The sequence below is a fragment of the Setaria viridis genome, chromosome 2 (assembly GCF_005286985.2).
Source record: "Setaria viridis chromosome 2, Setaria_viridis_v4.0, whole genome shotgun sequence".
In the NCBI taxonomy this organism is placed as follows: domain Eukaryota; kingdom Viridiplantae; phylum Streptophyta; class Magnoliopsida; order Poales; family Poaceae; genus Setaria; species Setaria viridis.
In genome coordinates, this window is record NC_048264.2 from 33,083,029 (window position 1) to 33,154,235 (window position 71,207).

Below are 71,207 nucleotides of genomic sequence, written 5' to 3' on the forward strand. Positions count from 1 at the left end.
CGCTTCTGGTACGACTGAAAGATTGCAGGTATACCTTCTTGTAGTCTTCTAGGTGTTTTGCCAATTCTTCTCTCTAATCGTCCTTGATATCTGCTTCCATTACCTCGATGACGTTGTCTTCGGAGATCTTAGCAGCTTTCGACATGTTGGATGTTGAAGTGGTCCCACCGGGCGTGCCAAAAGTGTGTTGGCGCTAGAAATCGGCCGATGGCCTTCAGCGTCGGACACACGACCCGGGAGAATCTGCTTAGCTCCTATTCGGGTAATCGCCCTGGTGCGGTTCGCACGGCGTGCCAGTCAATCTGACCTGTTGATTGACAAGGAAAGAAACGTGTCAAATTTCCGGGGTTTCGATCGGCTAAAATTTTGATCTATCTCGAAAAACGTATCAGCGAATCGGCCGATTTGCTATGAAGATGACCGGCTATAGAACAGCCGATAATCATGCAGCGATTGTAAAGAAACTACTAGAGCAGACTAAACAACGCTACGAGGCAACACTTGAAATAGATCTAATCGGCTATACGATAATGATAAATAAAAATAAAGACAATAAAGCCAACACTTCAAATCTCAAGCTGGATAACTGGTGATAAAACTAGAACGATAGATAAAACCTATAATTCTAGTGGATATCGATAACTGGTGAATAAATCTAAATGAAACAACAGCGATGCGCCCGAAGTTAAAGCTTAGATATTACTCGATAAACGGAACTTACAGAATCGGCCGGAGATCGTGTCGATGCAGTCCTGCCAACCCGTACGAACTCGTGAAAGAAAAAGAAGTATTGGCGAAGTCGCCGACTTGAAAGTAAAGTACGAGGAAAAAGTAGATTGTTTGCATTGATTGATGTGTTTTTTACAAATCTCTAAAGATGGCTATTTATAGCCTGTTACAACTGATTTCCTAACCGACTAGGATCTATCTCTAATTTTAAACGAAAACGAATATTTACAAACACAATTTGTATCAGAGTTGGTTATTATACTCCCATGGGCCAAACTTTCTCTATATTCTTTGTCTGATCCACTTTAAGCCCATAGTGGCCCAATTGCTCTAGCCTTCCAGTCGGCCGATCTCCACCAACTCTATCCGCCAAAACACTATAGCACCAATCGACCGATTCCCAACTGTAGCACCAATCGGCCGATTCCCAGTCGTAACCTTTTAATCCGCCGTATCGGCCAATCCTTTCCTCTCTTGACGCCGATCCCATACGTGTCAAAATCTGGTGTCAACAGTTGCATTTGGACAATAACCAACAACTAAAAGGGTTTAAGCAAATGCAATGCCATGATGCTCCATTATGCACTAAAGAGGTTCACTAAGCCTAAGATTAACACCCGAGGTGTTATAGGTTTTCGTCCGAAGTTTCTGCCACCGAAGCAAGGAGGGTGCCTTGACAACATCCCCAACAGGAAGTGCGGTGCCGAAGGCGTCGCCGTTGTCAACCCAACACAATGCCGAGCAAGGTTTTCACCCGACACCTCGCCTGCCCGCTGCCACCACAAGCTCACCGCCCACCTTGGTCACCATCACCACCACAAGCTCACCGCCCGGCAGGCCGGCGCCCTGCAGGTCGCTAGCAACCATGCCACCGCGACTCCTCTGCCGAGGCCATCGCGTAGTAGCATCCAGCTGCACCTCGGCACCATGCTCGTCGTCGACCACTCCTGTCGCCATGCTTGCTCTTGCTGCAAATCTAGGCCCCGCCGCCTGTCCCTCGTACCCGTCGTCGCCGCTGTGTCCACGCGCTGCCGTCGCGCTCACGCACGGCTGCAGATGGGAAGGCGCTCCACTGCACCAACACGAGCAAGCCCGCCGCGCCGCCCATCTCCATGACAAGGTACCCTGCACTGGGTGACCAGGCTGCTACCGCGCGGCCGTCTCGCATCCGCCGCGCCACTGTCGTCGCCGAGCGGCCTCCTCGCCGCACCCAGATGCCGCTCGCCCGGCGCCGGGGCATCGCCGCGCGGCCGTCACGTCGGGCTGCCATGGCCGGCGCTCGCTGCCCACCCTCACCTTCAAAAGCCTGGGGCGGCCACAGGCCAAATCTGGCCGATTCCACCCAGGAACAGCCGATTTGGCCCCACAGCCGATTTGGCCCCACTGCCGCCCTCCTAGCTGCCGCACCGACTTTCGGCGGCCAGCTCCGGCGGTGGCGAGATAGGAGGGAGGAGGGGGAGGTGGTGGCAGAACTAGGGTTGGGTCTGTCCGTGCCGCGCGGGAGAGCGACACGGTCGGCTGGGCTATTCTATCGCTGCATAATTTATGAGTAAAGAGAAACCTAAGACGCGGACGACAATCAATTGAACAATGATTACCCTGCACATGATAATCATTAGTGCAAGGATCGTGATGGCTTCTGCTCCTGTGTATCGGTGTGACAGCCCCGGCCTGAGGCTAGCGTGATTGATAAGCTGTCCTGCCATATCCTCTGAAGAAGTTTCTCCGTCAGAGGGGGAGCATAGCACATTAGTGTGCTGACGTCGACGCTCAACCACTCCACTGGAGCCGATCAGCACGTGCGGATGCAGTTGCCAACTCACGAATTTAAGCAGACTTAGTTGTTGTTTTTTATTTCTTTTAGTTACGAAATAGCGCTGGTGCTCTTTCAAGTATTAGCTCTCTTGGATGAGATGGTCTCTAGCGCATGGCCCAACGCTAGCGAGGCTCACATGTTGCGATCGACACACTCCCTCACCCACGACAGACGACACTGGTGAGGATGGACATCTCTCCTCCATATTCAAGGAAAAAAAACTGATAATTTATGGTAATGTGCCAAGACTTGAATTGTTGGAGAGTTTGTCTATATTGTTAGCATAAGTGGCATATGTATTCCTTTTTTTCATTCTTAAATATTTGACATTGCTGATTTTCTGTCACAATATTTTAGCATTCATCTTATCTAGAAAAATTAGTGCAAATACGAAAAATATAAGGTATGTTTTAAATACCTTTTAACAATAAAACAAGTCACAATAAAAAACACTAAGATAACTTTTTGAGTATGACGAATTGTACAAAAGATAACATTATCAAACGAATAATTAGGAACCGACTGAGTAACATAGGGGATTTGATGTGCATTGTCTATTATACCCTCGTGGGACCCACAGTCAAAAAAAGTTCACGTTTATCATTTGGGTGGACTGGCTTCAAACTGTCCAGACTGTACTGTGCTGAATGCGTCCCCCCTGGCTTCAAACTATCCATTCATTAATCTATCAAGAGATGCGAATTTTGCTAACAATGGAAAAAAATCAACACTAATTGTTCACTTCACTCAGCAATGGCGCTACTGTAATCCAAGTCCAAGCTCAATTTCAATCCCTCAAGGCTCTAACTGCAGAAGAACATCGCAACCTACTACAACAATCCGGAGAAAATTTACCATCACTGCAACCAATCCGAGCAATGCCGCCGCCATCGCCACTCGCCGGTGTTAGCTAGGCGTAGATCAGCAGCGAGAATCCGTCACCGCGCTGCATCTCGACCTCCTCAAGGCTGGCCCAGTCCATCACCATGGAGCTGCTGGCCCACGACGCCGTCGAGGACGCCACGGACGCCGCCGTCGCCGAGCTCTCCTTGGCGAGCCTCCATGCTCGCCCCTTCCTCCACTCACCGTTGCTGCCCGTCTCGCTCCAGTCCCGTTGCCTCCACCGTGCGAGGTAGCCTCCCCATACGCCGGTGCTCCTCCTCATGGCCTTGTCCGGGGAGGGATCCTTCCCCAAATCGGCGTCGCGCTCCTCGCCGCCGCTGGTGAGCTCGAACCGGAAGACGAGCACCATGTGGGCCTGCACCTGTGTCGAGGCGTCCGGGGGGGGGGGAGGATCGCGTGGGGGAAGAGCCAGTTGCGGAGGTCCCAGGAGACCTGGCCGTCGAGGTCGACCCGCTCGCTGCCGCGGAACTTCAGCGCAGCCGCCCCACATAGAGCACGCGCTCGCCGTCGACGAAGACCGACATGCTGACGTCCGCCCGCTCCTTCTCCTTCTTCCGAGCGGCAGCACCCTTGTCCCTGTCGTGGCCGCAGGCCACGAGATCCATGGAGATCCGCCGGCAGCACCCTTGTCCTTACCCAAATGATAAACGTGAACCCCAGCCCCGACGATCGCCGGCACGGCTCCGCGAGGCTAGCGGGCAGCAGAGGCGCTGGCGGTGGGCCAGGGTGGCACGGGCTGTCCGTCGACGGTGGCCCGACCGTGGAGGGCAGGGGCGGCGCGGCCACGGTGGCCCGACCGTGGAGGGCAGGGGCGGCACGGCCACGGTGGGAGGGGGCGACGGGAGGAGGTGAGTGATTCTTTTGTTTCGTGAACCGGTAAGTTGCGTAATACCCACAACTCCACGAGGAGGTCTAAAATGAGTGTTTTTGAGCACCCCTTGAGGTACTCCATGAAAAACGTAGATCTGACCCCTAGCTCCACTTTTTTCTAAAATCGAAATTGGTGGAGCTGGACGTATTTGGTAGGGAATTTTGTGAAGTTAGTAGAGTGGAGCTATTTTCTTTGTAGTGGAGTGCTACCGAACATTCTTGACTGAGTCACTGAACATGCTCCGTGAAAAGCTCGAATGACTGAAAAGTGAAAAACTACAGCGGCGATTGAAAGTGAAAACTGAAAGGAAGCGATATGCTGGTGCTGAGGGGCATTGGCGTGGCGGCGTTACATATCGACGAGTAGACAAGAGAACAATTGTGACCCTTCCAAAAAAATTGGCGCGCCCTCGAAATTTGGCTAAGGTTTGGTTGCCTGTCAATCATCGGCTGCCAACTTCCTACTAGTTGGAACACGGCGAAATCATGGGCGGCCAAATCGCTCGCCAACAATTTGGCAGCCAACGGTAGCTCCAAGAGCTATGTGGCAGCAGCTTATTAGCTGCACAAATACCAAAAACAAGGATTAATAGGCTTTGATCGGTAATATATACTAAATGGTAAATCTAATTCACAATCTGTTTGCATATTAATACTTATTACAATTAAATCTATAAAACAAGATCTTAGTTGACTATATTTAGAGGTAAAAAAATTTATAACATATGGAACCTATGTGTCATCCTCGCATTATATACAATGTTCGGTAAGGTCACTACACCTAGATTTTGGCATTGCCATGATTCGATCATGATCAATTTTTAGCTGGGCAAACCTGGGCACAAACCAAACATGCCCTGTTCCTTTCTCCGCTGCTCCTGTACGTACACTTCTAATCAATTGACCGAGAAATGGCTATCTGCAGCCTGCAGGAGTATCACCGCTAGTGCAAAGAATGTGACTGCTTCGTTCTATCAGCTGAGCTGCTGGATGAACCAAGCGGGAGCTCCTAGCTATTTTTTAAGACCCGGTAAGCCTTTGTGTTCGTTGTGAGATATTTCAGGGAGGCTTCTAGGCTATACTCATCCACTTTGAAGAAGTTGCTCCGTCAGAGAGCAACACAGCGCATTAATTTGCTGACATCGACACCCCCCACCAACTCTCACTCAATGAGTCACCTCGTGCGAATGCTCAGCTAGCCAGCTCACGTCGTTCACGATGTAATTTGTTTATTGCTTGTTTACCCAGTGTGTTTGTTTTTTGGTTAGGAGTAGGGCAGGTGCCACGTAACCGAGTGTAATGCGTCAAGTGGCAAAGTTGTTTACTAGCAGCTTGAGGTGCGTTTTAGGTTTGGAAAGGATCCTACGTACCGCAAAGTTAGTTCAAGACTGAAGAGGTGATGAATGGGCACTCCTAGAACATAAACCCTGACAAACTTGTGTCCTCATGGACCGGCGAGGGCACATCCTGGCTTAGGGGTTATAGACTTAGAAATTAGAATTAAAGACAAACACAAACAAACAAACAAACACACATGCATCACACTCCATGAAGGTATGTCGGCATGAATGCAGCGTAACCTTTTTATTGTTGGGCGTTGACCCCTCCTTTGAAAGGTCAAACAATCTTTCGTTTGAAAGCAGTGGACGGGACAAAGGTTGACATTTTCTTCGTCTCCTCATCTCATCTCATATGAGCGAACCCTGCACTAGAATCTTCTGTTGCACGATCGGAAGGACCTAATTGATCGAGTCAAACGAATCCGACAGCCTAGATCACCCCTCGCGTGTGTCTTAGCCCACCCGCACGAGAAAGCCAAGCAAGAGCTTCCTTCCACTTTCCAAATCCCAACCTCTTCGCCGTTCACACCCTCCCCGTCTCCTCGATCATGGGTGGCCTCAAGCTCCGGCGGCTCGCGTCCAGCTTGCTCTCCCCGGCCCCCGCCTCCCCTGGCTCAGCGGCCGACGCGCACCACGCGGTGGCGCGCGCGACGGCGCACCACCCTTCCACGGCCCCGCCGTCCGCTCACCACATGGACGCGCTCCTCGCCTTCGGCCGGGGCTCCCGCCTCTTGGCCGCGGCGCTCGCGGCGGCCTTCGTCGACCGCCTCCGCGCCGCGGCGTCGGGGCAGGGCGACGCCGCCGTGGCGCTCAAGTGCCTCGTCGCGCTGCGGGTCCTCCTCGCGCGGGGCGCGTTCATCCTCCGCGACCAGCTCCTCGCGGCCCTGGCCCGGCACCCGGCGTCCGGGCGCAACCCGCTCGCGCTCGCGGCGTTCCCGCTCGGCCGCTCCTCCTTCGCCGCCGCGTCGTGGGTCCGCTTCTCCGCGCGCCTCCTCGAACTCATCCTCCTCCTCCCCGACGCCTCCGCCGACGCCGAGTACCTCGTCGCGCTCCCCAACCCGCACCTCGTCGCCGAGCTCGCCGCCTTCGTGGCCGTCGCTGACGCCGTCCGCCACGCCCCGCCGCCCCCGTCGTCCGGACCACAGCCCAACGCGCTCGTCTGGGAGGCCGTCAGGCTCGCCGAGGAGGACCGCGTGGCGGCGGAGCGGAACATCGCCGCGCGGGTGCAGGAGATGGGGGAGCGGCTCGACACGCTGTCCCTGGCCGACGCGGTGGAGTTGGTGTGCGTGCTGCGTCGGGTGGAGGACGGTTCGGCCCCGGCCCCGGAATGGAAGTGGGCGGGGCTGGACGAGGGCGTCGTGTGCGCGGCGCGGCAGCTCCGCGAGCGCGCGGAGGGGGTGGTGCTGCTGCGGACGGTGGAGGAGAGGCGCCTGGTGCGGAGGGACGCAGGTGGCAGCGCGTCCGCGCGCGTCCTCGTGCCGGGCCGCGACGGCCGCGGAAGCGACGACATCCGGTTCGGGTCCACACGGTGGGCTGGCACAGTTCCTGCATGGAGGTAGCCAATGTGTATATGCTTGCTCTTGGTTTACTCATTTTTCCTTTTACTTGGTGTAGTTATCTTTGTAGCTGTAGCACTTCGAATTTCTGAATTTGAAGTTTTGGCGTCTTTTGTTGTGTTTGCGGTGTGGTTTGTTTGATCGGAAATGCAGTGGTGTAAATATCATGCGAAACGTGATTGGATTGAAGTGCTTCTTGCTTGTTAATATGAGATGATTGCGCGGTTAAAAATCATTTCGGTCTTGCTCTCTTATGACTCTGGTGAAAGCTCTGCAAGACGGAACCATTGGAGGCCCAGGCGTGTACTCTTGTTCCACGTAGGAGTGATGGCGTGATGGATGTGCAAGAGTTGCAAATGTAACTGTTACTCGAGGTGTCGATATCTTCCACTAGACGCGCGTTGCAAACCACAATTAGCATTCTGATGTCCGCCTGGCTGCCTTATCTAAGATATAATCATAATTAATTTTAGCATTTGGTGGCATCCGCATCTCTCTGAAACTTTGACTTGGTTGCGCAGCGTAGGTGTAGTTGAGTGTTCACATCAGTTGTTCAGGAGCTTTCGCGCTTCCGTTTTTTATGGGCATGTGTGGAGCATTACTTGCTTGGGTTGGGATTTAGTACTAGTTTACCAACTAGTCTTGGTTGTTATTGTGAAATAATTTAATTAGTGATCAATTAATATTAGAGATAATTGTAGAGGACCTTTTATGAAAAGGTGCGGACCTTTCGTGAAGGGGTCAACTTCCAAGGAACATGATGACCTTTGGACATGTCCTTTCCCCTTTATAAATATGTAACCAGACTATTCATTCAATCAATATTTAGAATCCTCATATTCATTCTTTCAGTCTCTCTTTTCTATTTTCAGCACGTTATCAGACATGTATGCTCTCCACTAAATTCGCATAGACCATTGGAAGCTGGCGGCGACAGAAACATGAAGGCCTCATCACCCTCAACAATGGTAGTTCCCTTGCACTACCTCTGCTCTCCATTGGGCACGAAGGAGATAGAAAGCCTCAACACCACGGGGTAAGATGAATCCCAGAATGACTTCCATTTCATTCCACTGAACGGTCCTGGCGTTGGAGCATTGGACGCCGTCCTGGTTCTTGCTTCCGCAGAAGAGGTGGCCGATCTTTACAACGCCATGGCTGTCGTCCTACAGGACATCGCGGATGGCATGATCACTGCTTCTATGGTGGCCGCGAATGTCACTATTTTCGCCGGAAGGGATTGATGGGGACCTCGCCGTCAGACTCCACATCATGGACGCCGACTCCTCTCTCCACCAATGGGACAAGTCTAGCAGCCTAGCCCAGCGACGTTGGTACCATAGAGAGTGGTGACGACCACCAGTAGCGGAGGAGTCCCTCACCGTCCTCTGTTGCTAAGGACTCGCTGCCCAGGGGCACCACGTCGCTCCTCCAAGGCCGCATCAGCGGCGACACTCCCGCTCGATCGAATCTTCGGGCACGCGGCGGCCATGGCCTAGGCGACGGCGCCCATGACAAACCCCCAGCCATGGTCCAGCCGTCGCCACCCTCGGCAGCTAGGCCCCTCGGCCGCGTTGCAGCTATAGACCAACGCCCGGGTATTCGCCGCGGGCCTGGCCTCTCCTCCAACTTCTAAATGGCCGGCCTAGGCTAACGGCTGGCAAAGGCCGACAATCGGCGGCCGATGCATGGGACTGGCACAACACAATGGATCTCACACATAAAAAGTTACTTTTTCTTAAAAGTGACCATAATGACAAATCCCACGTTTGTCTAAAATGTGGTTGTATATTTCAAGTACATATTATTTCCAAATCAAATATTTGGTTCAACAATACCTCCACTTCTTTGGAGGCAAGCGAATTCATGAGATCAATTTGAAACTCACTTCAAAAATGAGACATCCAAAAGTCTCCATATTATCCCAAGAATTATCATCATTAGTTGAATATTAAACTACTATATATGTGTAGTATATTGTCCATCATTAATATTCTGTATCTCCTACATGGTATTCATTCAGGATCAAACCAAATAGAAAAGGAGTTTTGTTTAGTGGATCAAATTACCACTATCACATTTGCGGGAGATATATAATATCCTTACAGTTATTCAATTATTAATCATAGATACACTCATGTATTTTACAAATACCCCAATATGTTTTCATGACATCCATTCTTATGTTTTATTGAAACCTGTTACTAAGAAAAATGCTAATATGGAAATTAAATATTCATAATAATCCTTTCATATGTACATACATCAATCCTGTTTGACATGTTGCGTATAAAATAAATTTCAATCTTGCTCATATCATGAATTGGTATGATAGCCTTGGTCATTCTGACTCATAGATGATAAGAAAAATTATTATCAATTCTATTGATCATAGCATACATTTCTAAATCCTCGGATTTTATGCACCGCATGTGTCACAAGAGAATTAATTTTAAGGTTCTCTTACCTTAAAATTCTAAATAATGAGGCAGTACATTTCTTGAACACATTCAAGATAAGTTGGCCACATTCAGCCATTTATGGACTATATAGGCACTTTAAAGTGCTCATGAATGCATTTGCAAATAGTCCCACATGTGTCCCTTACCAATCATAAGGCATCAAAATTTTTACCAAATTCATTGCTATCAATTTTCAACTTAAAGCAAATTTTCCTGGACACAGGATCAAATCCATTCATATGGAATTATTTGATTTTGGGAAATAAATCACTAAGTCCCAATGTTGATACCAATTATAGCTTAATTGAATCTCTTATCGAGATAACTCATTTGTATGACCATCAAATAGAATTCAATTTATCAACATCGAGTTGGTAATATGCGGACTTACACACAGCATAATCTAAATTCATCAAACTGCAATCATACAGCTCCCTTCGTTGCACTTGGTACGTGGAAACATGGACACAGCTAAATATCTCCCATCTGCGTGTCGCTTATATTTTCCACATACCGATATCACCACCTTAGCATACATCATGAGCATTTAGGGACCCACACAAGGTATTATCCGTCATTCATATAATACCTTAAGTCTCTTATGGGGATTTACGCACAAGCTCATATGTTGAACACACTCTGAGAAAAATTCCAAGCATTAGGGGGGATTAATACCACACATAGAATGCTAGGAATTCAAAATGAATGTTACACATATTCAATCCTCACATCCACGCACATATCAAAGAATATATGAACCAACAGTTTAGAACATCTTTCATTTGAACACATTACAAATAACCTGCCAATGCATTTGCTTATCAAAAGTGTCATCTTATCCAATCCCTATAATTAATGTGCTAGAAAGAGTATCCCTACAATTAATGTGCCAGAAAGAGTGAAGACATCTAAAAAAATCACTCAACTCTCAAACTAAAATAAGAGGGGGAGAAGTATGGTCACTAGGGATATAGCTTATTACAAGCATCCACGGAAATAGGGGGAGATATCCTCCAAGATAGTAAATACAAATCGACATCATGCATGTTGTTAGACACTTTATGGATATTCAAATCCAAAGCCTAATGAATGTTCAGCATTCAAAAAGCCCAGTACATGTGCACATCATTGGTGTCGGCGTTATACCCGGCAACCTACCGAGGGGTATTCCGAGGTAGTAGATTCGTTGGTAGGGGATCGCCAGACCTGGAACTCGAAGGTAAAAGCGAGGACACAAGATACAGATTTATACAGATTCAGGCCACCAGAGTAGCGTAATACCCTACGTCCTGTTTGGGGTGTTGTATATTGTGCTCTACGCTTGGGTGTTGTTTGGTGTTGAGGATTTGGTTCTCTGTTGTGGTTCTATGAGATCTTGTCCTACCGATCTAGGGATCCCTGTCCTCCTTTATATACTCCAGGGGGTAGGATTACTAGTCGGTTACAAGGTAGGAGTCCTAGTCCTAGTAGGATTACAGGGAATCCTATTAGGAGTCCGTCTTCTTCCTTCCTTGCGGGTACTAGGGATCTATCCCTGACAAGCCCCCGAGCACTTCATAGTCGAATGCAGTAGTCTTTGAGTACTTTTCAAATCCTCATCGAGTAGTATTAGTGCTCCTCGAGTAATTTGTCTTGTTGAATCTTCAAAGTTCTTTCAAAGCTGCCATGAGGCTATGGTGTGCTCAAGCCCTTGATCGTCTTGATTTTGTAATCTCCATATTTGGAATGCAATATGGAGGGCGGTGGCAGTCACACTCCATATGGAGTAGCTCTCGAACCTTAGGTTGAATCAAAGAATCAGGCTGAGGGTCAATAAAATCTTGAATCTTCTTTCTTCGTATTGAAAAAATCAACTGTTGGGTGTAGCTTATCAGCCCCGAGCCTTGAAATGATTAAATAATCAATCCGAGGGTCTTTAGTCTTCACACAAGTCATCATCCGAGTTATATTGCAGCGTCCAGCCCCCGAGCTTATGCGCCAGGTGAGCCGTAGAAGCCATGTTAAGTAGTTGTTTGGCGCTAAGCCCCCGAGCTTGGAAGATAGCTGAGCCATTGGAGATATTCTGAGTTGTAATTGGTGCTTAGCTCCCAAGCCTGGGAGCTAACGGAGCCATTGCAGGTACGCTGAGTGTCCCAAAGTGTCATCGCCGAAGATTGACCTTTAAAAAATGCATACATTATGTAACATATTGTGGAATATTGAAACTACTGAAATTTATTCAGTGCTGAATGTAATATAAATGTTGTGTGCTATGCTCTTATTTTGGCTATATTTTTCCCAAGTAGTCAGCCTGTTACGTTTAGGCTCCCAGTCCTTGTTTAGTCATTGCCACTGCGTGTGAGATCTTTATCTCGTGTACGTGTACTGGCACTGCTGCAACGAAGGTCTTTGTCTTGCATCCTAACATTTAGGCATAACAGAAGATCCGAGGCTTTCATGAATTGAGGCGTGTTCTGCTCGAGTAGATTAACAATTGCTAAGAGAAGACATTTAAAATAAGTAGTCGGCATTGCGATAAAAAAGACTGCTCGATTGCGTGTAAAGTAGTCTTTAAGACTTCTCTACCTTTTGGCGAGGAGAGCGTGTGTTTGCCATGCATAGGATTTATGCCTCACTAGGGTGTAGCTGCTGTGAGCCTCCAGCACTCAGTGCACCAAACTTCGTGGTAGATCCTCCTAATTCGATGTACCAAGCCTGTGGCAGAGCTTCCGGAACTCAGTGCACCCAACCCGTGGCTATAGCCTATATAATTCGGTGTACCAAGTCCATGGCTATCGGTTAACATGCCCCAGGAATAATTGGCAAAGTGTAGCTTTGGAGGGTAATTTCCGTCGAGAGGCGTACACAAATAAGTAGTTAGTGCATTGGCCAAGCATGCTAAAAACAAGCTAAAGAAAAAATAATTATTAGAAAAGTAACTTAGCTTGATTCGTGGATGATTGTCGACGAAGCCGTGGTGGTCATCGATGAAGCCGCGACGATTGTTGATGAAACCGACTACTTGAAGTAGATTCTGACTAGTTATCATCGGTGTGAGGCCCGCCCTGACTAGTTTTCTAGTCGAGATGAGTAGTCGAGATAGTCGTCGGTGGGTCGCCGACCATCCTCATGAAGTTGAAGTAGTCGTTGGTGAGTCGATGCGACCGGACGTTGGTGTAGTAATGCTCACGTACGTCTTCTGCGTACGTTGAAATGAAGATCTTGGAATCTTTCGGTGGTCTTCCGTGTGCATGTAGCACAAAGCAACTTTAATTTTGTGCCATACGAACAGGGGTAGTCACTGGACGCTCTATTCCGTCTCGGTGTATGTGCTGACACTCAATTCCGCTTCCTATATATGGACGTTAGCAGTATGCGGTGCTGTAACTTTTGGAGATGGATAGATTTGTTGCGGAGTGCTACTATTCTGCGATGGACTTTGATTTGGAATCGACGAGTCCTGGATTGCCTTGTTGCTGTGCCTCTGCCTTGATCTGGAACAACACGTGGAGACTTCTTTTCGGATTCAACGAGTCCCGGTGATATTGATGATGCGCGCTGACTTGCTCTCGCACTCGACGACTTCCGGAGGCAACAACGACTTTTGGTTTTGATGATGAGCTCCTTCCAGCTTGCCCGATGATCTCGACGATCACCCCTACCTAGCGCGTCAGATGTTGGCGTTTTATACCCGGCAGCCTACTGAGGGGTATGTCGAGGTAGTAGAATTGTTGGTGGGGGATCGTCATATTTGAAACTCGAAGGTAAAAGCGAGGACACAAGATACAGATTTATACAGTTTCGGGCCGCCAGAGTAGCGTAATACCCTACATCCTATTTGGGGTGTTGTATATTGCGCCTTACACTTGGGTGTTATTTGGTGTTGAGGATTTGGTCCTCTGTTGTGGTTCTATGAGGTCTTAGCATACCAATATAAGGGACCCTGCCCTCCTTTATATACTTCAGGGTGTGGGATTACTAGTCGGTTATAAGGTAGGAGCCCTAGTAGGATTACAATGTATCTAGTAGGATTACAGGGAAATTCTAGTAGGAGTCCGTCCTCTTTCTTCCTTGCGGGTACTAGGGATCTATCCCCGACAACTGGGTCATTGGAACACCCTAACTCTTTCATCGTGGGAATTAAGATATAAAGTGTTAATATTTCACATGCTATATTGGTTCCATTGAATCAATTATACAAAGACTACAAATTATCAATATGTGCTCCTCAAAATTGCTATTCACCTTAAACTGGATCCAGACCAAAAGTTCTAGGCAGAGTGTATCAACACTCAAATTGTGTAAAAGCAAAGGTGGTAATTATGGAGAATTTCTCTCATTCACTGGTGAGAAGTATTTACCATAATAATATCATCTTCTCACAAATGCATTCTTTATGAAAGCAAGGTGGTGAGATAATGAGAGATTGTAGCAATGGTTTCACACAGAGACCAAGCAACATACCCTTATGGTATGTGTGAAAATTATGTTCCTATATTTAATCATTGGCAGATCAATTGACTTTGATAGATTTGGATATAAAAGTCATCAACAGACTTCATATTCTAAATCTAAATAGAAATTGCAACATATATTGTGTATTACTCAAGTCACTCCATGACCTTAAACAGTTAAGTTATTTGTGGTACAACTGACTAAGTGAGTATCTTCCATAGAAGGATTACTCCGGTCACTATGATTGCATGTGTGTTCATAAATAAATCTGACTTGTATTTTCCATCATCTCAACACACAAAACAAACAAGCAATCATTTTGTGACGGTATTTGAGATGAAAATTTGGATAAAACCAAACTATGCTTAAGTTTACAACTTATGCATATATATCAGTTTATAAATATTCAATTGGTATTTTATACCAATATTCAAATAATATTGGGCAAGCATATCAATCAACACTTGTGGTCATTCAATCCCTAAAGATGGATCAATATCCATCTAGACACTGGGATGATAAACTTAGTGCCAACAAAGCGCTTGTGTATCATACAAATTGTTATAGTACAACTCCAACGACACCATACTGGTGGGAGTCGAAAACGGATATCCACAGATATCTAAATGGTACCAAAAGATCTTGATTAATCTCAATACATGATAAAGTGGGATATCAAGATATTGGCTAACTCATCCCCATATTGCCAGATCATAGACTGATACAGATAATAAAGTTTACATGTGAGTCATCAAAATATACTCTAATAGAAACTTTTATTTGTCATTATGAAGTATCACATGTATATGTATGACTTCGGTGAATGATAAAATGTGATTCCATCTAATCACTAAACATTATCCATAAATGATAATGCAACTTGTATTGCTAGGATGAAACCATGTTACATATGAGCATTATTATTAACTTATTGCCCAAAATATTTTATCCTCATTTTTACAAAGTGAGGGATTAAACGTCTTGCAAAATATCACTAATGTACTTATCCACCACTACATATATAGAATGGTGTTCATGGTAAGTGGTGAGTAACAACTTTAAATTTTGCAAGGCTGAGGGGGAGACTCTCCTGAAATTCTAATGTATCCAACCATCATATTGTACTCTTTTACCTATATGAGTTTTTCCTCACAAAAGTTTCTCATAAAAGATTTCAATGAGGCAATATCAATACAACAATATATGTCATATCACCTATTTTTCCCCACCGGGACTTTTAAAGTTGGTATTCAAGACATATTATTCATATCTTCTGTTTTCACTACAAGAGTTTTTAAGTACAATTCCTTCTCATATTTTCCCATTGGATTTTGGGGAAGGTTATTCGAATATGATCCTCAGATCATAATATTATTGATCTCCAAACTTACTTATGAGTTTTCCTTTTCAAGGGTTTTCTCATATGAGTTTGCAATGAGACAATAATCTAAATATGCCATATCATTTTCTCCTTATATTTCTCCACTGGATTTTAAAGGAGTTTTAATGGTATATGGACATACAAGTTGGTTTCTCCTCAATATTTTTCCCATAGGATTTTGGAGGAGTTTTACTCATATGATAATCAAAGATGATTGAATAAGGATTACATGAAGATTACAAGGATCTAATTGATCAAGGGGGAGTGTTGTGAAACAATTTAATTAGTGATCAATTAATATTAAAAATAATTGTAGAGGATCTTTTAAAAAGGACGTGGACCTTTCGTGAAGGGCCAACTTTCAAGGTACATGCCCATTGGGTATGTCCTTTCCCTTTTATAAATATGTGATCAGATTATTCATTCAATCAATGAAGATAATCCTCAGATCATTCTTTCAGTCTCTCTTTTCTACTTTCAACAGTTGTAAACTATAGCCGGTGCATCCTCTACAGATCCATTTTATAGCGATCTCGATGCCTATTTAATTTTAAACATGTGTACAAGTCGCACGCTTTTGCAGATCTCTAGTGCAAATGGTACGTAGTTTAGAGATGTATGTATCCATTGACGCACATCATGCCATGATAGAACTGTACTTTGCTCCTACCACTAACCACTGAAACACAAATTGTTTACATTCTAAACATTTTCCTTTACGGATCACCAGCTTCTAATTGATTTAGTTTTTCGTTGAAACCCACAGTGGTTGGGTGCTATGTACGTACAGGCAACCATTGACTCTGAAAGGGGAGACAGCATCAAGCCTTAAGCAAGCAGCAACCGGCCAACCACAAGCTTCAGGGAAGAAAGAATAATCAGTATTCAGTAGACGGAGCATGAGCTCACGGCTGAGTGCAACCTGCATGTGACCATTGACGAGGACGAGGTGGGACGAGGTGGGTAACAACTTTAAATTTTACAAGGTTGAGGGGAGAGTCTCTTAAAATTCTAATTTATCCAAACATCATATTGCACTCTTTTACCTATATAAGTTTTTCCTCACAAAAGTTTCTTATAAAAGGTTTTAATGAGACAATATTAATACAACAATATATGCCATCACCTATTTTTCCCCACCGGGATTTTTAAAGGTGGTATTCAAGACATATTATATCATATCTTCTATTTTCTCTACAAGAGTTTTTAAGTACAATTCCTTTTGATATTTTCCCATTGGATTTTGGGGAAGGTTATTCGAATATGATCCTCAGATAATAATATTATTGATCTCCAAACTTACTTATGAGTTTTCCTTTTCAAGGTTTTTCTCATATGAGTTTGCAATGAGATAATAATCTAAATCTGTCATATCATTTTCTCCTTATATTTTTCCACTGGGTTTTAAAGAAGTTTTAATGATATATGGACATACAAAATGGTTTCTCCTTAATATTTTTCCCATAGAATTTTTGGAGAAGTTTTTCTCATATGATAATCAAAGATGATTGAATAAGGATTACATGAAGATTGCAAGGAGCTAATTGATCAAGGGGGAGTGTTGTGAAACAATTTAATTAGTGATCAATTAATATTAAAGATTATTGTAGAGGACCTTTTTGCGAAAGGGTGTGGACCTTTCGTGAAAGGCCAACTTCCAAGGGACATACCTTTTGGGCATGCCCTTTCCCCTTTATAAATATGTGATCAGGCTTTTCATTCAATCAATGAAGATAATTCTCAGATTGATTCTTTCAGTCTCTCTTTTCTACTTTCAACGGTTAAACTATAGCCATGCCTCCTCTACAGATCCATTTTATAGCGATCTCGATGCCTATTTACTTTTAAACATGTGTGCAAGTCGCAATACGTAGTTTAGAGATGTATGTATTCATTGACGCACATCATGCCATGATAGAACTGTACTTTGCTCCTACCACTAACCACTGAAACACAAATTGTTTACATTCTAAACATTTTCCTTGACGGATCACCAGCTTCTAATTGATTTAGTTTTTCGTTGAAACCCACAGTGGTTGGGTGCTAGGTACGTACAGGCAACCATTGACTCTGAAAGGGGAGACAGCATCAAGCCTTAAGCAAGCAGCAACCGGCCAACCACAAACTTCAGGGAAGAAAGAATAATCTGTATTCAGTAAACGGAGCATGAGCTCACGGCTGAGTGCAACCTGCATGTGACCATTGACGAGGACGAGACCTTAGGTGCGGACGTGTCAAAAACATCAGCAGGACAAGGCAGGCTGTTATTGGGCCGATCCACCTTCGAGTAGCCGGAAAGCAACCAGGCCCATTAGCTTTTCCCACTTGGCTCGGCTGGTCTGGGCTTTATCCAGGATTTGTCTTCTGATTTTACGATCTCCACGGCAATGAACGTACGAGTTGCTAAAAAAACAGCGTACGAGTAACTGATGACTCGGAGATTTTCAGAGACTGATTCAGCGTTCAATACCGAAATACCGCCAGTTAGACAGCACACAGCAGGGACCAATGCACAATCAAAAGCCAATGTTCTATAACAGCGTGCTGCGTTCTCAACCAGACAACCAGCGTGCGTAAATACAGGCAAGTTACCCGTTTCAGTCATGTCAGACAACATTTCCATCTTTTCTCGGGAAAAGAGATAAGGGCAACCCAATGTATTTGGACTGGTTGGTCCAAATAAATGGTTTTTGACATAGTCCTTAGTTGTTGAATTGTGCACAATAGTAAAGATCAATTAGACCATATAGGTAGGACCCACAAGTAAATAAAACAAACATCAAACCGAACCATCCCAGCAATAGTACAGGTGGGAGTGTGTGAGAGAGATGAAGGAAGAACAGAGAAACTTATATTTTATTCATATCGGCAGCCCATAGCACTATGGGTAACTGAAACTAAGGGTAGCATTATGAACTGGTTGCATAATGTTTACAGTTGGGTTGCATGTATTATTTATTCCCTATGAACTACTTTGTTGCAACATTGTGGTCACCCTTAGAGAGAACATGTTCAGAATCGAACACAATCATTTACCATCAGCAGCTGTACCAGAATTTAGAAGTTGTATAAGAAGCATATATAACATGCTGTACCAGGACTGACAAATGAACTGGTACAGCTGTTGATGATAATCTATTAGGGGCTGGGATTTCTAATTTACAAATGAAGGCAATAATATAATGAACTCTGAAATGATATGAATTGCATTATTTCTTACGGCGTTTCCCTGATATTCATAGAGGATGAGGTTCACTTGGAGCTGCCCCATCTCTGCATCCGGCTACTAGCTTTCAGTGCCTGCAAAATTGAACCTCTTAGGAAAGCGAGGAGCTAGAAAGCAGGGAATCATCTCAAAATTATGATGTCATGTTTTTTGCTAAACGATTTGATCGATTAATGTTACAGAAGAAAACCAAACCTCTTCATTCCAGTCGCATCGTAGGGTGATATATGCAAGAATTAGAGTTTGCACCATCGTGCCACTGATCATTCCAACCCAAATTCCCTGCAGAATTGACGACCTGAATAAGTGTGGAAAACATATAATAGCATGTTATTTATCAATGTAGCATTTTGAAGATTCATACAAGGACCCCACAGTGGAAACCCCAAGCAAGTATAACACCGAAAGGGACACCAATCAAGTAGTAACTCCCAATGTTCACATAGGCAACCAGTGCTTGCCACCCTGAACCAACAGCAACTCCTGCAAATTTAGCAACCAAGAATCATAACTGTTGTCTTTTGGAAATTGACAGAGCTGAAACCTACCGAAGAAATTTTGCTTCATCTTGCTGCAACATCATTTTCATTTATTGGGTTTGGGGGAACATACCAGAAAGCGCTGGTTGGATTCCATTGAGGAGGATGGTGAGGGCCAGCAGAACGGAAAGGCTGTCCACTGCAGTGATCACAGCCTCGCTCGAGGTGAACATTATCGCGAGTTTGTCATGGAAAATCAGTGCAAGTGAACTGATGAATAGGCTGATTATAAACGATGTCGTTGTCGATACGATTGTCGCAAATCTTGCACCTTTGCCATTGGACGCACCGAGCTCATTGCCTACCCTCACCCTTGTAAAGAATATGAAGGTAGTCAGTTAGTCAATTTTGATTTTCTTCCTAAATGCTGTTTAAGAGTGGCTACAGTAAAGTCATTCTATCGTTTACCCTGTGCCTGCTAAGAATCCCAAGTGAATCATCAGCTCCCATCCAGCCAAACTCATGCTGTTCAACGAGGATAAGAAGATAACTTTGTAAGATTTTGTATCATTCCTAGGTTTTTTAATCAATGTGAGAGGTTTCTTGGAAAGAAAATAATTGTGAGAGATGACGGGTCTACCAGATAGACAATGCATCCACAGCTAATTCGGCATTTTTCATGTAGCCTGTGAGGAAAATCAATATCCGGTAGTACCAACTCTCCAAGCTGCAGGACAAGCAAACAATGCCATTGGAAACAGGCAATTTTTTATGTGACTGAACTGTAGCAAAATTAAACTCCATCCACGATAGTACAAGCCTACAAGATATGCATTGAACAGATCAAGCTGAGTTCAAATTGACGCACATACCACAGCATGACACCAGATGCCGCGGACAGCTTGACGAAGTCCTTCAAGTCCACGAACGCCGACGCCGAGAATCCCCTCCACGTCTCCGGGCATCCACCACAAAAGGCATACGCGAGCTGCAGGCCCGCGACGAGAGCCCAGGAGAAGTCGATCGCCAACGCGGCACCCACGACCCCGAGCTGGAAGTATCGCACTAGCAGCCAGGTCGCGGCGAAGTGCATCGGGAACGCAACCGCCGTGGTCACCGCCGTGACCCAGTTCTTGCGCTGGCACTGCAGGAACTTGTTGAGCGGCAGCACGATGGCGGTGGTGAAGTGCAGTGGGAGGAAGTACAAGCTGACCAAGCCCGCGTCATGTGATAACTCGGCGGGCATTCCCAGCGCGACGAGCAGCTGCCCGCTGAAGATGTATGTCGGAGCAAGAAGCACGGAGAAGGCTAGGAGGATGATCCACGAACGCTGCATGTGGACGCCGAGCATGTGCTGCTGCTTTGCACCATAGGCTTGCCCGCACAACGTCTCAAGTGCACTTGCCATGCCATACTGAAAAATCGCAAATACAAGCAACGCATGTATGCATTACTTCCTAATGTGATGAAGCTTTTGAATTGAAGCAGAATGCCAAATTATTGATTTTTTAGATCTTCTACCTTATAAGTATTTATTTGGGTTTTCGCTGATTGGTTCATTGCTTGATGGTATATGTATCATGTATGAAGCTATTATTTATGTTTAAGAAAAGATAATTTCAAGTGACTGAAATTTGTTACCTTCAGCCATTCTTGAATAATTTGGTCAACACAGTCAACTCAGGAATATTGCAGTTTAAGGTATAGTTATAGTTTAAGGTGATTGGGACAATTCATTTTCGTACATTCAAAATTTTTCAATGCTGAACAAGAAATTCATTTGAAAATAGATAATTTCTTATAGTAATTTTTATTTTGTGCAACATATGCACCCTTATCTAAAAATATCCTTTTGACTTATATAGGCCTAAAATGCAGCTTATTTCTTTTCTTTTCCCTAAATAAAAGTTACTTTGCTTGTAATAACTTTTAAATATTTACTTTGCAAATATAAACTTGTTTTGCAAAACATAATACATATGCAGACGCTCACATATACACATGCATACTTATCTCTACAAATACATGTACACAACCCTACCTCTATATATGAGTACCTCCGAAAGACTGAGCCGGCAGATCTCAATATTTTTCATAATCTTATAAACATATTATGATAGAATAGTGCTTGAAATCACACATGAAAACAAATGAAAGGTCAAAGACGTACGTCAAGTTTTTTTTTTACCAAAGGGATCCCATTTTATCTGTTGTGTTTCACAATTTTACTTGCTACTCAGGCCTACAGATAGGTCGCCTAACCGACGGCAGGCTGCTCTCGTGGCAGCCTCCGTTACTGCACCCCGATCACAGAGAAGATGACCATCTGCCATCATAGCAGGAATATAGAAGCAGATCGAAATGCGAGAGAAGGAAATATTCTGTAACTTTAAACTCTAGAAGCAGATTATTTTGTACAGCTGATGGTTAGCACTCCTGGTAATAACTTTAAACTGTAATATGAAGTATCAAATTGATGGGAGTCTAAAAAATCAGGAACTGGATGCTTTCTGTTCCCGAGAAGTCAATGCGATGGTTGCAGTGTAAATTTGTAATACAGAAGGATCGGACGACGACTAAATCCACGCCTATCTTGGTGGCAACTCGCAACTTAAAAGAGACCAAGGTCTGCAAGCGCATGTGCAACTCGCAACTTAATCATGAACAGCTCCCAAACTCGCCAAATTGGAGCTGGAAATGAGCCACGCGAGAGCAGAGAAGCACGAACCACGAAGGAGAGGTGCGCGTACCTGGAAGCCAAAGTTGAGGCCCGAGATTACAGTGTTGGCGATCGAGAAGGCTGCGAGCTCGCGGTTGCCGAGGTGGCCCGCGAAGGCCTGGTTGATCACGTTCATGCTGTAGAGCACCAGGCGCATGAACACGGCCGGGCCGACGATCTCCCACAGCTTCTTGGACTCCTCCCATACCTGCTTGGCGAGTCCTCCCCTCCTCTTCTCCGGCAGCTCCGAGATGAGAGGGACGTCGCTCTGGTGACTCTCCATGCTTTGGCTCAGAAGTCACCGCGGGACCAGGAGCAGGAAACCGGCTGGGTAGCCACGGTGATATATTGGAGGGAAGGGTGCACAGTGAAGCATGGATGACTTCAAGTCCCATTTGTCTGTAGCGCAGTTGCAGCAGGGCTGGAGAAATTGTCAGATCCAATCCATTTGTTTGCAGCGCGGATGCAGCACGATGGGCAATATGTTATGGGGACGCGATGAGCACCCTCTAGTATCTAATTCGTAGGTCGTTTCTTGGTTTGCTCGAAAGGAAATAGACGACTTAGTAATGGACTATTTCCTTTCACCTCTTTCTTGCGCTAAGTCGTCTCGACGGGGCAGGGGTTGCAGGTCAGATCCAAATGCGGAGTGTGTTCGGCGTTCAGCCACCCGCAGCAGCTCCGCAGCAGCACCGGCCGGCAAACTCGCTGCTCGTCCCCTGCGGGGTTTGCCGGCTGGCCTCAAATCCTGCCCTCCGCAAGATTTTAGCTTAAATCTTGGGTGTTTAAAATTTATGCTATGCTAGATGCTGAGATGAGATGGGGGAACCAATCAATAAAGATGGGAGAGTGAGCCAGCAAGTACGGATCTATGAGGATATAAAGGTGGGGGAGCATGTAGGAACAACATTTTAGTTTTGTTATGCTATTTCAGTACTGCATTAAATGTTAAACTAGTTTGTACGAAATATCGAACCGGGTTTGAGAAAATATTGAATCTAGTTTTTTTTTGAAATATTGAATTTAAAGTAAAATACACTGAACTTGTCGTGGGGTGTCATATAGGTTCCTAAACTCTCAAAATGCATTTTCAAATCCATGAACTTGTATTAAGATGTCATCCAGGTCTCTAAATTCTCAACACATTTTGAGGTCCCCCAACTTGTCTCAGGATGTCATCTGAGTTCTTAAACTCTCAAATTACATTTAAGAATTCCCCAATCAAGCACTAGGAGGAAGCGTTGTCATCACCGATAGGTGACAAGTTTTAAGATTTGAAAATATATTTAGAGAGTTTAGGGACCCAAATGAAACCCGAGGATAAGTTTTGGGGGCCTAAATATGCACTTTGAGAGTTTAGGAACACATATAACACCTTGAGACAAGTTTGAAACCTGAAAATGCATTTTGAGAGTTTAGGTACCTGGATGACACCACAAGACAAGAGATCATCTATATATTTTACTCTTGAATTTACTACTCCTGCTCTCAATTGTTTTATTGGGTCGTATGCTAACTAGAAGTTACATAGCTCAACTAACTTCCGTAAGAGCAAGTACATTACTACACGTCAGCGGTCTTATAGGTCGTCTTATGCAGTGCCACATAGGATTTTGATGATGTGGAGGAGAGAGAAAGAGGTCGTTGTTTTGCGAAACAACCGCCTCATGAGCTAAATTTTAGGACTACGAGACAACTCAACAACCCTGGTATGAGTTGTTTTTATCATGCAACTCATAATATTTCTTTTTTTCATATGCACAAATTAAGTAATTATGTAGCTCTACTAGATAACTTATAAGACAATCCATTGTATAGATTGTTTGTTGAGTCGTCTTAAGATTATGTGTCAATGCGTTTATTAGACGATACCAATGTATTTATAGAGCCCCTGCTAGCCTCCTCACTCACGATTCACCGGTAGGACTCGAAGCCCAAAAACTTATCTATCAGTATGCCGCGGCCCATACTAATGGAGCCCGCTACCACACCCATTATAGAAAAAAGAAGTCTATTTGGCCCCAACTATTGTAGTCCGAATTTCCATCTTCAAAAGCGTTACTTTTCGTCCCCTTCAATTTTAAAAGCGTCCGATTTTCCCCTAAACAGCTTTGACAACAATTTTAGCCTATATGACACCATTGTAAAATAAGAGCTTGGCAATGTGTACCACATGTCAACAACTGCACACCCCTCATCCATAAATTTCGATAGGCATATCAGGACCAATTCACATAAGAAATAATTTCTTGAGGCAATTTGTGCTCAACCATGCACTCAGGCTCAAAATGGAGAATTCCAGAATGTATGGTAGAATTTTAATTTGTAACACGACCTTTTCTTGAACAATAAATTAGAATAACTTACAAGCAAAAGAGCATAACAACAATCTCGGCATTGCATGTTTACAACTCTACCTTCTTTTGAAGTGCCCAGAGTTCCTACAAGTCTATATAGCAATATGTGCTCTACTTAATGCTCTTTGCCGATATAAATGGAAGATGAAGGCATGAAACTACTTGTGGCTGCTCCACCTCCTCATTCTGTTACTAGCTTTCAATGCCTGCAAAAATGAATTAATTTAACACATGTGGCAAGGCCTAGAAAACCCAAGTAGATTCGACCTAGTAGAATCTACTAGGTGGCAAAGAGCATAGTGGCATGGAGTCATCTCGAGGTTTTCAATCATAGTTAGCAAGAAAAAGAGGATATTATGGCTCGATGTTAAGAAGAAAACTCAACCTCGTCATTCCAATCACATCGTAGAATGATATATGCTAGAATTAGAGTCTGCACCATTGTGCCAACGATCATTCCAACCCAAATTCCCTACAAAAATGTTAAGCTACAATGTATGTGTAAGTGCAGAATGCATATAAATACAATGTTGTTCAGTAATGCACTAATGAATATTCATACTTGAACACCATGGTGGAAACCCCATCCTAGCAGAAAACCAAAAGGAACACCAATTAAGTAGTAGCTTCCAATGTTTACATAAGCAACCAGTGCTTGCCACCCTGAACCAACAGCGACTCCTCAAGACATAGCAGCCAAGAAATCATTACGTTTGAAGCCGGATCTTTTTCCATCATCTAAAAAGAGAAATTATTTCGTTTTCTTTAGGAAAAAAAAAGACGTGGGGAAGACCTAGCGAAAAAATTGTCCACGGTATTGCATTACAAGCCTACAACATTTGTGGCATTTTGAAAGACGGTAGACACAGGTATACCAGATAGCACAGGCTGGATTCCATTGAGTAGGATGGTGAGAGCTAGCAGAATGGAAATGTTGTCCACTGCACGGATCACAGCTTCACTTGACGAGAAGACCATCGCGAGTTTGTCGTGGAAAATCAGTACCAACGAACTAATGAAGAGGCTGATCAGAAAGGATGTTGTCATCAACACAATTATTGCAAATTTTGCACCTAGTCCATTGGCCGCACCGAGCTCATTAGCCACCCTCACCCTTGCAAACATTTGGAGGGACGAAGTTAAACTTTCCGGATACTGTATTGTTTAAGTGTGTATAGACAGCAAAGTTGTGTCGTTCAGTTGTTTACCCAGTGCCTGCTAAGAATCCCAAATGAATCATCATCTCCCATCCAGCATAACCTATACTGTTTAAGAAGAGAGACAGAAAAGAAAAGGGAATAGCACGTCGTCAGAATTTTTATCCATTAGTTTATCGACCAACGTGAGATGTTTACTAGGGGAAATATTGTAATCCAGAGATGGTGGTTCTACCAGATAGACAGAGCATCCACAGCAATTTCGGCGTTCTTCACGTATCCCGTCAGGAAAACCAATATCCGGTAGTACCAATTCTCCAAGCTGTAGAACAGAAGCAAGACATCGAAAAGTGTCTCTGTGTAAGTAACTGATCTATTTTGTAGTTAGATCATTTGGACAACCCCTATCTTGACGACATGAGTACATGTAAATAAGCTAAGAAAAGCATGCACAACATCCACGAAACGAGGTACACATAGGCACATACCAGATCATGACGACGGACGCCGCGGACAACTTGACGAAGTCATTCAAGTCCACGAATGCCGACGCCGAGAATCCCCTCCACGTCTCCGGGGATCCGCCGCCGAAGGCATAGGAGATCAGCCCCACCGTCGCGAGGCCCCAGGACAAGTTGATCGCCATCGCGGCTCCGAAGACCCCAAGCCGGAAGTAACGTACCAGCAGCCAGGTCGCCGCGACGTGGACGGGGAACGCCGCCGCCGTGGCCACCGCGGCGACCCAGCTCTTGCGCTGGGACTCCAGGAACTTGTTGAGCGGCAGGATGATGGCGTAGACGAAGTGCAGCGGGAGCATGTACATGCTGACCAGGTCCGCCTGGCGCGACAGCTCGGCGGGCTGACCCAGCGCGGTGAGCAGCTGCCCGCTGAAGATGTACGTCGGAGTTAGGAGCACGGCGACGCCGAGGAGGATGAGCCACGATCGTTGCAGGTAGATGCCCATCATGTGGTACTGCTTTGTACCATAGGCTTGGCCGCAGAGCGTCTCCATTGCGCTCGCCATGCCAACCTGCGAAATTGCAGCAAATTTACTCGAGCTGAACTCAAGTAAGCTTTACTGATTTGGCTTACAGCCACAAAATTCAAATTCAACCATGCATTTCGAATTCCTTTTTCTAAAGAAAGAAACAATCCGAATTTATCAACATTTACGAGCCGGCAAGCCCAATTTCGTTTTGTTTCCCATTTTCTTCTATTCCAATTTGACCCCGTTTCTTCTGGGGGAAAATGTTGGGATGATCTCGCGGCCAAAACGGGATAAGCCCGTCGGTGCTAGTCTCACGGGACGACGCGTCCACGACTAACGTCACGCGCTCTGATCGGGGGCGCCAAACCAAACTCTGGTTCGGTCCCCCGTCGCCCCGCGCACAAAATAAAAGGGAGGGTCGGCAAACTCACGAGACCAACGTTCTCGCGGAGACTAGTGCCCTACCCGACATCCCTCAGCGATCCGATCACACGTGTGCGGGAGCCGGCGGGAACGCCAAGCCCCTGCACCGACGGTGTGCACTGCTACTCTACGGTCCGCTCCATCGACGCCTGCATCACGCAGGCACGGCACATCGACATGTCGTCCTCAACCCCAACTGCTATCCCCAATGGTAATGCATCTACTCCCATCATTAGGATTTAGGTATTCTAGTGGCGTGATTAGTGTTTATGCAGTTGTTCATGTTCATGTATATCTCACAGAAAACCCCCAAATTGGACAACAAAGAACAGTACTCACAAAGAAGCCAAAGTTGAGGCCGGAAATGACTGTTGCAGCGATGGAGAAGGCGCCGAGCTCGAGGTCACCGATATGGCCAGCAAAAGCCTGGCTGACCACCTGCATGCCGTAGAACGTCAGCCTCGTGAACGCGGCCGGGCCGGCGACAAGCCGACAACCCACAACTTCTTGGATTCGTCCCATACATCCTTCGCCACTCCGGGGACCCTGCCTCCTCCCCTCTTCTCCGGCAGCTCGGTTATGAGCGGGACATCGCTCTGACTCTCCATGCTTCACAACTGGCACCGCAGTGGAACCAGCCTGCCTGCTGGACCGGGATAAATTGGATAGAAGAATGCACGTACAAGCAATACTAGCCGCTTCAAACTCATTTGTTTAATGTCTGGCTGAATCACGCTGGGAATTATGTTATGGAATGCAACGAAAGCAAGATTGCCTACTATATGAATATGCCTATATTTAGTTATACTAGCACACATACCCGTGCGTTGCAACGGCCACGAAACTGCAGCAGATTCGATTGTGTTTTCAGGCTACGGTTGTGCTTCTCGGTTGTTTCACCATCTACATTTATGAATGAGCACGACCTAAAGATTTTGCTTGATAAAAATGAAGAAATCTCTTCTCATAGCTCTTAGTAGTGACATTGGGACCGTCAGATATCTTTCCATCGTAAAATAACACCTGAAATTTTGCTTATTTTTGGATGTACTACATGGAGAAGGTGCTTACCGTAGCGAAGCATACCTAATTAACCTCTCAAAAAAGCACTTCGCCCTAAGTTGCTACAGAATCACATTACACGTCAATACATCGCTTCCAAAAGGAATTTTTTTGAAATAAAAGGATAGTCAACCGTATGTAGCTTACTTTGCTTTTCACCAGAGCAGGTAATAAAAAAAGCCTACCTAATGCCAGGCAGCTGCAAGGGAGTTACGGTCTCACACTCGTTGAGCTGTGCAGTTCCGCCGATAACCAGCAACTCCAGAAGATTTGACTTTTTGGACTTCTTGAGGAATTGGCCAATACCAAAAGCAAATCTGTCTGTCAGCACACCATACAACCTGAAAGAGCTGAAAATTGTGCAGAGAATGCATTTCGTTCTCTGCAGAAAATACAATTGATTTTGCCTCGCGCTGCAATAATTGGAAGCTCAAAGTTTTTGTGAAGATACGTCAACTCTCGCACATACAGTATCTGGTCAGCTTGGACTTGGATTTATTGCATGCATTACCGCGTGGCACTCGGGGCTCGTTCGAGGTCTTCAACCCTTCCTCCTCCGCCACCAAGTCCACCTGCTCGCTCATCTAGGAAGTAGCTGGCGGCATCAAGTATGTCGGCAAGCCGACTCAACAGGCGGATGAGTGGGAACTCGTGCAGATCAACCAGCGGACTAGCCGGCCGCACGGCGTGTCCGCCCGCTCCTCCGGCAGTGGGCAACAGACGCCCTGCGCGCCTGAATAGGCAAGGCCCTCGGGCTGCAAGCATAAAAAATTCAAGACACGAAGCAAATTGTGAGAGATTGGAGTCGATCATGGGATTTTGTGACGAATTCCTTGGCAGAAGTTGCAGCGAGAGGGGCCTCAACATATCCTTGAAGGACGCCGGTCGCGCCTGGGCGTGACGGCGTGTTAATCTCGGAGATGATGGCGGCGTAGCCGACCTTGAGGCGCATTGCGGTGTCGACCCACACGTCGTTGGCGAACCGCACTTTGGGGCCCTCCATTGTCGCCAGAGCTATCGGAGAGGACGCCTCGCACATACCCAATTCCAAACCGATCTCTCTGATGGCTCCTTGCCGCATGAGCCTCACGTCACGTACGAGCTCACGTATTTGACTGCAGTGCAAACGTGTAGGATCGAGTCGGTCGAGTTCCTTCTCCTACCCGGACGAAAGCCCACTCCAGGTCGGTACGGACCAAAATTTTGCCAGGATGACAACGGACAAAGAACGGACGCGTTGCGACTTGTGTGCGAGAGGGACAGACTGCGGGTTGATTACTGAAAACTTGAGGGAGGTTTTCGCAAAATTACCACGACGGTTGAAGGATTGAAAGAAACATCCTCTCTTTAACTCTCTTTAATATTAGGTATAGATTATCGACTTCGTTCTGTCATTGACAGTTGACACTAATGACCCCCCAAATCGTTGTGCATGATCTTTTTGCGTGGAATAGAATTCCATTAAACCATTGACACTTTTTTTTTAGCATTGTCTTTTTTGAAACGCGTGCATCATTCTTTAGCATCTGAACACCTGCAAAATGCTTCTCCAAGTGTATGACATTCCTGACACTGGTCTCGCCTGAAGCACGCCCCCCTGCGGGTAGTACTTCGCACACAGGATCTGTGAACAGAGGGAGTCAGGGTTGTGGATCAGCCTCCAACCTTGTTTTGCTAGCATCGCCAAATTGAGAGTATGTACTGTCTCTAAATCCTAAACCTCCATTGCATTTTATGGTGTGCTTGATCTTTGGTCTCATAAAACGACCAGGTCCAACTTCCTTAAATCAATTACACCTGAAGTGAACCAATAGACTACATAAAACATTACATATTTGTGATCATAGAAACTAAGATATAAACTACAACGAATTGATGCCACTAGTTCTCTATCTTGATATATATAAAGTCTCCTAGCTCACTTGGCGCTACTCCATTGCCGCACTCTGTTACCAGCTTTCAGTGCCTGCAAAACTGAAAACCTTAGCACATTTGGCAACATAAGGAAAAATGAGTGATGCCATGATCACTCATTTTATACAAAATGATTTGATGGCTCAAATGTTAACGAATAAAACTGAACCTCTTCATTCCAATCACATCGAAGGGTGATCAATGCCAGAATTAAAGTCTGCATCATTGTGCCGCCGATCATTCCAGCCCATATTCCCTACAGAAATGTAAAACTAAATAAGCATAGGACACAAATAATAAATACACCGTGCTGTTAAGTGATGTTTTTCTGCAAAGGCATACAGGAACACCGTAGTTGAAACCCCATCCTAGCAGAACACCAAGAGGAACACCGATCAAGTAGTAACTTCCGATGTTCACATAAGCAACAAGTCCTTGCCAGCCTGAACCAATAGCAACTCCTGGAAATGTAACATTCAAGATGTTAAGACTATCTTCAGAAAGAAAATAGCAAGAGAAAACACACTGAAGAAATTGGTCTCCATCTTGCAACCATGTTGCAACCATGCCACCATGTACTGTATTTTGGGGAACTTACCAGAGAGCACAGGTTGGATACCGTTGAGGAGAATAGTGAGCGCGAGCAGAATGGATATGCCATCGACCGCATCGATCACGGCCTGACTTGATGAGAAGATCATCGCGAGCTTGTCGTGGAAAATCAGCGCGAGCAAACTAGCAAAGAGACTGATCAGAAAGGATGTTGTCGTCGACACGATTGTCGCAAACTTTGCACCTAGTCCATTGGCCGCGCCAAGCTCATTAGCTACCCTCACCCTTGTAAACACAATAAGATTGAACTCGATTAATATCTGTGTTGTGAGTGTTGTTTTCAATATGATTGCAATTATATTTATATGTCATTCAGTTGCTTACCCAGTGCCCGCTAAAAATCCCATATGAATCATCATCTCCCATCCAGTCAAACTCATACTGTTCAAGCGAAGAAAAACAAAAAAAATGGAGAAAAGGAATATTAAAAAGTACTTTGTGAGATTTATTGCACCTTATGTAATCAACCAGTGTGAGATTTTTTTCGAGAAAAAAATTGGCTGAGAGATTGTCAGTCTACCAGATAGATAGTGCATCCACAGATAGCTCGGCGTTCCTCATGAAACCCGTGAGGAAAAGCAATATCCGGTAGTACCAATTCTCCAAGCTGCAGAAGAGAAGAAAAACGAAAAGGAGCGATATAAGCTGCCATAAATTCCTCACATCAAAGATATGAGAACTGAGACACACAATGCACTAGCTAGTACAGTACATAGTACATACCACACCATGACACCCGACGACGCAGACAACGTGACAAACTCCTTCAAGTCCACGAACGCCGACGTCGAGAACCCGCTCCACGTCTCCGGGCACCCGCCGCCGAGAGCGTACGCGACCAGCAGCGCCGCGAAGACCACCCATGACAGGTTGAACGCCATGGCCACGCCGAAGATCCCCAGCCCGAGGCACTTCACCAGCAGCCACGTCGCCGCAACGTGCACGGCGAACACCGCCGCGGCGGCGGCCGCGGTGACCCAGTTCTTGAGCTGGCACTGCAGGAACGTCATGACCGGCAGGAGCACGGCGTACATGAAGTGCGACGGCAGGAAGTAGACGCTGGCGGAGCCGGCCTCGCGCGACAGATCGGCGGGCTGGCCCAGCGCGGCGAGGAGCGGCCCGCTGAAGACGTACATCGGGGAGAGGAGCACGGCGAAGGCCAGGAGGATGAGCCACGAGCGCTGCAGGTAGATGCCCAGCATGTGGTATTGCTTCGCCCCGTACGCCTGTCCGCAGAGCGTCTCCAGTGCACTCGCCATGCCAAGCTGAAGAAGATCACTGCAGTTAGTGGGATCACTTGTACAGTACTACAATACTACAGTTGTCCATGTGGTATTTATGGGCTGTAAAGTGTAAATTGAATAGCCTGTTCAATAGCCAAGATGTTTGATTTCCTAAGAAATTTTTTCTAGCCCCAAATTTTTCCTACATAAAAAAACTACAAATTGCACAACTGCGTGGAGTTTTCAACAAAAAAAAACAACTGCGTGGATACATTCGAATATGCAGTTCGATGACAATACCACTCTGAATCCTAGTATTAACAGTGGGCCAAATGTATTATGTATGTGATGTGCTATCTTGTACTCCACCTTCTGCAAAAAAAAAATGGCATGCTCTCCATCCCCGAGAAGCCCATGCCTTCATTGGATACCGGAGAGGTCAACGTGTTGGATGGGTTTGGATCTACTAAAGAACACCCTACTACGAGAGAGTGCTTGCAGCCAAGAGAAGAGAGTATGTATGCACGTACGTACCAAAATGGCGAAGTTGAAGCCGTCGACCACGGTGTTGGCCATGGAGAAGGCGGCGAGCTCGAGATCGCCGAGGTGGCCGGCGAAGGACTGGCTGACGACGTTCATGGTGGAGAACACCAGGTTCATGAACACGGCCGGGCCGACCACCTCCCCCAGCTTCCTGGACTCCTCCCACACCTCCTTCGCCAGGCCCAGGCGCCGCCCCTGCTGGATCTTGCCTCCGCCGCCCCACTTCTCCGGCAGCGGGAGCTCCGAGAGCAGCGGGGCCGCCGCCGCGTTCTGGCTCTCCATGCTCGGGAAGTCAGTCGCTCGCAATTGAAAGCAGCCAGCTAGAGGAGGCAGATCGACACGTATTGGAGCAACTAATGCCCACCAGTCGCCACGACCTCATTTGCATTAGGCCATCGATCATATATTGTTTGTTGGCAGCATGTGTGCCGCACGCTGAGCAACTATTATTAGGGGAGATATGACGAGGAAGTCCCGATCGAGGATTCACGTGACGTTTGGTTTCGTATCCTTTCTAAAATTCCTTTCACATCGAATGTTTAGACAGAGTATTAAATATAGACTAATTATGAAACTAATGATCCGGATGAAGACTAATTTACGAGACAAATCTATTAAATCTAATTAGTTCATAATTTGATAATATGATGCTACAGTAAACATGTGCTAATGATGGATTAATTAAGCTTAATGATTCGTCTCGCAAATTAGCTTTCGTTTGTATAATTAGTTTTATAATTAACTTATATTTAGTCTTTCTAATTAGACTCCGAATATTTGATGTGATAAGCATCCAAACGGTGCAGCCCGTACGTGCTGAGCAATCAATTCACCCCGCCCCGCTCGATAAGGGTTTCGTGATGGGTGCGTGCTTGGGGCACGTTGCGCCACACCTGTCGCTGGCAATGCTCTCGGCGCGGCGCGGCGCCGCTAGGGAGCGGCTGGGGCCTCCCCGCGTACGAGGACCACGGGTGCCAGCGACCCTCGCATCATCTGGATGCTACGGATGACGGATCGACAGAGCCCAGCCGCGACCGCGACCGCGACGCACCCCACTACCCCAGGCCTTTCGCGATCGCGATGCTCGCGAGGGCGTCCTGCTAGCGCCACCACGTCTTGGTCTTGCCAACGCCTGGTCGGCCACGCCCCTCGCACTCCCGCGCACGCACGTGCAGTACGTTTTCAGCATCTGATGGCGCGCCCTGTGCTTGCGGGACGCCGCCGATCTGGCTCTGCTGGCACGCCGGTCAGCAGAGGTGTGCGGAGCAGCCGAGCGCTCACTAATCAGTGCGTACTGTAGGTAAGGATTTGTCGGTTGGCCACTGTTTTACTTCTGTAGGGCAGTGATCATGAATCGCAGCGTGATGCGTGACGATGACGGCTCATTCCACTCAGACGGCTAAAAACAATTCTGCCAGTCAACGGAGCTTACCTCCATGGCTACGCGACGCCCTCGAAGTCCGCTGCATCGTTGCATCCGCCAAATCCGCCCGCGGCAAACGCTCGTACTCTATCTTGTCAGTTTCAGGGGAAAACGACACTCTTCTTTGCTGCGATTCCGATGATCAAACATGACCGCAGACTTGTTGGGATCTGAACCCAGCGTTCAAGTCTCGTCATGATTTTCTTGTTCATGTGATGGCGGCTGGCGGCGGCTCGGCGAAATGGGACGAGGCTGCAGAGACCAGCAGGGCTAGCTGATAAGAAGCGTGCCTACTTCGCATGTTTGTGAGTTGTGACACACTGGCACCGCCCAGAGCGCGGATTGACAATCAACCTTGCGAGTTGTGACGCAACAGTTTTTCTGAGGCGTGGCAAGATTCCAATTCCATACCAGGGCAGCCCACTGACAACGTTCACGCCAGCCAACGCCCAACGGTCATGGACGTGGAAGCGCGCAAGGACTCCTCGCCAACACGCGGCAAGCTGGTGCGCCGCCTCATGGTGGCGCTCAACTGCGGGATGCTCGCGTTGGGCACCACGGCCGGGCCGCTCCTCACCCGCCTCTACTACGACAAGGGCGGCCAACGGGAGTGGCTCTCGGCGTGGCTCCAGTCCGCCGGCTGGCCGCTGCTGCTGGTCCCCGTGGCGGCTTCCTACGCCGCCCGCCGCGCGTGCGACTGGCGTGCCCCGCTCCTGCTCACCCCGCCGCGCGTGCTGCTCGCCGCCGCGGGGCTCGGCGTCGCCACGGGTGCGGACAACTTCATCTACGCGTTGAGCCTCCGGTATTTGCCCGTCTCCACCTCCGCGATCCTCATCTCGACGCAGCTCGCGTTCACGGTGTTCTTCGCGTTCCTCATCGTGCGCCAGCGGCTCACGGCGACGACCGTGAACGCCGTGGCGCTCCTGACGGCGGGCGCCGCCGTGCTGGGACTGCACGTCTCGTCCGACCGCCCCGCGGGCGCCACCAAGGGGCAGTACTTGATGGGCTTCGCCCTGGCACTCGGCGCCGCGGCGCTGTACGGGCTCATCCTGCCGCTGGTCGAGCTTGCGTACAAGCGCGCCGCGGGTGGCGGCCGCGCCGTCACGTACGCGCTGGTGATGGAGATGCAGCTGGTGATGGGGTTCTTCGCCACCGCTTTCTGCACCGTCGGCATGATAGTCAACAAAGACTTCCAGGTGCGCGGACACGTCTTGCACCCTTGCCGCTTCTAGTCTTCAACTGTAGAAGAACTTCGAGAGCTTTTGTATATAGGGTGAGCACAGCACTGGCGGAAAAATATTTTGATCCGATCGCCCGTTCCTACATTATTCTATGGGATACATGCTTTTCAGTAGCTAGCTAGTTACTAAACCCATATAGTTTAACTATTGTAGCCCACCGACCCGATTCTCTTACACCCAATTCAACAATCTGCAAATGTTATCTCAACATTTCGAATAGACTAATTCAACATCATACATACTTACTTCCCCCTCCTCGCCAAGGTTAGTCCCTTCTTACAATTAATTCAACAACCAGCGAACACTAACTCAATATTTTAGATAGACTAATTCAATACTTCACCGGATAAGATAGTGTGCATTCTTGTTCCCCACCTTACCTAGATTGCCATCCCGCTTGATGCATATTCAACATTTTCTTACACCCGATTCAACAATCTACGGATTCTATCTCAAACATTTATAAGAATCAGATAGTATACATGCTTACTTCTCCCACCTCACCTACGTCGTGCCCTTCCCTTCTTACAACTGATTCGACGACTAGTGAACCATAATTCAAGTTTTGAATAAGCTAATTTAATTTTTTATCTTCATAAAATAGTGTGCATGCTTGTTCCCTTTTCTTACAATTGATTTAACAATCGATGAATCATGACTTGACATTTCGGATAGGCTAATTTAATTACGAGGATCAGGTAGTATATATGGTTGGGTAGCTCGCTCACCTTATCTTAGATACTTAAAAGTTTTTGTAAGAAAAAAAAAACTATCTCACTATGGCTCCGCCCACCTGACCTACTCTCGCATGATTTGGGCCGCAAAGCTCCTGCCATGCTGGTCGTGTTGGGCGAGGGTGTCATTTAGAAACACGAGAATATGCGTCGTCGAGGGTGAGGGTGAGGCTACGGCCTACTGGAGCATATTTGTTTGATCTACTACTTTTGATTTTTTTTAGCTTGCTACTAGCTTTTGTTCTGAAAGTCAACACTATCTTTTAGAAGATGTATTTAGCTTTCTGAGCTAAGAAAGCTATGAAAAGCTTCTAAAATCAAACTTTTCAGCTTTCCGTATAAACTTAATTTTTCTGAACTTCTAGCTTTCTGAAAGTTGCATTAGAAATTCGATGTTCTAGCTTTTCACGCTAACAAAGCTACCAGAAAGTTTGAACAAACCAGTGGTAGTTCCATCCACAGCGCACTTGTAGTTAGATGTCGCGCAAGTGATAGAAGAATCCGCTGTCGTGTTCTCTCCTGCACCCTCCGGCGCGGGGGTGTGTCTATGCGTCACTGAAGGCGACAGATTTGACAACTGTCATCTAAAGAAAAAGTAGTCCGCGCTGCAGCAGCTTAGCCTATCAGGCACCAACAACACATTTGATGCGTTATTAAATAATGAGATGTCGGCAGCTGGTGTGCATGCATGCAATAGAAGATAAAAAAAAATGATGACATCATCCACATGCATACATATCCGAACCTAAAAAAGCTATAAATCGCAAACTAATCATCAAAATAAAATTCTGATTGCATCACTATATTTCTTATGATAAGATCTTCAAAACAAGACAACACATGACTATATCTAGGTGAAATTTTTTAAAAAAATATTTTTAAAATGAAATATTAATTTTGATTACAACGAACAAGTACTTGAGTAACTAGAACAAATGATTGTTTCATGAAAAAAACTAAAAATGACGAACAAATAATATAAATAATGAATAAAATATTGAACATCAAAATAAGTGATTGTGTGACGCGAACGATAGATTGAAAATTTGGTCGTGTAGGACAAAACAGTAGAATGAACATTAAGTTGGAAGATTCATAAATCAAACAAATTATAATTGTAGTTATCAAACAGATTATATAAATTCATGGAATAAAAAATTATAAGCCCAAAACAAATTATATGAACCCACAAAACAAAATAGTTGTACACGTCAAACAAATTATATGAACTTATGGAACAAAATCTATATACCTCGAATAAATTGTAGAAACTCACAGAATAAATATTTACACACCTAGAACAAAATATATGAACTCATCGAACAAAAGTTGCACACTTGGAACAAATACATTATGAATACATATATAGAACAACTAACTATACTAAGTAGTAGCCAAAATTCTCCAGTGGAGTAATTTAAAATATAAAATTAGCACCTTTTCGCTAATTATGTACTAAGAAAAATATACGCAAGATCATAAATAATAAAAAAGTAAAGAGTAAAAACAAAAAATAACAGAGAGAGGGAAATAAAAAAGAAAAAATGAAAGATAAATTAGGTAGTCAAGAAGGAACATTAAATAAATATTATAATATGAAAAATTAAATAGATAAAATTATATATCAAGTAAAGGAGGATGAAAACTACCTAAACATAATAAGCAATAAGTGAATAAAGAATGGATAAAAAAGAATAGAATAAAAAATACGAGGATGAAAAAGGAAAACATGAGATGGGGAGTAAGGGAAAGTAAAAAGAAAACAAAAATAATGTAAATGATTTAAAGAAGAAGGAAGAAGAAAAGAACACTTTAATATTATGAAAGAAAAGATATAAACAAATATAAAATAAGCATGGGAAAATACAAAGGAAATAAGAACACAGAAGAAATAAAGAAGAAAAGTTACCAGCTACATACAATGCTTTAAGCATTTAAACTTACCTAACAATTTTCTACTACTCTTGATACGAAGAAGAGTCGCTTTCAATGTACAGGAAAGATGCTTAACAAGTGAAAGTGAAGTCAGCCTATACTGTAAGATACCGTACCTCTCGTCGTTATTCGTAAAGAGGCTATTTTTAGTGCAGACCATCATCTCACCAATAGTATGTAGTAGTCCATCCTGCATCAAAATTCCTTCGTCTACTTTTGGTGGACTGAAACAGTCAGAAAAAGCAAATATAAAATGATTATTGGGCAGCCCACGCGGAGATCCTTTAGGCCCTGTTTGTATACGCTTTTCCTAGCCACGCTTAGATTATAATTTAAGCGAAGATTTTCTCGCTTCTCGCTTTTCGCTTCTCGTAGTTCAAATCGTTGAAGCGGCTTACCACATAAGCGAGAATCGATGGAAATAAGCAAAACGTTTGGCGGGATTCTCACTTATTTCCACCGATAAGTCGCTTATAAGCGGATACAAACGGGGCCTTAGACGATAAGTCGATATCCATTGCATACGCGATGTATAGTCGCGGGCCCGGCGCGGAGCCGCCTACGAGGCCGTCCATCAATCGCAGAACAAATGGGCCGTGGGCGACGGATAGTTCGCGTGGCGCCAAAGAGACGACGACAATCGCAGGCAGTAAATGATGGGCCGAAAGGATGGCATCTCCGGCTTTCGTGCGCGATCGAGTTTCTGAGGCCCAGCCGTTGTTTGAGATTTGAGACTACTTTTCTGCACTGCTGCTGCTTGCTGCTTGCTGCCGTAGATACTGTCTGTCTACTTTTCTGCCTGCCCCTTGCTGCTACAAGAGACCCAACAACACACCGGCCCTTTGGCCTCATCCAGCCATCCTGGATCCGGCGTCACCGTTGCATCTAAATTCCAAAGCGCAGTGCCAGACACAGCCACGGCCGTAGCCCGTAACGACTCGCCGCCCACACGCAGCAAGACGACGATGGGACGCCTCCTGGTCGCGCTCAACTGCACGCTGCTCGCCCTTGGTGGCACGGGCGGGCAGCTCCTTAGCCGCCTCTATTACATCAACGGTGGCCAGCGGCAGTGGCTCTCCGCGGGGCTCCAGACCGGCGGCTGGCCGCTGCTGCTGATCCCCCTGGCAGGTTCCTACGCCAGCCGCCGCGCGCGCGACCGGGGCGCTCCCGTCCTGCTCTCCCCGGCGCGCTTTCTGCTGGCCGCTGCGGGGCTCGGCGTCATCACGGGCGTCGACGACTTCCTCTACGCCTGGGGGCTCGAGTTCCTTCCCGTCTCCACCTCCGCGATTCTCATCTCGACGCAGCTCGTGTTCACGGTGCTCTTCTCGTTCCTCATAGTGCGGCACCGGCTGACGGCGGCGACCGTGAACGCCGTGGCTCTGCTGACGGTGGGCGGCGTCGTGCTGGGGTTGCACGTCTCCTCCGACCGCCCCGAGGGGGTAACCAGGGGCCAGTACTGGCTGGGCTTCGTTCTCACCCTCGGCGCCGCGGCGCTGGGCGGGGTCCTCATGCCGCTGGTCGAGCTCGCTTACAAGTGCGCCGCGGGCGGCGGCAGAGTCCTGACGTACTCTGTGGCGATGGAGTTGCAGCTGGTCATTGGGTTAGTCGCCACCGCGTTCTTCACCGCCGGCATGATCGTCAACAAGGACTTCCAGGTACGTGCCAACATGCCTCCTGCGTCTACGCCTACGTGCCACTTCTCCACTAGCCTCGCCAATGCGCACGTTGAACAATTTTTTATTGAAATGAGCGTGGGTAGCAATCATCCGTGCATCTTATTTTGCATAAGAAAATCACTCCCCCGTGCCTGCGTCGTCGCTGTATCCAAACCGTCGAGCGAGACTCCACACCTAGGCAGACCGCAGATGACAGCCACACCCCTGTGTGACACACTTTGAGCGAGCTGTGCCTGCTGGAGATGGTCTTGCATAATTTGTTCTTGTATATCTCTCCGTCCCAAATTATACTCCCTCCCTTTATTTTTATAAGGTGTAATACGACTCACGGTCTTACAAATTACACTTTGACCATCCATTTATCTTATATTATACTGTTTATGGTTATAAACTTATGATCATTGGAGAGTACATTTGATTACAAATCTAACAATTTCAAATTTATACTATAAAAAATAAAAAGTGATAGTTAAATTATTGATCAAAGATGGTAATGTTTTACTTATTTTTTTACGGAAACGGCAGGAGAGGCCCCTCCCATATTTTTGCATATATATAAAAAGGGAGTATTTATAGAGGTAAAGGCTTCAAGCCTCAAAAAGAAAAAGGTGGAATTCTACGAGAGACTACTCAACAAGTATTTATCCTCTCCTTGAACGCTGATTTTGCCCTTAGGGGGACCAGCCGTAGCTCCTCCACAAAGCTCACTCTCCAAGTTGCAAAAGACACGGAGCCTCTTTATCAAAGACAATGCTATTTCGATGACACCATAAACACCAGGCCGTCACAATGACCATCTCCCTGAAGATAGTTGAGCCAAATCTTTCTCTTGCTTGGATGACCATGTCGATATGCGTGTGCGCCTTACAAATAAAAATGAAAGGAGTACATATCAAAAGCTATATATCTGGAAAATTCAAAATAAATAATAATTTAGGATGGTGGGAGTACTAAACTTATAGGAGGAATCGTACCCACCCGTAATTGGCCGATCTCGAACGGCACCAATACCCACACATTTTTGCAGACGGGATTCCCATATAAGAGTAAGCATCAGCACTTATTTTCCGTATCGTTCTGGCGGCTCAGAAGCCTCAGATACGATTGTGCTTGGTCCATTCTTCACGGCACAAAGCAATTGCGAGTGGTAGAAAGTTGCGAGTGGAACTCGTGGCTGCAGCGTCGGTCTAAAAGCCTGTCGAGTCTGGGCTGTGCATTCAGTTTCATCGCGCAGATTTACATCAAAATTAGTGCTAGTAAAATTCTTCAAGTAGAGATATTCATTCAGAGAACAAAAGACGCAAATATTATAGCTGGAAAGACAAATCAGCTCATCCGCTGAATGCTTCCACCCTCGATTGTTATGTTATAGGAGCTACTATCTGGAAGGACTTATACCGAAATGTCTTCATCGGTGAAGGGAAAAAAAAATAGCTTCACCTAGCTTTCTATCATTTTTGTCTCAGTTTCAAAAACAGGTTCGCGTTATAGTACCTCAATTTGTACAAAACAGGTGAAGTCCAAGGCAATGAAGCCCTCCCAAACAGGCTCATGCATACTGTCTTCTGGATGCCCTTTACCACCGAATAAATGCTATGTTTGTGTGGGATCGGGACTTGAAAGCTTTTAACTTTTGATTCTGAACTGACAGTATGCAAGATTTGCCTTGTACCTAGCGAAAATGAGTACATAGTTGACTGGCCGGCGATGAGTTGCCCAACGAATCATCCACTGTTCTCAAGGACGAGCAGATTGTCATCGTTCCCGTCTTCTCCTTTCCGGGATACCTTTTGTTCGCATAATCTAGGCCATTTCTGAAGCATATATTCAAAAGGGCATCTTGCGCGAAATATTTGCCAGTTCATAATGAACACTTCTTGTTATTTTTGAAAAGATGGCGCATGTGAGATTTTTTACAAGTACAAAAAAACTCATGCTTTTGTGGAACACACTTTCCGCTTTCTCTTTATGTTATTTGTTTCTTTTTTGCACACGGCTGCATGATGATGCACCCAATGAGGGAGCTTAATTACACTCATGCTGGAATTTGCAAGTGATTACTGAACGTCTGCTCCGCATATTTTTCCTGAGCAAATCTGCCGTTGTGCTTGCAGGCGATCCCAAGTGAGGCGAAGCGCTTCGAGCTGGGGGAGGCCCGGTACTACACGGTGCTGGTGTGGGCGGCCGTGCTGTGGCAGTTCTTCTTCCTGGGCGCCGTGGGGGTCATCTTCTGCGTGCACACGCTGCTCGCGGGCATCCTCATCGCGGTCTTCATCCCGGTCACCGAGGTGGCCGCCGTGATCTTCCTGCACGAGAAGTTCAGCAGCGAGAAGGGCGTGGCGCTGGTGCTCTCGCTCTGGGGCCTTGCGTCCTACTCCTACGGCGAGTGGAACGAGGCCAGGGCCAAGAAGAACACCGAGGCCGTAGCGGAGGCCCAGGCCTCTTGATTCGTGTAATGTAATTAAGTCAGTAACTGTGGACGATGATGAGAGAGGCTCTGATGTGTTCCCGTTATACTCTCTGTACGTATATGCTTTGGTTGTGGCCGCGTGGATGGAGTCGCGTCAGTCATCAGCAGGAATGATCTACAATCTTCTCTTCTGTAGTTCTGTTCAGTTGTGTGGGCAATGTTGTACTGCATCTGCAAGGTGCATGGAGGATGGAGGTGCGGTGCTACAGTAGTATATTTTGGTTTTTCAAGCAAACAGATCATGAAGCTTTAATGGGCCGAAAGGATGGCATCTCGGTCTCTCGTGCTGGCTTGCAATAGTCTGCGAGGTGGGAGGCCCAGCCGTTGTTCGACCTTTTCCATCCGTAAGTTCTAACGATACACTGTCGCTACTATTGCCTCTGCTGCTGCCGTGGTTAGCAGAAGTGCAGAACTGTGCAAAGCAGTATAGGTCTTCTTCAGCTTCTGGCTGCCCGGTGTTAAAAAAAAAAGCATAGTAATGCTCGCCGATTTAAACCTTATCACGAAAGCAGATCATTCCACTGTGACGGATGCATGCTGTCAGGAGTAAAATGCACACGCGATTCCTAAACTTGCGTGAGTGTGTCACTTAGATCCATCAATTTTGAAAATCCAATTTTCGTACATGATTTTTAACTTTTAAAGTTATTCATCGCAGGTCCACATCCATCCACATGTGCACCTACCGTTTACATGGCATGCTGAGGTGGCTTTGTGAAGCTTATCTCGGCTGGGGCATTTTGTCGAGCAAGTTATGAGTGTTCGCCGGCGTCATCCTCAAGCCCGCTGGAAGTCTGGAACGGAGCTGCGTAGCCGCGGGGTTGGGCAAGCGCCTTGCGGCCAAATCCGTCTGCCAACCACGGGGCAAGCCCCTCGCGGCGCTCGCAATAGTCCACACTCAACAGTCAACACGGAGACTCGTGGAGTCGTGGTTGTCAGCGCATGGGTGGCTGACGAGGTTGGCCTCGAGGTCCCGCAGTTTCTCCTAGCTAGGCGCGCTCGTAGGCTGGGAGGTGCGAATCGGCGCTGCGCAGCCGCGCAGACCATCGACCGCATTTGAGTTGGAGATATGAATTGAAGCTTCAATGTGCAATAAACTACAGGAGGTACGTACCAAGATTGAGTAGTTAGAGTTGAAGATGCGAATTGAAACTTTAATCCGAGAAGCTCAAGCAGGAAGGAGTCATGCATTCTGATGGCACCGGCAGGTAGCGAGGCTGTGACACCTTTGGCATGCATCTCCTATTGTTGGCAACGTCCGCCATGCGCCGCTGACGACAAGGTCGCTGATCTCATGGACCTCGGCTCCTTTTGGTGTGAGCTCCAGTGCGCCGTCAATGAGTGGCCCAGGCAGCTGTCGCCGCGCGCCGCTGCTGTTCATGGCTGCGCGCCTGCGTTCTGCGGTCAAGCTGCCGCAAAGATCGTCGTCGTCATCCGTGAGATGTGGGGAGGTTAGTACCTCGCTGCGGCTGGACCTTGAGGCGCTCGACGACTCCAAAGTGTGGCTCCCGGCTCATTTCAATCGCGCACTCGCGCAACTGCCAGGCGGCGACGCCTTCGGCACCATGATGTGCTCTGCCTTGCCGCTGGTCCTGGCTCCGGCGCCTCTGCATCGCCACCACTGGAGGTTCCGAGCGACGTGGGTGAAGCGCATGGTCATGCCGCCGTTTAGACGAGCGCGTCGAAGGTGCATGAGCTCGAGCTCGCCCTTCCCAGTAACACCCATGACTTGCTCGACAAAGTGCCTCAGCCGTGAGATGCCTCACCAAGCCACGTCAACATACTTTGTCAGCGATAGGTGCACATGTGGATAGGTGTGGACCAGAAATGCACTTTCAAAGCTGATGGATCTAGATGATACACCCTCACAAGCTTAGGAACTACCGGTGCATTTTACTCATGTCAGAAGTTACCAACAGATTTTAGACAGCTCTGGTGGTAGACGAACTCTGGATGGCTGGCAGCGCAGGCCTTATGGCAAAAATGCGGATACGGTGGCGGAAGTAATGTCATATGTCGTGTTGGGGGTGCGAGGGCGACGACCCGGAGCAGTAGAAAAGAAGATCGATCATCACAAGGAGAAGGGACAAATCTTTTTTTATATACATGAACATAAAAGGGGTTTATGTAGAGCGGATTAGAAGCATTAAGCCTAAAAGAGAAAAGGGATGATCATGCAATTAGTTTGCATGACGACTTGAGGAGGGGTGACGGTCCAACCAAATAAATCTGAGGATTACGTGTAAATTGATACTTTATATACTTGATGAAAAGGATAGCTCAACAAACTTTTGATTAAGTGTTGAGCTATAAACTGATTGATTTTCAGTCTCAGAAAAAAGGCTAAAAGTGAACTTTTCAGTTTTGAGTTTGATGTGGTACTGGATCACAAGTATGTTCCGTGTCTTATATTGTCACACCCGGTTTTGAACACCTAGTATGTATACCAGGATCTGATTTCATACATATACATATAGTGACATCATAAGTGAATAACAGCAACAGTATCACGTAAAGGATTATAAATTATGACTTACGAGTCTATCAGAGATATACAACTTAATCTTGGAAACGAAGGCTCCAAACTTCATAGGCAATTGACTGGGAACTGTGTATGCCTTGAACTCAGCATCATCTTCACAACAACTTCATAGCAGCTTCTTCTGAGCAACGTTGGTTATAGTAAGGGTGAGCACATGTTGTACTCAACAAGTGTGGGGAAAATATGAATGTAAGGCTTAAACAAGGAAAAGCTTACTGGTTTACTGCGATAAGCAATTTTAATTGGTCAATTTTATTAGCACCTGATTACTGAGGTATAAGTATATACCAACCCACATTAATAGAAACATAAGCCATAAGCATATGCAGAAACATAACCATAACATAAACCACGATTTAAGTCCATCTTCAAGTTCAATTATCATGTGCGGGTCCAGGCCGCCCTTGATCGTGAGCACGGCTGATATATCAGTTTTACACTCTGCAGAGGTTGTACACCTTTACCCACAAGTCGCGTAAAAGTTTAGAAGAATTTTAGACCCAACCATGATGTGCTGATCAGGCACTCATTACACTACCGAGGTGTGACTGCATAGGGACGCTACGAGCCATTTACAAAAGATTCCCTAATAAGAAGTAGCCCACTAAGGTTTTCGGATCAGTAGTAGAGCATAAACCTTTCTCAAGACTGCGAAACTACCATAGAGCAGATTAGTCTAAGGGCCGGGCTATACCCCATCTGCCGCCGCCCCTCTTGCCTTTTTGGTAAGACCGCTTCAAACTAGAGTCTCTAATTAATTAACCAAGACCAGAGCTATATAGTCCTTGTGGTTGCACTGTTTTCCTATGCGGTTCTCCATGTTCCAATTAAGCATGGTGATCTTGTATTAGTGAAAGATATAGCATAAATAAAATAAGTTCGTTAAAATCACCATAACCTAAGTATAGCAACTAAGCATAGCTACCCAACAGAAAGATAAACCCAAGTTGACAAGGAATGATCATGAAAACTAGACAAACCTTAATAGGACCCATCAATATTAAATGCAAGCATATGCAATAGTGATTAAATAAAGTTATTAGGATAAAAGCACAAGGACACACTTGCCTTTCTCCAAAGATATAGCTGCTCATATTATCTTCAGCTCTTGTTCTTTAAAGCTCTCAAACGACGATCCTTCTGCTCGTAGCAATCATCAGATGCAAGTATACAGGCAAACAAATAAGCACAACTAAGAACAATATACCAATCATGAAAAACAGAACAAGTAAAGCACTTTAAATTATTCTACACATTACTACGACCACGTGAGTGTAAGAATTGCTGAAATCGGAATTGAATCGAATAATATATTGGTTTTAAGAAGAAAAAGATAGCTATTTAAATATGATTGCGTTACCTTGAAGCAATAATCGAGAAAGGAAATAAAATGAATAGATAAAATAGTTCTTACATTAGCAAGGATTTTATAGATAAATAAAGGATTATTCTATAGATCAAAGATAGTCAAAGCCTAAAGATCACTAAAGTTTTTGGTCGAGGCCACAAGATATATGAAGTTTTAATATATGGGAAAGAAACACAGAACAAACATTCTAATTATTTTGCTAAACGAGAAGTCCTAATTACCTCCTAATTACCGCATAGCGGCATAGGCATGACGCCACCATGATGTCATTGTTAGCAAGAGCAAGATGCATGACGATGCATGGCTAGTTTGCTTCTGCACAAACGTGTCTCTTGCTATAGCTGTCATCCTTGCATGGCAGATGGCTTCGTACGTACGTGGCTTGCTTTCCATGGCTACCATCTTGTTGCTCGGACTTCCATGGCATGTGCTTTTCACCCACTGGTAGAGAATTGGTCTTTAGTCCTGATTGGTAGGGTGCATATCTCTCGAAAATCCATCCGGGATAAATCAACCGGGACAAAAGGAGGGGGTCTTTAGTCCCGGGTCTTTTAACCGGGAGTAAAGGTCCCCCTTTAGTCCCGGTTGGTGTCACCAACCGGGACTAAAGGGCCTGCCACGCCAGGCGCGGGACAGACCCTTTAGTCCCGGTTGGATTTCCCAACCGGAACTAAAGGGTTACCCTTTAGTCCCGGCTGGATTCCAACCGGGACTAAATGGCGCCTGCATGGCACTGCCTGGCGCCTGAATTTTTCATGCATGCATCACGTACGTAGTACCGCGGCCCTTTTGTTAACCTTTAGTAGTTGAGATTTTTTTAGAACGAAATCAACTAGTATTTAAACGAATGTGATTTGTAATTATACAATTACTATATATATACACAATTCTTATACACAATTCATATACACAATTCAACTAGCTTAGTACAAATCGATCATAATTAGCGCGTATTATATATACAAATAAATCAAAGTATCTGTCTACAATCTTCCCGTCGTGGTGTTGCTGATCGGAGTGTCTAATTGTCGTCCATCGTAATAAAATTCTCCTTTTGGATCTACCACCTCGTCCATTATGAATCCAATGAGACCTTCACATATTGCCGCTACTCTTTCTTCCTTCAAGAGTCCTTGTTGAATATTTAACATCTATAATTTGGAAATTTGTGAATGTTACACGAACAAATACATATAAGGAGCTAGAAAATAATTAACTAGTTATAGTTTTATTTTACGTACTTTAAAGTTGTGCGGCGTCATCTTCAGTCCCTTGGGTCCCATAAAACTGTGCATGTGCTCACAGATGTAGTAGCCACATAGATTATTCCCGGGTTCTTGTCTTAAGCACTTCAGTGCGGAAAAAAATAAGTTATGAAATATTCGTGTTATACAATGTAATAAATGTGCAAACTTCATACGTACCGGGAAGTCTGTTCCATGTAAGTTTTTCTTTGAATGGACCTTTGTGTGTCCTTATGAATTGTTTCCATGCGCTGCGGATTAGAATAATGAATGATATAGTGTAACAGGGATAAAATTTAGGAAATAAACTTTTGCATAGAGATAAAGGTCCAGAATTATTACAAGCCTAGCATGTCTTGCACTTCTTGGTACTCCACCGGATCTTTCCTCAACGAATCGAAGACAGTGACGTGGCTTCTTTCAGGCTCAATTATAATAAGGATCCAGTGGAAGCTGCGTGCGTAAAATGTTCATGCATATTAGAGCTAACTAACATGTAGAGATAAGGAAAAAGACATCGAAAGTAGACGGTATACACACACTTACTTGAAGTTGTATGGAAGTAGTATGAAATCCTTGAATGTTTGTTTGTCTAGGAAATTGTATACTTCCGCAAAGGTTTTTTCCGGCGCTAATTGTATCTGTTGTTGGTTAACTACAGATGGATCCATGAAGCCTACATGTAGGTACGCCTCTCGGCGGCATGTCTGAATTAGCATCCTACATGAAATGGAAGACGAAGTTAGTACGGTGACGCACGCCAAAATTTACATGTAGAGATAAACGGACACTTACAGAACCCAAGCGCTAATCAGAGAGACGTCCAGGGCATCATGATGGTACACTTCGTATATATCCTTGAAGTCTAGCCACAGCACTTTCTCCCCTTCACCGTGAAAATCTATCGGTTTTACCTTCAGGCCGATCATCTCCCTCGAGTCGGCGGATGCCATCATGTACCATTGATGGAATGCGTACATCTTTGTTGATAGCTTCCGTACCAATGAAGGCTTTACTAGAGGTTTGCCTAGCTCATAAGGCCATCTCGGCTCAGGGGGCGGTGCAGTTGGCGTCTCAACTTGCCCTATGCATTCATCAAGTCCCAGACCTGTTTCTTCCATGAACTTCAATACATTTGCTTGTTGATCCAAGGGCATTGCTTTTACCCGTTGAGCATCTTTTTTTGATAAATGGCTGAGGTCGGGGACAGGACCGCTGGAAGATGACTTTCCTTTCCTTTTATCCTTTTCATCAGCCTTTACTAAAGCCCGTTCATAGTTTGATAAGAGTGGTATCTTTTTCTTGGCTCCTTCTTCCATCCTGATAAAAAAGTTTAAATCTCGCCGACTTACTGGCGGTGGCTCCATCTCCCTTGCTTTTTTTTCTTCGGCTTGTTTCTTGAACCACTCACTGGCCTCTCGTTGGATTTCTGCCCACTATTCCGCATGAGATATTGCCTCCCAGCGTTCCTTACGAGTCACTTCAGGCTCCTTTGTTTTCTTCTTTCTCTGTCTTTGCTTGGGAGGCGATGCTCGTGACTTCTTTAGTGGTGGTGCAGGTTCCTTCAAGGGGGGCGCTCTTGGTGCCGGCGACGGTGATCGGGGAGGGGTGTTGTTATTGTCGTCATCGCTCCCAGCACCAGGATGTGGTGGAGATGGAGACCTTGATATAGATGGAAGGGACGGTCCTGGAGCAGGAGATGACGGTCTCGAGGTATGAGGAGAAGGTCGCTGTTGGGGATCTACGGGGAGCGGTCTTGAGCTCTGAGGAGATGGCTCCGTGCCGGGAATAATGATGTAGCGTTTTCGCCATAGAATGATCCCATGAAGCGCATCTGCCAATGTCTTTTCCCTATCGCCTCCCGGGAGGTCGAGCTCTAGACCTTCATATTGGCTATCAACTATTTGCTCTACGCGGACGCTGGCGTAGCCAGGTGGAATTTCCATACCATGACTGCTCTGCCCCGCCAGGGTTGCTAACGCACTCCCGTACGCTACCTGTACATATAGCAAAAGTAAACAAGTTGAACTCCGATCTCGAGGCCTGGATCAATTGACAAGATTGCATAAATATTATGTATAAGTATACCTTAATAGTGAGGTTGCCGACCGGTGCATGCAGCTCACATGAGGTCCGTTGTGTGATGGCATCCACGGGGAACCGTTGCTCCTCCATGGGTAACCTGGGCGTCTGCGCATCGGGGACCCCTGTAGAAGCACAACTGCTCAAGAGGCGTTGAGAAGGGCTGGTGGTGTTGGGATTCGGCAATGCTCCAGATTGGGCCAACTCCGCAACTGCGTGGGCTACCCGCCGATTGATTTCATCCATCATTCTTTGTTCTTGTGCCTGCACTTTAGATTCTAGCATCTGCCGCCAGCTCTCCTCGATCTGTTCCTTTCTTCGCTTCCGGCTTCTGTACGAGGCGCTGTCGCCTCGGAAAGCAAACTTCCACGGAACCACCCCGAACCCTCGGCAACGTCCTGGGTGCTCCGGATTACCGAGGGCCAATGTAAGCTCATCATTTTCTCGGTCCACCTTCAACCTCCCAGCCTTAGAATCTTCAATGTTCTTCACAAGATGTTCGGCCTTCTCACGTATTGTGTCATTAAAAATCAACGTCCCATCCTCTTGGCTTAGGGAGCCTCCATGAGCGTAGTACCAATTTTTTGATCGTTCGGGCCATTCAATAGTTGTAGGTACGATTCCCCGTTCAATCAGATCTTGTTCCATCTTCCTCCACTTGGGAATTGCTGAGCCATACCCACCTCGCCCCAGATGATGGTGGTAGCCCTTCTGACTAGCATTTGTTGTGTTGGTCATGATCTTTTTCACACCGTCTTCACTCCTCTTATATTCAACAAATGCATCCCAGTGGTCCCTCAACTTTGGCCACGCGTTGAAGTCTGGAGTTCGGCCCTTCTTAATGTAGTGGGTATCCAGCATCTTCTTGAATGTCTAGAATTGTGTAGCCATCTTCTTAAGCGTCCACGCTTTGACATCCTTCTCACTATATCCTTCGGGGAATGTGAAATGTCTCTTCACGTCTTCCCAAAGCATATTCTTTTCTGTCTCCGGGAGGGCGTACGGATTAGTGCTTCTGCCCTTCCATTCTCTGATGCTGATAGGCACGTTGTCCCGGACGATTGCCCCGATCTGACTCACGTACTTCTTTGCTACTTTCTCGGGAGCAACCGGCCTTCCCTCTTTTGTCACTTCCGTGATGACAAGCCTCCCTTCCATCACCTTTGTACGACCTCAGGTCTTCTGCCCTTGCGTCGATCCGGAGGGCTAACAGTTCAAGATTCGTTAATTAGTACGTAGTAGTAACGGTGGCGTGAAACAATACAAGAATCGTTATATATACCTCGCCGGAACCTTCCGCCACGGCAAGGTGTTGCTGCGGCTGTTGCTCTTCATTCCCATCGGCTGGGTGCCCTCTTCATCCGTGTACGATAGTGGAACGTTGTCGCCACTACCATCACCAGCGATTATCTGCTCCATGATATACCTTGCGGTCTCATCGTCTGCCATTTCAACTATTGATTGAAACATACATGGAATCATACATGACAGTCATAGAAATCGTCTTACTACAAATTTCTACAAAGTCCTACAAAGTCCGGAATCATACATGTATATAATGAAATCATAAAATAACATGAATCCTACAAAGTTCGGAATATTTATACAAATTTCTACAAATTTTTATGAATTTCTACGAATTTCTACAAATTTCTATGAATTTCTACGAATTTCTACAAATTTCTACGAATTTCTATAAATTTCTACGACGTCCTACAAAGTCCGGAATCATACATGTATATAACTTAAAGTTCATAAAATAACATGAATCCTACAAAGTCCGGAATATTTATACAAATTTCTACAAATTTCTACGAATTTCTACAAATTTCTACAAATTTCTACGAATTTCTAGCAATAACCACATGCGGTGCCTACTAGGTTGTGACGGCGGCGGTCAGGGCGGCGGTACGGTGGAGGCGGGGACGGTTCCCCGGAACCACGGGCGGTGCCTAGGTTGTGACGGCGGTGGTCATGGCGGCGGTACGGCGGAGGCGGGGACGGTTCCCCGGAACCACGGGCGGTGCCTACTAGGTTGTGACGGCGGCGGTCACGGTGGCGGGACGGCGAAGGGGACACATATTCTAACTTAAAAAAAATCTAACTTAAAAATATAACTTAAAAATCTAACTTAACAATCTAACTTAAAAATCTAACTTAAAAATATAACTTTATTTTCTAACTTAACAATCTAACTTAAAAATCTATCATAAAAATATAACTTAATTTTCTAACTTAAAAAAAAGTCCTCCCGGCGCCAGTGCCGGCCGGCGCGGCGGACCTCTCGCGCGCGGTCGTCGACGGTGGCCGGGGCGACGAGGTGGCCGGGTCGGCGGGACGGCGGCGGCCGGGGCGGTGAGGACGGCGGCCGAGGCGACGACGACAGAGCCAAGGCGCGCGGGACGGCGGGACGGCGTAGCCGGGACGGCGACGAGGCGGCGACGAGGGGCGATGAGGCGGCAACGAGGATGGAGGCGGTGACGAGGCGGCCGATGGAGCTCTGGTGGCCGGAGGCGACGAGGTAGGGGCCGGGCGCGGCGGACGAGGAGGATCGAGGCGGGCCGGCCGGGGCGATGGAGGAGGAGGATGTCTGGGCGCGGTCGGCGGCGGAACGACGACAGCTGGCGCAATGGGGGACGACGACGGCGGCGGCCGGCGAGGGAGGCGGACGGGCGGTGACGGCGGAGCAGAACACGCGGGACTTGGCGAAAATTTTGCTAAGTGTAACTGGCGTTGGGGTAGAAGGGAGTATAGTGCCTTTTAACCCCACCCCCCCTTTTATCCCGGTTCGTAATGGCACCTGGGACTAAAGGGCCTTTTGTCCCGGGTCCCGTCACCAACCGGGATAAAAGGGGGGCCTTTTATCCCGGTTGGTGACGGGACCCGGGACAAAAGGGTGCATCCGCCAGGTGGGGCTGGGAGCGTACCCTTTTATCCCGGGTGCCACCACCAACCGGGATAAAAGGGGGGGCCTTTTATCCCGGTTGCAGTTGGCAACCGGGATAAAAGGGTACGTCCGGGCGGGAGAACGAAAAGTACCCTTTTATCCCGGGTCCCGTCACCAACCGGGATAAAAGGTGGGGGCCTTTTATCCCGGTTGGTGACGGGACCCGGGAAAAAAGGTCCTTTAGTCCCGGGTGCCATTACGAACCGGGATAAAAGGTCTTTTTTCCTAGTTTTCTTCTCCCGCCTGTTTTTTGGAAATAGATTTTATTTTATCTTTTCACTGCATTTCAGGATGAAAAACAAAACCTTCACATATTTTGTACATGCAAAAATATATTTAATTAACAAGTAAATTGACAATAAGTATGAATTAATCATTAATTCTATACCAGTTCATTTAGCCTCTAAAATATTTATTTTACTGTATCGCTGTGATCAAGAAATTATTCAATTAAATAATTTCAATGCGCAGAAAAATCCATGTTTGTATGTGGTTAACATTGTTCATGTTTATCTAAAAAATCTTCACCTAACAAATTTAAGAACACATGAAATCATACATAGGGTAAATTAAAAATTGTATCAATTAATACACAAAGGTCATGTACATTTAACGCATTACAATACAACGTCGTAAAATTTCTTCTTCACGAAAGTTCCTTGATCATGATCGCGGCGTAAGTACGGAGCCTCTTCTTTGGATAGCAGGATGCTTGGATCAACTTCAACGGCGAATGGAAGCATGCCATCAAACTGATCATAATCATCTGATTGGTCTGTTTTATCCTCGACTCCCACGATTTTTTTCTTTTACCTAGAAGAACTATGTGGCACTTTGGCTCCCATGTCTCTATTGGATTCCTCTTGGGTTTGCTACACATGTCCTTCACATAGAACACCTGACGCACATCATTGGCAAGTACGAATGGGTCATCACTGTATCCAGTCTTGCTCATATCTACTATTGTCATTCCGTACTGATCTTTGGTTACGGCAGTTAGCTTCACCCAATTGCAAAGAAAATAGAGGGATGTACAGCGGTCCGTATTCGAGTTCCCATATCTCCTGTATGAAACCATAATACGACTCCTTGCTGTTATTTCTGTCCATGGCATCTATGCGGACACCACTATTCTGGTTCGTGTTTTTCTGGTCCTAGGCTCTCGTGTAAAATGTGTAATCATTTATCTCATAGCCTTGGAATTTGACGATTGTGCTAGCAGGTCCCCTGGCTAACCAGACAAGCTGTGGGTGAATCTCAGAGTTACCCATAAGTTGTTGGCGCAACCAGGTGGGAAAAGTTTCCATGTGTTGATGGGTAAGCCAAGCATCGGATTTGGTCGGATTTTTGGAAGCTACCATCTGCCTGTGCTGCTCGATATACGGAGACACAAAGGATGACTGTTGTAGAACAGTGTAGTGTGCCTTGTCGAACAAATCAGTATCATTGCTCAAACTTGATTTCCTTCCAAGGGTGCCCATTCCTCGGAGCCTCCCCTCGTGGCGTGAAGTTGGAACCCCAATCGAGTCAATTGAATCAATAAAATCAACACAAAACTCGATCACCTCCTCTGTTCCATATCCCTTGGCGATGCTTCCTTCTGGATGGGCACGATTAAGAACATAGTTTTTTAGGACTGCCATGAACCTCTCGAAAGGCCACATATTATGCAGGTATACAGGTCCGAGAATACCAATCTCTTTTACTAGGTGAACCAATAAGTGCGTCATAATATTGAAGAAGGATGGTGGAAATAACAAGTCAAAACTGACAAGACATTGCACCACATCGTTCTGTAGCTTTGATAGCTTGGATGGATCGATTTCCTTCTGCAAAATCGCATTGAGAAACGCGCATAGCTTTACGAGCGGCAACCGGACATTTTCTGGTAGAACACCCCTCAGTGCAACCGGAAGCAACTGGGTCATCAACATGTGGCAGTCATGAGCCTTGAGATTTGTAAACTTCTTTTGTTTCATATTTATTATTCCCTTTATATTCGAGGAGTACCCAGACGGGACCTTCATACTATTCAAGCATTCAAACATGCTATCTTTCTCTTCCTTGCTGAGAATGTAACTGGCAGGACGTAAGTAGTGCTGTCCATTATCTCTCTTTTCAGGATGTAGGTCATCTCGTTGCCCCATGGCTTTCAAGTCCTATCGTGCTTGCAATGTATCTTTTGAGGTTCCATAAACACCCATGAAGCCTAGCACATTCACACAAAGATTCTTCGTCAGGTGCATCACGTCTATTGCGTTCCGAACCTCTAGGATTTCCCAATAAGGTAGCTCCCAAAATATTGACTTTTTCTTCCACATGGGTGCATGTCCGTTATCGTCGTTCGGAACAGGTTGGCTACCAAGTCTCTTTCCAAAGACTACATTTACATCCTTCATCATCTCGAACACACGCTTTCCATTACGGTGTGCAGGTTTTTTACGATGGTCTGGCGCCCCTTTGAAATGCATCCCGCTCTTTCTCAGCTGGTGGTGAGCAGGGAGAAATCGACGATGACAAATATAGACGACATTCTTACAATGCTTCAAGTACATGCTGTCTGTGTCGTCTAAACAGTGGTTGCATGCTCGATACCCCTTATTTGTCTGTCCTGAAAGGTTACTCAATGCAGGCCAATCGTTGATGGTTACGAACAACAATGCTCGTAGATTAAAGATCTCTTGTCTATCCTCATCCCACACACGTACACCTTCTTTTTTCCAGAGCTGTAAAAGATCATCAACCAACGGCCTTAGGTACACGTCAATGTCGTTGCCGGGTTGTTTTGGGCCTTGGATAAGCGCCGGCATCATAATGAACTTCCGCTTCATGCACAGCCAAGGAGGAAGGTTGAACATACAAAGGGTCACAGGCCAAGTACTATGGCCATTACTCAACTCACCGAATGGATTGAATCCATCAGTGCGTAAACCAAACCTTATGTTCCTTGCTTCACTTTCAAAGTCTGGGAATGTTCTATCAATTGATCTCCACTGTGCCCCATCTGCGGGGTGTCTCAGCATCTCATCTTCCTTACGGTCTTCTTTGTGCCATCGCATCAACTTAGCATTCGCCTTGTTCCTGAACAAGCGCTTCAAGCGTGGTATTATAGGGAAATACCACATCACCTTCGCGGGAACTCTCTTCTTGGGAGACTGCCCCTCGACATCACCAGGATCATCTCGCCTGATCTTATACCGCAGGGCTTCGCAGACGGGACAAGCATCCAATGTCTCGTATTCATCACCACGACAGAGGATACAGTCATTAGAGCATGCGTGTATCTTCTGAACATCCAATCCGAGAGGGCAAATAATCTGTTTAGCTTCATATGTTGTGGATGGTAATTCATTATTCTCGGGGAGAATCTTCTTGACAATGTTCAACATCCCCTGAAATGCCTTATCGGACACACCATTTTTTGCCTTCCATTGCACAAATTCTAGTGTCGTACCTAGTTTTTTATGGCCCTGCTGGCAACCTGGGTACAACAATTTTTGGTGATCATCTATCATGCGCTGGAACTTTGCTGCTTCCTTCTCAGTTTCGCAATCTCTGTATGCATCTTGTATCACCTGACCAAGGTCATCAGTAGGGCCATTTTCTGCAAACTCATCTTCATCAACCTCGCCCATTGTAGTACCTGCAAAAGCTTGGCCTGCAACCCAGTCCGGAATGGTGTCATCTTCCTCCTCCTCCTCGCCATCTTCCATTATGACCCCTAGTTCACCGTGCTTGGTCCAAACCAAATAGTTAGGTATGAAACCGTATTTAAACAAGTGGCTGTGAATAGTCCCCTAGGAATCCTTTGAAAACTCCTTCTTATTATTGCATTGGAAGCATGGAAAACATACGAACCCATTCTCTGGCTCGTTCGCTTTGGCCACTTCGAGAAAATAATGCAAGCCATCAATAAACGCCTTGCTCCGCCTGTCTGCATTATACATCCATTGCCGGTCCATCTGCATCGTATTACGCATGAAAATGGATTACACTTGACAATGGATTACGTGTGAAAATCGATTAAAGATCCAAACAACATGGTACAATATAACAACATGAAGATCCAAATACACATATTTAAATTAAAGTCCCAAACAATATGATACAATACAACAAGCCATCCACTGGTTATTATCAAGGAGGACTTTAAGCATCCTTGGATGGTGAAGACGAAGGTTCCGCTAACCCAACCTCATCCTTAGGTTTATTTGTGCCGCCTGAAACGGTAGTACTAAGTGGACGTGAAACACCCGGGACTGAGGGTGGAGCATAACGACCACCAAAAGGAGGTTCCTAACCCGCGGCAACAGCTTCTTCATGACGTTGCTGCAAATAACGAAGCATTGCTTTTTCCAGCGCGCTCTTTTTCTTCGGCTTATGCTGAGGGCCAACTATGATTTTCCCCTTGCCGAAATAGGAACCACGATCACCCCCACCATCGCCACTTCCTTGAGTAGCAGAAGCCATCTATGTACAAAAATTATTATCTTAACACTGCATAAGTTGTTGAACTTGAAGACCGTGATCATCTCGCGAGCATGTCCTCAACTGGGTGGCACTGCACTTCATCATGAAAGAGGTTATATGCTACGGAAAAGGGGACACGGTCACGATGTCCGTATCCACTCTGTCTCATAGAATCGAACCTCCTTCTTGACATACGTTGCTGCTCGGCGGAGAACATCCTCGGAGAGATGAACACGGTATGCAAGTTCAACAACTATGGATTTGAAAAACCATATTGAATTTGATAAGATAAACCGTCTAGACAAGGTAGCATCATTCTTAAACCACTGCAATAATGCATACTATATGTATGACACATCAATCTCCCTCACATTCTAGCTCAAAATACCTCTCCATTTTTCTACTTCATCATCACACTCTAGCAAATAATCTTTCCATCTCCAAAGCATAAATCAAAGCATAACACGAGGATGAAGTAGCAAACCTTCACAACACTTGTGTTGGCCGAGTGAAATTCCCACGAAAATAAGGGAAAAAACTTCGGGCAGCACCTCCCTTGCTTCGGCACCACCGGAGAGTAGGTGAAGCTCAGCTCTCTCTGTCAATGTGCTGGACTGGCTCGGGCTGGAGGAGGAAGAAAGTCCTCTGTCTTGGCCGTATTTAATGGGGATGAGTTTTTATCCCGGTTAAAAACTCCAACCGAGACAAAAAGGAACACCTTTTGCCCGGTTGAAAGTTTAGTCCCGGTTGGAAGCTCCAACCGGGACAAAAGGGACACCCTTTTATCTTCCAACCGGGACTAAACTTTTTATCCCGGTTGGAACCTCCAACCGGGACAAAAGAACCCTTTTGTCCCGGTTGGAGACTCCAACCGGGATAAAAGGGTGCCGCCACCGACAACCCTCCACTAGCCGTTGCAACCTGGACTAAAGGGGGGCCTTTAGTCCCGTTTGCAATTACCAACCGGGACTAACTCTCCCCTCCAGTTTTGCCTACCGTGGCGCACCCCCTTTTATCCCGGGCCAACTTTAAACCGGGACAAAAGGGGGCGCATCGAAAGCCAATTCTCTACTAGTGACCTGATGGCTAGCGACGGCTGCAAAGAGACAGGAGGTGGCTTTAGCTGAGTTGGCATGGATCAACAGCACGGCCGTAGGCAGCATGAGTTGCAGGTAGCATGGATTAGAGAGAAAATATGGACGGAGGAGTGCATGCGCAGGTCCTCTCACCAGCGACGACGACAGGCTCGACGCTGGCTCGGCAACGCAGGTGGTAGGTGAGCACGGAGTGGCTTGCAGCGGTGAGCAGAGATAGCTGACCACGACGGAAAGCAGTTGGAGGAAACAACAATATAAAAACAATTCGCGTGACAGGCAAAACAGGAACTAGATGGGTTATGGGTAGAATGACCGGCAATGCTACAGATCATGAGAGGTGAGGGCAGAACTGATCTTCCATTCACCTCTTTTGTCCCAGTTAATATTTAACCCGTGATTAAAAGTAGCGCACCATCGAAGGCCTTCCATTAATCTCGGTTGTAATGGCTAGAAATTTTGCAGCGACGCCATCCCCTTTTATCCCGGTTCGAAGCTCCATTCGGGACAAAATACAACTCCTTTTGTCCCGATTGGTGGTTTAGTCCCGATTGGGAAATTCCAACCAGGACAAAAGCCTTACCCTTTTGTCAGAGACCTCGTCTTCCTCCTCCAGCACGAGCCACTCCAATCCACCAGAGACATTCAGCCTCCTCTTCGTAGCAACGCTTCAACCCTAGGGGAGGTGCTGCCTAAATTTTTTTTCTCATTTCCATGGGGATTTCACTCATCCAAAGTGTTGTGAAGGTTAGCTACTTCATTCTCTCTTCATTTATTATTGTGATTTGTTTTATGCTTTAGAGAGGGAGAAAAATGAGTTTTTTAGAATGAGAGAGAATGGAGAGGATTTTTATTTATACATGTTTTTGAGCTAGAATTTGATGGATAGCTAGCTTGTTATATATGATTCGTATTAGTTAAAAGAACTTGATCAATATTAGGTATGAGAAAAAATAGAGTAAATGTGTTGATAATGTTTAGTCATTACAATAAAATTAAGGTAAAAAAATTATAGGTGTAAGAGATTAGAACAACAAGGATTAGGATACACCACCGTACAAACTAAATAAATAGTTGAAACAGTACAGTAATGATAGAGCTCATGAAGTACAAACCAAATATTCTTCTCCATCTCTTCGTCATTGCCTTTCTCCTCGTGGCAGGATTTTTCCTTGGCGAAGACCTCGATGGGGCCTCGTCCGGTGTAATCTTGGTCTTCATAGGGTCCTTTTGTTCATCTTTGATCTGATCCAAAACTATTCTATCTAACTATCTATCTAACTATTCTATCTAACTATTCTATCAAACTATTATACCTATATATCTAAATTCTAAGTATTCTATCTAAATTCTATCTATCTATCTAGCTAGCTAAATTGTATCTAACTATCCTATCTAACTATATCTATTACCTTGCAGCCGGAGGAAGCAGCCAGGGGCGGCGGACCGACACGGCGGCCGGGTGGAGGAGCAACGGGGCAGCGGGCTAGTGCGGCAGGCGCGTGGAGGAGTGGTGGGCGGGCGCGTGGAGGAACGGCGGGTGGCCGGTCGGGGACGAGTGGCGGGCAATGGCGGGCGTGTAGGAGCGGTGGCTAGACGGGGAAATGGCTAATGACAGGAACAAAATTTGGCTTGGCGCTGTGTAACCTAGCTTGGGGTGCCATCCACCCTGACGCCAAGCTCCCACCATGTTAGTGTCCACATCACCAGCTGCGCAACGACCTAGGTGGCAGAACCTCCAGCGCCGAGACGTGTACGATTGGCGCCACCAAGCTAAGGGTCCAGATTTTGAAATGTTTCCGCCAGGGGCCTATTTGTGAGAATCTTTTTAAAAAGGGCCAAAAACAAAAAAGTCGATGAAAATGACTAGAAATTTATTGGAATGCTTATAAAATTTGTAGGAATGATTTGAAAATGAGTAGAGATTTGTAGAAATGCTTAGAAAATTTGAAGGAATGATTTGAAAATGAGTAGAAATTTGTAGTAATGCATAGAAAATCAGAATAATTTAGTATAAATGCTTATTATAATTTAGTGTAAATGCTTAGTATAATTTTATATATATTTAGTATAATTTTTAGTACATTACTATTATTTAGTACAAATGCTTCAAAAATTAATAGAAATTAGTAGATATTTGTAGAAATTTGGTAGAAATGCTTAGAAATTAGTAGAAATTCTTAGAAATTAGTAGAAATTTGTAGGAATTTGTAAGATTAAGTAGAAATTTGTAGGAATTTTTAGAAATGAGTAGAAATTTGTAGAAATGAGTAGAAATTTGTAGGAATTTGTAGAAATTAGTAGAAATTTGTAGGAATGTGTAGAAATTAGTACAGATTTGTAGAAATTCTTAGAAAATTGAATGATTCTTTTTAATGTTAAATTTATTGTAAGTTTTCATGTAAGTTTCATTCAAGACATTCATGTAAGTTTCATTCAAGATATTTGTTAGAGGTGTTGTATATATACCTTAACATACATGTATCTATGATTCCATTCATGGTTTGTAACAACTCTACCTAAATTAAGTGCTTTAATTCTAAACCAGTGTCAAATCAAATCCCTAAGTTAAGAAGTGAAATGACCTTTGTAAACCTAAGAAGCTCTTTTGGAGTTCGAATTTAAAGCTTGAATTCTATATACGAACTTAAGTTTCTTCCCAAATAAGAGTTGTAAAACTTTTTAACTCCAACAACTTTTGTTAAAGGCACTTTGACCATTTCGGAGTGAAAGGAAGTCAAAAACAGCAACCAAAGCCGGCTTTCCTACAGGACCTTGAAAATCTCTTAAGTCCTGGAATTCGAGTTTTCCTCCATCTTTGCAAGCTTTCATCTTCCGTTTTTCTATCTAAACTCGAGTCAGAGCCTTAATAGAAGTTGTAGTACCTCATGAGTGTTCCAACTTTGTTACACTGACCCAGATCCGAATCGGACCCGAACTTGTTCTAAATCCCGGTCAAAGTGAGGTAAACCAGTCAACTCACCCCGGATGCTTAAAAATCCTAAGTCTGGAATCCCAGATTTTTAGCTAACTTTGGCGTAAAATGTCTTCGCATCCTCTCACAATCAAAACCGACACCTTAAACAAAGTTTGAAGAACGACCAGAGTTGAACAAGTTTGTTTAAGGGAGTTTCAGGTGTTGTGTTGAAAGATTCGGAGGAGGATCGCTCCAAAGCTGGTCGGGCTTGCTGCCCGAAGGGAGCCTCGACGCCCGCGCGCCCGAGCATGTTCGCTCGCGCGCCGCGCGCCGCGTGGCCGCCGGCCACCGGCAGCTCGCCGGCGCCCTATCACCAGCGCGACAGCGACAGGACGAGAGCCACGGCGCCCAACCCGCGCCCGCGATAGGACAGAGCGAGCGCAGGGCTAGCCAATCGCCGGCCGCGCGCAGGTCGCCTTCCGCCTGCCACGGCTCTGCTCCGCCAACCCGGTTCCGCTCATTCGCCAAGAAAGCTGAGACGCCCCCGACGTCCCACGTCTCCGCCCGCTCGCCCAACCCCCACGGTAGCCTTTCCGCCTCGCCCGCCCGACAGACTGGAAGCCCCAGACGCGCGCCGCCCAAGGCCAATCGCCGCCGAAGACCACCCGGAGCTCCTCCTCCTCTGCCCAATGGCGTCGTCGGCCAATGGCCGCCTCGCCCGAGCACTCGCCGCTCCCGGCCTTATCCTTTCCCCACCGGAGCCCCGCCTCGACCCTCCGCGCCACCCCGGCCCTATAAAAGGGAACCCCCTCACCGGCAATGCCACCCCTTTGCCACCGCCGCTTTCTCCTCTGCGCCCTGCTTTCTCCTCTGAGCCACCGCTTTCTCCCCGTGCCGCCGCTGAGCTTCCGTGGAGCTCACCCCTTTGCGCCACCCCCACACTCCGGCGACTTCGCCGCCACCCTCAAGCCGCTTCTCCCAACACACCAGCCGTCCGCTCCTCCGCGCGGTACTAGAGCTCGCTTGTGTCCATCAGAAGCACCGCCACCGTCGAACCACCGTTGAAGTCTCGCCGCCGCCCAAGTCTTCGTGCGTACAACCTTCCCGCCCCAGCCTGCTCCTGCTCGGCCCCAAGGCTTCACCAGTAGACCTGGAGGTAAGCTACTTAACCTCCCTGTCTTTCCGTCTCGCCCGACCCCTGTCCTTTTTCGTTTCGTCCGACCCATCTCCGTTCGGTTCATCCGACCCCTTTCCGTTTGGTTCGTCCGACCCCTCTCCATTCGGTTCGTCCGACCCCTCTCCGTTCGGTTCGTCCGACCCCTCTCCGTTCGATTCGTCCGACCCCTCTCCGTTCGGTTCGTCCGACCCCTTTGTTTCGGTTCGCCCGACCCCTTTTCTTTTCGTCTCGCCCGACCTTTTCCCGTTTGCCTCGCCCGACCCTGCCAAGTTCGCCGACCCTTTCTCCGCCTCGCCCGAGGGCTCGGTTGTAACTTTTTCTTTGACCCGAGGGTATTGGTGAAATGTTTTCGGGGATTCCTCTGTGTTGAGTCTGAGGACCTCGGTACAGTTTTCCTTAAACCTGAGGGTCATACCCTAACTTTTCCCCAATCCGACCCTCTCATCCTGCTCTCCACCAACAGAAGTTGAACTCCCCCACCTTCTCTGTAGCTTTGCTACAAGTGTCCGTGTTAAAACATGAGTGTGTTGAAATAACCATCTAAAATGTTTAACCCCTGCATTGCATTTCCGTGTAGAGTTGAATCTCGCCGACGGAACGTACGAGCTTCATCCAGCACCGGAAGAAGACCCCGCCGAGGAACTGTACCCCTTCGAAGGAGAGCCCGAACCAGCGCAAGACCCCGAGGACCCGCAAGCTTTTTCTGAAGGCAAGCCCCAGTGCATGAACTACCTGTTTTACTTTCATGCCACTTATTGATTACTTGATTGCGCATTTACGTTTCGAGGAGTTGTAATGGAACCTTAGATGCATAACTTAGTACCTTGTTTTGAATACTAGTTGCTAAGGTCGAGTAGTTGCATTGCTTAATAGGTTTCGGTAAAAGTCGAGTGATCTCCTGTCACTCGCGAGTTATAGGAGTTGAATGTTTCAGTTTTGTAGCAACTATAAGGACGACGGACGGGGTCAGGCTTGTGTTCGATACTTGGTGGATTGCCCCGTCTGTCTAAATGAAAATGAACTAAGGTCGAAACGTGTCAGCGTTCGTGATCAAGTGTTTGAAAGTACTAATCTCATACCTAGTATGGGATGGGGAAGCCTAGTACCTGATTGAACTGGGGCGTGGCATACCTTCCGGCTGTCCTTGGAACGTCGTTCCCATGGTGCATCATGTGGGTGCAAGTGCGGTCACAGTGCAGCAATAGGCCAGGACTGTGGAGCATTGCATGCCAAAGGAAGTTGGCCCTCACACGTGCCTAAGGGATCGATGGGGACGGCTGACAAATGAAGCGACCCTTCGTGGTGCGCGGATGTCGTGAGATTAGGTTCGCCATGCATGGTTAATAAAATTTGAATCGATTCGTCTGCCTCTCACAAATTGGGACTACTTGATCACTATTCTGCACTGAGTAAAGATGGAACATGATGCTGATTTTAATCTTGATGTTTGTTAAGTAATTGCTTGGAAACCATGTTTGTTTAGTATAAGTTGCTAATCTAGAATGGATAAAGAACATAGAACATGAGCTAAAACGTTGAAAGTAAGGACTGACTTTAGACGCTTTTGGCAAGAAAACCCCAGAGCCAGAAAGCCTTGCATGTCTAAGTCTCGGTCGTGACTTTCCGACGGGTCAGTCTTGCTGAGTACTAGTTGCTCAGCCTTGTTGTGGCTAATCTTTTTCAGGTAATGTCAGTAGCTTGGGTGTTGGTACCACTTGGCCGACCTAGCTTCCTCCAGGCTGGACCGTCGAGTGGGATCCTTCCTCGGACGGCGAAGGAAGGAATTTTTGATGTCATGATCGGCTCCATCATGATGTCATGTATCGACGTTAAGCTTCCGCTAGTTTTAATTTGACCTCGAACCATGCAAAATTTCGGTTTGAATTTCCAAAAACTCTGATGTAATAAATTGTTGAACTATGTTGTCATGATGGAATGTTGTAATCTCTGTGCTACTCACCTTCGCGTGAGCGATGCTTCTCGATCCTGTTATGTGGTTTATCGGAGGAAATCCGACGGTCGACCAAGTTGACTTGCTTAAAGTGCATAATCGCGTGTCAGGCGACTTCAATGCATTTTAGTCAGGTTAATTTGGGCGGTTCTGCCACATGGTTGTTCTATGATTTCATGTATATACCTTAACATACATGTATCTATGATTTCATGTGTGTTTAAAGTAGTTGAGATGGCAGAAAAGGAGCATGCAAGGTATTTAATGGAGCAGATTATTGCTGGTGGTAGTGGCTCCAACCTGTCCGTAACGTACACCGACGAAAAGGGTAGCTAGGCGGACATGTTCCTCAACATGTCCGGTGATGGCAATGAAGAGCCCGAGCCCGAGGCCGAGCAAAACCTTGCTATGGAAGGTTCCGGCAAGGTATATATCATTCCCATTGTTTTACCCCATCTATAATTCCATATTCATTATTACTATGTACTAATTAATGAATCTTGAACTGTTAGCCCTCTGGATCGACAAACCGAAATAAGCCCCAAGGCCGTACAAAGATAATGGAGGGAAGGCTTCACATCACGGAAGTCACAGAAGAGGGCAAACCGGTTGCTCCCGACCACGTGGCAAGAAAGTACGTGAGTCAGATCAGGGCAATCGTAAGGGATAATGTGCCCATCAGCATCAAGGAATGGAAGGGCAAAAGAAATAATCCATACGCGCCCCCGGATACATAAAAGGATATGCTGTGTGCAAATGTTGGAACACATCACATTTCCCGAAGGATATGCTGAAAAAGATGTGAAAGTATGGACACTGAAGAAGATGGCCACCCAATTTTAGACATTCAAGAAGGTGTTGGATGCCAACTTCATCAAGAAAGGCCGAACTTCGGATTTAGATGAGTGACCAAAGTTAAGGGACCACTGGGAGTCATTTGTCGAATACGAGATGAGCGAAGGCGGTGCGAGTAAGGTTCGCATCAACGTTGCCAATGCTAACAAGGAGTACCATCATCGTCTCGGGCGAGGTGGTTACAGCACTACAATTCCCAAATGATGCAAGATGGAACAAGACCTGATCGATTGAGGTATCGTACCAACAACTCTTGACTGGCCCGATCAATCGAAAAATTGGTATTACGCTCATGGAGGCAACCTGAGCCAAAAGGATGGGACACATGTCTTCAATGAAACAATACGTCAGAAGGCCGAAAGGCTTATCAAGAACATTGAAGATGCTAAAGCTGGAATGTTGAAGGTGGATAGAGAGAATGATGAGCTCACATTGGCCCTCGGGAATCCTGAGCACCCATGACATTGCTGATGGTATGGGGTTATTCTGTGGAAGTACGCTTTCCGAGGGGACATCGACTCGTACAGAAGCCACAAGTGAAGAAAGGCACAACCAGAGGAGAGCTGGCGGCGCATGTTAGAAGCCAAAGTACATTCACAAGAAGTAAGAATGCAGAAGGAAATCAATCGTCGAGTGGCCCTGGCAGTTGCCGAGATGGCCCAATTTGGAGCACGCCGGATCCAGACGTCGTCAGCCCTTCTCAACGCCTCGAGAGCAGCTGTGCTTCCACAGGGGTCCCCGAGAGCAGATGCTAAGATTACCCATGGACGACCAACGGTACCCTATGGATGTCATCACGCAACGCACCTCATGTGATGGGGAAAGGACACTAGAAGATACGCTTCACGGGATCATTCTATAGCGCAAACACTACATCATCATCCTCGGCATGGAGGCATCACTGCTCCCCGTAGATCCCCCACAACAACCATCTCCTCAAAGCTCAAGACCGTCATCTCTAGCACTTCCTGCTCCAGGACCATCATCATCACCGGGACCGTCGCTTCCTGCTCGATCATGATCGCCATCTCCAGCACATCCTGGTAGTGCGAGTGACAACGATGACAACTGTAGGGATACGAGGTAGGCTACACTAGCGCAAATCAAAATTTCTACCGCGTAAAACCAGGAAGAACTGCCGTATAAGGATCACGGGATTACCACTCGACGCACTACTGGTGCGGAAGTTGTAGATTTGCGTCGATGCAGTGAAGACGATCAACGTACTCGTACGTAGTCGATCAACCTAGTCGTACGTAGTCGATCACTTCAACGTCCAGCAGCTCCTCAGCAACTCATCCACGTGCAGCAAGATCGCCCTCGTGCCGCGGCTCGTCGTCGGCTCGTCGTGGCTCGTCGGTGGCTCGTCGTGGCTCGTAGGTGGCTCGTCCAAGTGCTGCAGGCGCAACACCTCCAAGGTATCCACACATGCAGGGAGGAAGCGTCGCAAGCCGGACTGCTAGATCTGCGAGTTGCAACAGGCGAGGGCATGGGAGGCGCGGCAGATGTGTTTCGCCAAAAGGTGTAAACCCTAGGGCGCCCCCACCCCTCTATTTATAGAGGTTCCTAATGGGCCTCTGGGTCCGAGGCCCATTAGTACTTCTAAACCTAATCCAACTCGGATCACATCCGAATTGGGCTTCCAGCCCCTTAAGTGTGTGACCCTATGGGTTCGGATACGTATAGACATGGCCCGAGTACTCCTACTCGGCCCAATAGTCGGTAGCGGCCTCTAGCAAGACGTGCCAACTCCTATACGCACACGAAGATCATATCAGACGAACCATCACAACATAATATACATGTTGTTCCCTTTGCCTCACGATATTTGGTCTAGCTTCAAGCCGACCGCTCTTTCTCGATCCTGTGATTCGGAATCCCTTTGTAGGTTAACTCTTAACCGTACGTAGCATGGCCATGCATTTTCGGATCCGATCACTCGAGGGGCCTAGAGATATCACTCTCAATTAGAGAGGGGCAAATCCCATCTTGATTGACCATGTCTCATAGAATGCTTCTTGACAAACCCGAAAGCTACCTTTATAACTACCCTGTTACGGCGTAGCGTTTGATAGCCCCTAAGTAGGTCAATCCACACCTTGAATACATGCGACAATCTCAGGTCTAAGGACAAAGCGTATATGTTGTTTAAAAGAGAGAACTACTTCTCGTGTTGGGTCAGTCCTAGCACATGTCTCCACATGTGTCCACATTATTAGTTCAACATCTCCATGTTCATGACTTGTGAAACATAGTCATCAACTAATACATGTGCTAGTCTAATATTCATGTGTGTCCTCACATGAACTCCGACTAGGGACAACTTTAGAATAACCATACAAGAAAAGAGTTTCACATACAATTCACATAATTGCAAATCATTTCAAGTAACCTTTAATGGATATTCAATGAACACAAAATACAAATCATGGATACAAATGGAATATCATCATCTCTATGATTGCCTCTAGGGCATACCTCCAACAACAACACCCCTCCCCGATCACCATCGTGGGGACTAAGACCCGCATCGAGCAAGAAACCTGCAGCACCACTGAAGAAGTCGGGACCACCGCCTTCCAAGCCAAGTCAGCAAAAGAAGAAAGCAAAGAAGCATGAACCCACTGAGAAGCCGGCGACCGATATAACTCATGTGGAAAGATGGGAGCCAGTCAAAGAAGAATGTAGGGAGTGGTTCAGAAAAAGGGCCGAAGAAAGAAAAGCAAAGGAGATGGAGCCACCACTAGTAGATCCAAGAAAATTACAATTTTTTATTAAGATGTCAAAAGGAGCCAAGAAGACGATGCCACAACTATCGAACTACGACCGGGCGTTAGTCAAGGATGATCAGAGGAAAAAAAAAGAAAAGTCATCTTCAAGTGGTATTGTCCCCCACCTCGGAGATCTACCAAAAAAAATACTAAAAAGATAGCAGCAATACCCTTGGATCAACAAATACATATCGTGAAATTCATGCAAGAAACAGATATGTCTCTTGCTGAATGTCCAGGGCAAGTTGATATGCCTCTTACTGAATGTCTAGGCCAAGTTGATATGCCAGTTATAGAGCTAGTTGTACCGAAATGGACCTTTGAGCTAGGCAAACCTCTAGTAAGGCCTGAGTTGGTACGGAAGCTATCCACGAAGGTGTACGAATTCCATAAAAGGTACATGAAGCAGTCTGCCGATGAGAGGGAAATGTTCGGTCTTCGGGTAAAATCGGTAGAGTTTTTCAGCGAAGGCAAGAAAGTCCTGTGGATGAAATTTAAGGATATATATGAAGTGTACCATCAGGATGTCCTTGATGTCTCTCTCATCAGCTGGGTTTTGTAAGTGTCTGTTTATCAATATGTAAATTTTGGCTCATATCATTATTTTTTGTGCATGCGTCGTCCTACTAACTTTGTCTTCCATTTTATGTAGGATGCTAATTCAGACGTGCCGCAGAGAAGCGTACTTACATGTTGACTTCATGGATCCATCCCTAGTTAACCAAATCACATACGGGAGCAGCTAGAGAAAATGTTGGAGGCGGTATACAATTCCGTGGACAAACAACATTACAAGAATTACATACTACTGCCATACAACTTTGAGTAAGTGTGGGCACCGTCTATTTTTATTTTCTTTTTCCTTACCTAATTAATGTTAGTTAGTTCTAATATGAATATTTACGTACTCAGTTTCCACTTGATCCTCCTAATAATTGAGACTGATAGAAGCCACGTCACTGTATTCGATTCATTGAGGAAACCACCGACGGACTACTAAGACATTCTAAACTTGTAATAATTCTGGTCCTTTATCTCTATGCAAAAGTTTGTTTCCTAAATTTTCACCTGCCACTGTATCATTCATTATTTTAATCCGCAACATATGGAAACAATTCCTCAAGAAACACAAAGGTCCATTCAAAGAAAAACTTACATTCAAAACAGATTTCCCGGTATGTATGAAGTTTGCATATTTTGTACATTTTATAACACGAATATTTCATAACTTATTTTTTCCCCACTGAAGTGCTTAATACGTGCTTAATACAGGAACCCGGGAATAATCTATGTAGTTACTATATCTGTGAGCACCTGTACAGTTTTGTGGGACCTAAGGGCGTGACGACGCCGCATGAGATGAAAGTACGTAAAATAAAACTATTAATAGTTAATTGTTTTCTAGCTCCTTATATTTAATTGTTCATGTAACATTCGCATATTTCCAAATTACAGATGTAGAGTATTCAACATAGCATCTTGGAGAAGGACAGAATAGGGGCAATATGTAAAGGTCACGTAGGATTCCTAGTGGATGAGGTGATAAATCCACAAGGAGAATTTTATTACAGCGGACGAGCATTAGACGCACCGAGCAACACCTTGACGGGAGGATCCTAGAAATGACCGGGATAAATTTTTGTATATACAGTAATTGTATAAATACTAGTTTGATCCGTATAATATGCTAAGAATTGTATAGCATACTAAGAATTGTATATATAGTAATTGTATAAATACTAGTTTGATCTGTATAAATACTAGTTTGATTTCATTATAAAAAAAGTCTTAAGTACAAAAGGGATACGTGCATGCGCCATGCAGGTGTGTATGCATGCACATGCATGGATGTCCTTTAGTCCCGGTTGGAAAAACAAACCGGGACTAAAGGGGCACGTGCCGCGCCTGGCGTGGCCACCCCTTTAATCCCGGTTAGTTTTTAGAGAGATTTGAGGCCTACCAACCGGGACTAAAGGGGGTCTTTACTCCCGGTTGAACAACTCGGGACTAAAGACCCCACTTTCGTCTCGAAAATTTTATCCCGAATAACTTTTAGAGAGATTTGGGACCTAATGCCGAGTTTTCTATCAGTGGGGTAAGATGCAAAACGAAACTAAGGAGGAGATTGGCAACGTGCTGGTGTTCTCACCTAAGGCAAACGATGAACGACGGCGACGAACGCGACGGCTTGAGACCAATCTCGATGAGGACGGTTGCTGTTTGACCTTCAGCTTGGACGTACGTGTTCCTCCAGCAGCAACTCGGTAACGGTGACCTCGGGATGGCCTTCGTGACGGGCTTCTTGCAGCGACGGTTTGGAGCTCAGGCATCAGGGCGTGAAGGATTTGGGTACAGAGTTTGACACGACGGCGGCGGCGGCAGCTTAGGGATTGGAGGTACTGAGCTAGGGCACAGGTTATTGCCGTGCAAAACTGGGTAAAAGGAGAGGATGACGTGGCTGGACAATACACCGTTTTGGGCCGGCTTGGACGTGCACAACTCCAATCGAAGGTGTGGCTGTGTTGGAGTCCGAGTCGACCTCGAGTTGGATCTTCGTCTTGCGGAGGAGGCAAGCTGATTGCAAGCAGGCCTAGCCTGGCAACTGGACACAGCACCATTCATGTTAGAGTTATCTGGGCTGCTGGCATCGGGTTGAAATAAAGAAAAGAATGGGCCGGGAGAGAGAGCAAGGAAATTGAGCATGGCTTGGGTCTGATTTGTAAGAATATATGGCTTTCAGCTGTAGAAGAGCATAGACTCAAAGAATTCGTAGAAATTACAGTTCCTTGGGGGCCAAATTGCATAAGCCCGAAGAGGTTCGGCCATGGCGCATATGGGCTCCGGGAGTACTGCGACTCAAAGATAGTTTGGGACATGATGAATCCAAATAAAATGTTTGGAGCTCATGGAAAGGAATCTAGAATCTTCCAAAATTTGGATTAAGCTCTAGAAACATGAGAATAAATTCTCAAAAAAGTCTAAAAGACGCATAAACGCATTTTAAAAATTTTAACTCAAGAACATCAAAATGCACCAGCATAAATGCAACACACAACCACTTTATTTAATTCAGAAAAACAATACCAATTGTTTTTTTGAAAGATGCATAAACGCATTTTAGGGCCTGTTTGGCTCTCTATGCTAAACTTTAGCACCTGTCACATCGGATGTTTGATACTAATTAGGAGTATTAAATATAGTCTAATTACAAACTAACTGCACAGATGGAGTCTAATTCGCGAGACGAATCTATTAAACCTAATTAGTCCATGATTTGACAATGTGGTGCTACAGTAACCATTTGCTAATGATGGATTAATTAGTCTTAATAGATTCGTCTCATGAATTAGACTCCATCTGTGCAATTAGTTTTGTAATTAACTCATGTTTAATCCTCCTAATTAGCATCCGAACATCCGATGTGACCCTGCTAAAGTTTATCACCTCATATCCAAACACCCTCTTAAAAACTTTTGCACTCAAGAAATATCAGAATGCACCAGCATGAATGCAACACACAACCACTTTATTTAATTCAGAAAAACAACCAATTATTTTTTTCCTATACTAAATTACCTGTCAAGAAAATAAATGTTGGGAAAAATTTTAAAATTATGAGAAAATTGTTATTTAATTATAATTTCTAATCACATCCTAAAATCCAAAAATTTCAGAGCGTGACATATATTGTAATTTCTGTTAATACTGAAGCTACAATAGAAATTGTAATATTATAGTCCACAAAAGATCTACTGAAACAATTACGAAAACCCTTCCAAATCAAAGTATTTTAGTACACATCCAAAGCATTTGATACGGGGACAAAAAAACCATTCTACCGATAACAATTTAAATGCACCACGACTTAAGTAAAAAAAACAGTTTTTCTTCACTCGGATTCATCAAATTTGATGATTATGCTATCATTAATTGACACTTCATGAGGAGATCACGCATACTCCGTATATTTGAACAACTGAGAACCATGTTTGAGTTCATGTGCGTGGCAGGTACGGGGACATATTATAATGTGGAGAAAGCTAGAAGGTACCGTGCGTCCGCTGCGCACATCTAATAGTCTAACAATATACTGTGTTGATTATGTGGATCGCGTG

The 71,207-nt window shown here is 45.9% G+C and overlaps 4 protein-coding genes and 1 pseudogene across 6 annotated transcripts; 2 read left to right on the forward strand and 3 right to left on the reverse strand.

Annotated features, from left to right (window-relative positions):
• Positions 1-5,614: 5,614 nt before the first annotated feature.
• Positions 5,615-11,934, forward strand: LOC117842661 (putative clathrin assembly protein At4g40080). 2 transcript variants are annotated; one of them, XR_011897363.1, is made up of 3 exons: positions 5,615-7,213; positions 8,087-8,250; positions 8,387-11,934. XR_011897363.1 is itself a non-coding variant. In XM_034723159.2 (2 exons), the coding sequence occupies exons 1-2, from the start codon at positions 6,207-6,209 to the stop codon at positions 8,115-8,117; spliced, it is 1,038 nt and encodes a 345-aa protein (XP_034579050.1). In that variant the 5' UTR covers positions 5,615-6,206; the 3' UTR covers positions 8,118-11,934. The 2 variants fall into 2 exon arrangements, 1 of the variants encoding a protein (XP_034579050.1); XM_034723159.2 differs by having other exon boundaries at positions 8,087-11,934.
• Positions 11,935-18,329: 6,395 nt separating this feature from the next.
• LOC117842660 (protein DETOXIFICATION 27) lies at positions 18,330-22,452 on the reverse strand. Its single transcript, XM_034723156.2, has 9 exons — positions 21,947-22,452; positions 20,069-20,610; positions 19,837-19,923; positions 19,665-19,721; positions 19,330-19,568; positions 19,082-19,200; positions 18,913-18,999; positions 18,712-18,791; positions 18,330-18,536 (listed from the first exon to the last, which is right to left on the reverse strand). The coding sequence occupies exons 1-8, from the start codon at positions 22,196-22,198 to the stop codon at positions 18,744-18,746; spliced, it is 1,431 nt and encodes a 476-aa protein (XP_034579047.1). The 5' UTR covers positions 22,199-22,452; the 3' UTR covers positions 18,330-18,536; positions 18,712-18,743.
• Positions 22,453-24,215: 1,763 nt separating this feature from the next.
• Positions 24,216-27,448, reverse strand: LOC117846001 (protein DETOXIFICATION 27-like; annotated as a pseudogene).
• A 2,156-nt stretch (positions 27,449-29,604) lies between these two features.
• LOC117842440 (protein DETOXIFICATION 27) lies at positions 29,605-32,600 on the reverse strand. Its single transcript, XM_034722904.2, has 8 exons — positions 32,186-32,600; positions 31,152-31,693; positions 30,949-31,035; positions 30,753-30,809; positions 30,415-30,653; positions 30,159-30,277; positions 29,986-30,072; positions 29,605-29,868 (listed from the first exon to the last, which is right to left on the reverse strand). Exons 1-8 carry the CDS (start codon positions 32,474-32,476, stop codon positions 29,821-29,823), a joined length of 1,470 nt encoding a protein of 489 aa, XP_034578795.1. The 5' UTR covers positions 32,477-32,600; the 3' UTR covers positions 29,605-29,820.
• Positions 32,601-33,859: 1,259 nt separating this feature from the next.
• Positions 33,860-41,936, forward strand: LOC117842910 (purine permease 3). Of its 2 annotated transcripts, none has more exons than XM_034723430.2 (2): positions 33,860-34,813; positions 41,318-41,936. In XM_034723430.2, the coding sequence occupies exons 1-2, from the start codon at positions 34,076-34,078 to the stop codon at positions 41,648-41,650; spliced, it is 1,071 nt and encodes a 356-aa protein (XP_034579321.1). In that variant the 5' UTR covers positions 33,860-34,075; the 3' UTR covers positions 41,651-41,936. The 2 variants fall into 2 exon arrangements, with proteins under 2 accessions (XP_034579321.1, XP_072147561.1); XM_072291460.1 differs by lacking the exon at positions 33,860-34,813 and adding an exon at positions 37,944-39,182.
• The last annotated feature ends 29,271 nt before the right edge of the window (positions 41,937-71,207 follow it).

What these genes read in the sequence shown, in the direction of transcription:
- LOC117842661 (XM_034723159.2), top strand. Translation starts at nt 6,207, where the DNA reads ATGGGTGGCCTCAAGCTCCGGCGGCTCGCGTCCAGCTTGCTCTCCCCG. An exon ending in GGCACAGTTCCTGCATGGAG is followed by an intron (nt 7,214 to 8,086) that starts GTAGCCAATGTG and finishes TTCTATTTTCAG; the next exon opens with CACGTTATCAGACATGTATG.
- LOC117842660 (XM_034723156.2), bottom strand. Translation starts at nt 22,198, where the DNA reads ATGGAGAGTCACCAGAGCGACGTCCCTCTCATCTCGGAGCTGCCGGAG. An exon ending in GTGGATGCATTGTCTATCTG is followed by an intron (nt 19,722 to 19,836) that starts GTAGACCCGTCA and finishes CTCGTTGAACAG; the next exon opens with CATGAGTTTGGCTGGATGGG. An exon ending in GGATTCTTAGCAGGCACAGG is followed by an intron (nt 19,569 to 19,664) that starts GTAAACGATAGA and finishes ATTCTTTACAAG; the next exon opens with GGTGAGGGTAGGCAATGAGC.
- LOC117842440 (XM_034722904.2), bottom strand. Translation starts at nt 32,476, where the DNA reads ATGGAGAGCCAGAACGCGGCGGCGGCCCCGCTGCTCTCGGAGCTCCCG. An exon ending in GTGGATGCACTATCTATCTG is followed by an intron (nt 30,810 to 30,948) that starts GTAGACTGACAA and finishes TCGCTTGAACAG; the next exon opens with TATGAGTTTGACTGGATGGG. An exon ending in GGATTTTTAGCGGGCACTGG is followed by an intron (nt 30,654 to 30,752) that starts GTAAGCAACTGA and finishes TGTGTTTACAAG; the next exon opens with GGTGAGGGTAGCTAATGAGC.
- LOC117842910 (XM_034723430.2), top strand. Translation starts at nt 34,076, where the DNA reads ATGGACGTGGAAGCGCGCAAGGACTCCTCGCCAACACGCGGCAAGCTG. An exon ending in TAGTCAACAAAGACTTCCAG is followed by an intron (nt 34,814 to 41,317) that starts GTGCGCGGACAC and finishes TTGTGCTTGCAG; the next exon opens with GCGATCCCAAGTGAGGCGAA.